Below are 72,089 nucleotides of genomic sequence, written 5' to 3' on the forward strand. Positions count from 1 at the left end.
TTTCTTAAGCCTCAGCACAAATAGCTGCAAAATTCTGCTGAGAAAAAAATCTACTCAGACTTCAAAATTTTGAGCAGCCTACTCGCCTCACCATAATAACTTTAAATTCATTAAATTTCTATAGTGCAGGTGTTTCTAGAATGTATGCTTTACTTTATCCTAAAACAAGACAGTTTTGAGAACGGGAAGCTAATGCATGCCCAATGGACAACAAAGGAAACCTACCATTACTCTACAGCCACTAGTTTAGATGGAGATGTTTAGGATAAGATGAGACGAGTCCTAACCCAGCTGACATGAGAGGGCTTACTCTTCAGTAACCTACACAAATCAGAATCTCTGTTGCAGATATTCCTGGTTTCATACTAACTAAGATAAGTTACCACTAGGATTTATGGGTGAAGTACTTCCATTCAATCTCAATGAGCTCTATGAGAGAGCATTGATACACCAATAGCCCCGAGCTCAGTCTAGAATTGGGTTTTATCTCTCTGCATATTCACGGTTATGAATAGGAATAGACACACCTCTTGTGAAATTAAGTCATCTCTGTATCATAACCCTTTGAAGAGGCATGGCTTCATCTGATATTCAAGTAATGCACACACAGGGAGAGTTACTTTTGCCTTACTAGTGTTTTTTTCTTTTAAGACCCATCCTTCTGCTTATAAAAGCTCGTGTTACTGTGACTGAGGTTCTTTTAAACTTCTTCATGAATATTCAGTATAGTATGATATACATCTTTCAAACCTAATATTCCAAGTCCTTCAGCATCACTGTCCTATTCTACCCTCATCACTCAATATTTTTTCATTCAATAAAAATGAAAGAGTTGTCAGATCTTTTTTTACAAGTATTATCAGAAGCATACACAGGAATTTTTATTTTTTATTTTTTTTAAATCACCCAAGCAGAGAGCTTTGATTTAACTTCTCTCAGAAATATTCCAATTCATTGAAATCAAAGAATCAAATTGCAGTTTTTCAGCTCTTGGTGTCGTCAATTCTAAGTATTTCAGTCTAGAAAAGTAATCCTACTAGGACTATAGGCAAAAAAGTATCTATGTGCAATGTACTACATTGTATCTCCAGTTTATGGGAGCTGCCATCTTTTCCCCCTCCAGGGTTCAATCTCTTCTGACATTCTGTGCTATAAATCACACTCCTAACAGGCTACCTGTCCACAACGACACATTAACTTTAAAATAGTGTGGGAAATCTAATCTCTGTAGGAAAAGGTAAGTCTGCAATATTACCAGTAATCTACTTAATTTAAAGCGTTACTCTGATCAGTAAGCTAAATAGGAAGGAGTAAGGATTTTTACTTCAGAGACCTAGGACTTATAAAGAGAGATCATATATCTTATTAAATTAAGAGACCATACAGGTTCTACATTATCACAACTGATCACTAACTATCTAACTGCTAGTAATCAGACTTTGGATATGCCAAAGGCTATCAACATGTCCAATAGCTGTCAAATCTACACTGCATGAGCAAATAGGTACTGCATATTGCATTAGGTATAGGTATAGATTAATTTTAGCATAAAGCCTGCCTTTTTGCTTGTAAGACAACCAGAAGAGAATGAGTTGGGATTTGCTAATCACATGCATACACATGAATTCCCATCTATTTAAGAAATTCTAACTCTTTCACGTGTTATCTGCAGAATTTGTGGAAACTGGGGATAAGGAACATACTAGTGAATCTTCATTACATATGCACAACTGCTGCTGTTTTCATCTTTAAAATGCACAGCATAACTTCTTTCAGCACTCGCACCCATTTTAACCCTATAAGTGAGAAATTAAGGAAATTTACTGACTTATCATTTATACTGTCTAAATGTTAATTGTGGTTGTGAAGATGTATAATCTCAATAGAAAACAGCAGTGGTCATCAATCTAAAAATAAAATATTGTGCATAAATATGTTTATAATTTTTTCAAAGTGGACCTTTAGAGATAAGAAATAACTATTTCTACTGTCTTCAATGCCTTAAACATGCTGTTGCAGATGAAATCATACACTTCGCTCATAAGAGAGAAGCAGAAATGTATTTATTGATATAATTTTGCGATCTAACAAAGCTTAATCATAAAAAAGACAGCAACTTTACAAGATTCAAGATGGCAAGGTAGACTTGATTATCTACTGCATAGAGGACAGGGTAAGTCAGACGTGTCAGAGAGACCCTCCCATTGAGTCATGAGGTTCAGAGCGGACCCCCTTGCTTTCTGAACTCCTTGAACTGAAGAGGTAAGGAGCCTACATGCAGCTGAATCTACTACTAGTCTCCAACTTGGTCAATGGCTTATGTCTAAGGATAATATGTGCACAATCAAACATATAATCTTAGTGAAGCTTACAAGCTTCAAGCTTTGTAAGCAAGCTATTAATCACCTGCTGAGGATCTGCTGTGGCAAGGAACCTCTCGCAAGGAGTAAGGGATCTCTGCAGCTGGTATGACCTTGAGAGGCATTGCAGCTCCAGGGTAGATCCTGTCGTGCAGCCAGCTGCCATGTAGAAGAGCTCAAAGGGCTCTTGGCCTGCTCACTACTTACGGAGTAAAATGATGGACTAGTAATCACATTGTTTTTTTGGCATGTGCTTTATTGGCTTTCAGCTGCAGAGCAAGACATCTGACTGTTAGTTTCTTCAGCACCCAGTTTGAGCCAATATTGTGGTCACTATCTGCCTGAGCAAGGCCTCATGTGAAACAACTAGTGTTTGAGCAAGGCAGTAACCAGGCTGAGCTCCAAATTCCATTTTGGAAATTATGGGGAGTTCTTCTAGTAGATTATTTATTTTGAAAATGAAGGTTTTTTTGAACCTTTTTTTTCCAAGCTGCTGGCAATCGTTGTTCTGGTGTAAAAAGGACTGTTTGGACTAGCGGTATTTGCTACCATAAACCTCAGTCTTGGTGACAACCTACACTCTAAGCAATTTTTGAGAAATTTCTCATGAGATGTCAGCCACACATGCCAGAGGATAACTTCTTGTTTGTATGAATGTGATTTGTGGTTCATATTTACGTGATATTTCACTTAATCCATAGTTTAGGTTGTCAAATGGAAGCTGTAATTCAGCATTAGCATTCTGACTTATTCATTGGAAAAGCAGAGAAATTAATTTAAGGTCCCACTGTCATGAAAGTTGAAGTTTACCTTTAAAAATCAGCTCTGTTAAATTCAGCAAAACATAATTTTACATTTTTTTGTAACTAACAACGTCTTCACTTAGGTGTCTGTCTGGTCTACTAAGTATTCCTTGTTTTAAAAATGTAGACCCTTCATAGCTTTACTGTATTTCAAATTCATCAAAAGACTTAAATGTTACATAGAGTTCAAGGGGCAATATAGCAAATATTGTCTTCATTCTAAGACTAAATTCTCCTATGGTTACACAAGTATCTCTAATAGCTAATGGGAGCCATGTGCTTGAGAGCATCCTGGCAGTTACCATCACCTTTTACATAATAGCTACACAATCAGAGCACTTGCTCTCTTCTACTTGCAGCATTCCAGCTCAGTTTTCACTTTGCAGCACAGTTTCTAAATCAATAATCAATAAATGAGGTCTAGGTAAGGAAGTAAGGAAGGAGGATTTCAACTCATGTTTTTAACTTGGGATGGTTTTGTAGATATTCGCAATACACTGCTGCTAAATACAAAAATGACAAGGCTCAAAAAATGGCATAGGATATAATAGTGTAAATTAAATTAATAAACACTAAATTACAGTAACTGAAAAGCTAATTAGCAGCAGTGATGAAACAGCAAAGTAAAATTATTGCAAATTTAATTATTTGTGTCTTTAAAGTGCTATTGTCTGTTACTGTATAGAAAACAATAGAGAAAGAGCAAATAAGAGGGAGAAAATCCATATTTTCATGTATGGGCAGCTAACAGGAGTCCTTGTTTTCAGCCATTAATCCCAAAATTGATTCTTTTTTTTAATACGCAAAAGTTTTCAAAAGGACGCACTTACTTGTATCATATTAACCATTACATCCGCAACAATGGTTTTTCAAAATGTGGTTTTAACTTTATTATAGTTTTATTCATGATACTATTCCCAAGCATCAGTGAGGCTGTAGGGACAGACTCTGGCTATGGAAAGCCTTCTAGCTTCCCATAGCAGCACTGACATTGGAAACTTCCAGTGCCACCCACAGATACAGAGACATGGTCAAAGCCTTTGCATTAGTCCACTCTGGCTTTCTTGTCCAGTGATGGATATGTCCTCAAAGAGGAATGTCTTTGTTTCTCGTTGGCAAATGCCAGTGAGGGGCAATGCCTTTTGGTATTCAAACGATAGCATTTGGCAAAAACTGCATGTTGTTAGACAGATTATTTGCCAAGGTATTTCCAAAGGAACAGCAGAGATGGCACATGGAGCTTCTGCCCCCATGCAGAAACATCATAAAAAAGCTCATAAATTATACATTTCATCAATGATTACCAATGTCTTCAGAGAACACCTAATGCCTCCAGCGTTGACATTTCTCCTCCAGTCTTTCTTCTTCCCCTCTTACTTCATCCTTTCCTTTTTTATTACCTTCCCTTTTCTGCATACATCCTGAACATCTCAGTTGTCTTATCAGACAAGACAGTAAGGTCATGGCATAAATCATGTAAAGTTAATGTCAGGGCCCTCAGCACACCAGCCTCATTACCCCTTCCCAGACCTTTGTCCCCGCACCCCACCCACACCCCTCTCCACTGTTCCTCTGTGTGTGTGGAGATGGACTTTCTCTCATTTTAACCAACATTTATTATCCAGAAATTATGCAGAATGACTGCTTGCTCACTGTTCCCCAGCCATGCTATTTATACTATTTTTCTTTAATTATTTTGTTCAGGGTCATGAACACAATTAAGTGATCAGAGTCCCTGAACAACAAGAAGAGGCTGACAGAGCTGGGACTGTTCAGCCTGGAGAGAAGGCTCATAGGGGATCTTATCAATGTGCCTGCATACTTGATGGTGGAGAGTAAAAAAGACAGAATCAGACTCTCCTCAGTGGCACAAACTGAAACACAGGAAATTATGTTTAAATGTAAGAAGTAACTGCTTTACTCTGAGCATGGTCAAACAGTGGATCAGGATAGCCAGAAAGATTGTGGAGTCCCCATCCTTAGAGATTTTGAAAATCCAACTGGATAAATGCCTGAACAACCTCTGAGCAGAGGGGTTGGACTAGAGACCTCCAGAGATCCCTTCCCACTTAAACCATCCTAGGATTCTATGATCATTAGCAGTTGTGTTATTTCTTTCCTAAGGCATGAGGTGACCTTCATATATACTTGACTAGAGCATAGATGATGCTACTATTTTCAGTCATCTGAATTTATGTAGGTTAAATTCAAAAAAAGAAAAAAAAAAAAAGATCAAAACATAAAGTTTTCAATTTTCAGTAAAGATTGTCCTGTACTTTGTGTATACAGGCTCGGATATTTTAAAAGACTACACAGTTCTGACTTGCACATGTCAGAGCTATATTTATGGTCACTATGAAGGGACAGAAGCTTGATGAGACCAGTGGCTGTATATTATATTACATGGTATATCCTAAAGTATTGTTTTTCCACATTCAAATTAAATTTTCTCTTAATAGAAAAGAACTGCTTAGCAATAATAATTCCTCTGCAGATACCATCACGCTTTGTCTCTAGATACAGTGGTTCCAAAATGATTCATTGAGAGTTCCTCTACATCTTAAAGTTTTGGCCTCTGGTAAATACTGACAGTGCATCCCACAGGTTTCTTTTCTGATTGTCAGTGTGTTGAGTTTCCTTTGAATCATACAGCAAGTTTCTGAATCCCCAGGAATCAAAACTTCTCCATGCAAAAATTCAGCATACAACTGAATCAAGCAAGTTTCAGTGTTGCCTACTGAGAACACATGGGAGTCGCATCTGAATAGAAATTATTCTTTCTCAATGTGAAAACAAAACAAACCTCCATTCTCACTGTTATTTACATCAAAGTTAGCAACAGAAATGCTTTATTGATACATCCTTTCAGTCACCAACTCCCTGACTGTGGTGTAGAAAAGTCTAAAAAAAGAGAAAATAAATTGTCCATATATGCTCCTCTATAATTATCTTTCGTGGGATATTTCTTCAGGGGAAAAAAAAAAATCTTCCTTTTTATTTTTTTTCCCAATGGAAAAGGGATGGGTAGACACAAGTGAATAAAATATGTTTTTGCTTCCTATACACAGATATTCTGAATAAGGTATGAGATTAGGGCAACTTTTGTTAAGAAATCTAATTCAAAGAAATTATTTCTATCAGATTTCCTGTACATAAGAGCAGTTGGACACAATGCCAAAGCAGGTCATTATTCAAAGATCAGTAGCCCAAAAAGGCTTTTTTTCAACCCTTCATCCTCTTGGGAAGAGCATTATTCAATGCTGCAAACATTTTTCTATATTTGTAATACCTTGTAGAATATAAAGTCCCAGAGGTTCATGGATCAATGTGTTCTTCTAAATACTGTTTTTGGGGCTGGGAGGCAATGAACCTCTCTTTTCCCTTGGAATATGAAACACAAGAGATATTCACTCACAATATCCAAATACTAAACTGACGGGTCCTTATAATGGTGAGCATCCCCTTTTAGGTCTGTTCATACGTACAGACTTAAGTATAAAATCAGGGCCTTTGTCACAAACAATCAAGGAATAATACTGCCAAAAATAATTTTTTTCAAGTCTACAGTCACACACATGTTTGTTCTGAATCAAAATGGACCTACTCTTAAATCAAATATTCATATCTCAAAAAAAGAATATCTGAAGGATCATGAATATTGCATTATATACAGACAGCTAAAAACAGAAAAAAATGGTAAGAAAGTATTTGTCTTATTTATAAAACAATATATATTTCATGTTATTTGTACAAAAGGCTATCTGCTGTTGATATTAATGCTGGGCTGCCAACTTATTTCTGATCAAGTTTAGTAACTAACTTTAGGAGCAACTTTATCAGGTTTCCTTATCAGGTTTAAGAGCTTTTTCCAACTTCAGTGATTTATATTATGTTGAATTTCAATAAAAACTAGTATTTTTAATTTTAAAAGGTGAATTTTTTACTTTGCCCAGGAGACTATGTGTTATTTAGGATTCTTGAAATTTTCTTTCATATAGTCTGACTTGAAATACTTGGATTTTTTTCTAAAAAGACTCTGTTTTTTATAAAGGTCATCAGAACACAACAAAGAATGAGTATGTCATCCTGCTTGGCTAAGTGAATGTTATTGCTTTATTCTATGTAATTTAATCATCAAACTTATTCATCTCATGAGACGGTAATTTTCCTTCAAGTGCAATTATATTTCACAGTGTGCCTGCTGATTAGGCAGAAACAGAAATAATTCATCAGAAAATTACAAAAAGAATTAATTATCACCAACATGTAAAGTAAAAAAATGATATTCAGCAGACACTAAATAATTAAATACCTTCATTTCCAAATGTATCCACCAAAGCTTATTAGATAGCATGTACATATGTGCCAATAAAGAATAAAAATCATTTAACCACATGTTCAGGATTTACATTTTGAATTGTGCAAGAAAGATGCTTAATATATTGTTTGTTTCTTTAAAAGCACTGTCTTAATAAGTGGTGTAGGCATCTTCCTGTAGCATAAGTATATATATATTTTGCAAATTGTGTCTCAGCCTGCAAAATTAAAATCCTAAAAAGGAAAAATTTGAAGACAGTAATAAAATACAGATGACTATTCTTGCACCCTGTGTGACAGATCCATAGAACGCTAAAGTCCCAAACAATTCTTTACAATCTGAAAGCTTGATCTTGCAACTACATACACGTATTCACATCTATTACCTTCTTAGGCTCCTCAATGTGCTATGTTAAACATGCACAAAAATCATTGCAGTATTCAGGCCTAAAGCTTACTCCAAGTCATTATGTCAGACAGATACAGAAAGGACTTCACTCTTTGCAAAGGGTCTATAAATTACATAATCCAGTGTTAGAGAGGACAAACAGAAAACTGTCACTACAAAACACTAAAGAGTTCATTTAGGTTACAATCTAAAATATCAGATTTCTAAAAGTTTGACTTTCACAACAATATTCATTTCAACACCTATAAACCAAGCTGTCTTCAGGAATCCCAAGGTTCACCACAGGCTTGATTCAGTTGCTCTAAAGTAACTGCCAGATATGACACTAAAGGATAGAAATATCTTCAGAAACTATGCATGATGCAAAACTAAATTTATGAACTTGTGAAAGGTCACCAGCAATGCTGGAAATCCTCAGTATGCAAGTGGTGTTCAACTGAGTGCTAGCTGAAACTTTTGAGAAAACAATAGCAAAGGAGACAACATGGTGATAACAGAGCTCCCAGTCATAGCTGGCTGATACTGGAATAGAAATAAAAAGTACAAATTAACTGTGTCAAGTAGCTAAAAAAACACCATGAAGTACTGAAAAATGACAGAAATACCAGCTCAGCAGTAGTAATGGTCTTTTGTCAAAGTATTTTTCACTGGATTCTAGAGTTCTAGGGACTAAATAAAGCCGAATTCCATGAGGAATGAAACACAATAAGCCTGAAAGCACATCCTGGAGATGGAGTAAGATTCTTTTAACACCAGCAAATATGTATCTTGTATTTGGATTTTTGATGAAAATAGTGGTGATAACACACCAATGTTTTTAGCTGTTGCAGAGCGGTGCTCACATGGAGCCAAGGACTGTTCTGCTCCTCGTGCTGCCCTGCCAGCGAGGGGCTGGGTGTGCACTAGGAGCTGGGAGGGGACACAGCCAGGACAGCTGGCCCAGGCTTGCCAAAGGGATTTCCCACAGTATGTGGCATCATACTGAACAACAAAACTGTGAATGTTGTCCAGGGGGGCTGCCATTGCTTTAGGTAGGCAAGAATTTTTCTCATATGTGTAACTTTTTAATGAGATATATACATATACAGGAGAGTGAGTGAGTGGCTGGGTGGTGCTGAGATGCCTGCTAGGGCTAAACCACACCACTTGTTAAATAAGGGTCTCAAATATCAATAATGCTGGTTACAGTAACAGAAATGGATCCTACACAATGGAGAGAGTATCAAAGATCCTGCAGTTAAAAACACAGTGTACTCAGAACCTATAGAGAATGCAAATTTGGAATAATTAGTAAGAAGTGTAAAAAAGACCTCTTCCAAAATCTCTTTGTATAAGTAAAGAGCACCCAGAGGTAATAAATTATTACACACAAAGAATTAAGTTCTGGCACTTTTACTACTATGAAACATACTGCCTACTACATATCACCTGCTGCAACTACCCAAAAATAAAAAGTGACTATGCGTAGCTAACCCTGTCTATATCCTAAAACTGAAACCTGAAGCAATTTTACACTATACAGCAAACATGTATAATGCTCAGTTACAAAAGAATTAGTGTCCCACACCTAGATTCTTTCTTAGTTTAAGCCTTTAGAAATTAAGGAGGAGAGACACTGTTGCCTAAACTGGGCCTTCTAAAATTTAGCATTAGCTTGTTGCCCATGTTTTTCTATACATGAAAGAGAGACATGGGGATTTCTCAGATTAAATAAATCCCTTGAGAGACTTAGCTCTTTTCATAAATTCCTGTGGTGTTCGTAACAGAAAGATGCTTTCTGTTATAGAAATAACTGGGAAATGTCATCCAAGAATTAAAATTTTCTGGGCAACGTTAAGTCTTTCATTGGTGATATCTGTGTTTGAAAAAAAAAAAAAAAAAAGTATTTGAAGCACCTTAACATTTGGAAATACATAACTGGGTCAGATTCTGATCTCATTTACACCTCTTGTAGATAAAGCTTACATTCTGAGTAAGATAAAACTTCACAAAGGGTGTCTTATAAAAAGCTGCACAATTCTTTAATGATAGATTTGGGATTATTGAGCAGTCACAATTTTCCAGCCTCCTGTTATTTCTCTGCGTAACAAAACTTCTCATAAAAGATTGAAAGCATCTCTTCTTCTACATCCGGCACACTTCAGAGATACACAGCACCATAACAAAGCTACATTCTTGTTATTAACCTGTTTTATACTATCTAGAAAAAGCAACAAGAGAAGCATAGTACATTTCAGGCATGTAACATTAAAGAAAGAGATTAAAAAAAAAATAGAAAAATATAACGTCACTTCACTTTTTTCGTGCACAGTGGAAGTTACTATCAAACTAGACAGTATTTAAATAGAATCAGAGCTAATTCAAACTTTTAAAATACCTATAAGTCAACCAAAATTTCGATCTAATCAGTCTTTTCATAAGCTTCACTGATCACACACATTTTTTCAATATCTGTTACATCTAAGTGCCTTAGAATTATTAAAATGATCATCAGCAATTTGGAAGATAACCTACATTAAATCTTAAAGGGCATCCAAAACCAATTGCATTTTTCACTTTGATATATCTTTCACTATGAAATATCTTTGTCAGTTTATAAAATCATGACAGTGTGACTTTTATTTTTTTCTATTGACAAAAGCCCTAATGTAACTAAATTAAGACAGCAAAATAACCTTTACTATTACTACTTATTTTGTTTGTAAAATCAGTAGGATCCGTCTGTAAAAAAAAAAAAAAAAAAAAAAGCATACTCGTCTGTAAACCTTCATACAGTAAGAAGTATGTCTAATATGAAAATTCCATCAAAGAGATATACCATCAAACCCTTTCTAGAATAGACAACACAAACTTACTCAGAGTTGTTAATTTTAAAATACTTCAATACTTTGGTCTTTGAATTATCCACCTGCTAAGTATGATCTTAAAACTGAAACAAGATTAAAAACATTTTCAAAAATACTTATCTGCAAATATAAAGAGGAAAAAAAAAAGGGCATTGCTAGCTGCACTGACAATTATTGTACATAAAATATCTTGTAAGTATACCCACACACAAAATTCCAAATGCATTTTACTTTGTTCATTTTATTAACAGATTTGAATAAAATTTGCTCCACATATCAGTGCGGACATCACAAAATCTACTTTTACACCAGAACTTAAACTGACCATGTGGTACTACACATTTCTGTATGAAAAGAAGTATAAACAAAAGAAGCAGAATCCAAAATTCTTCTCTTTTTCCTGTATCATGTAATCAGTTCCCAAGTTATACCACCCATTGTGTTACTTCCTTGTATGAAAATAATTAAAATCACATTGCCACTACTTTGACTAATTGCATTAATATGTAACAGCCTGAATCAGAGTCTCAAGCTGGATCTATTCTTCAACAAGGGCAAACAGGAGGATTTAGGGAACTACAGGCTTCTCAGTCTAAGTCTCTGGGATGTTTACACCACAAATCCTCTCAGAAGTTACTTCCAAACACATGAAAAACAAAAAGGTGACTACAAACAGCCAACGAGAATTTAACAAGTGCAAATCACTGCTGACCAACATGATTACCTTCCACAATTAGATGGCTGGCTCTGTAGAAAAGGGGAGAAGAATAAATGTTTACTTTCATTTTAGCAAGGCATTTGATACCACCTCCCTTAGTACCCTTGTAACCAAACTGTTGAGATACAAATTGATTAAATGGACAGTATGGGTTGGGGGAAAAATGTTTGGACCATCATGTTCAGAATACTGCTACACTAGGTCCAGCTAGCTACTTCAGGTAGTGCCCCTTGGAGATCAGCTCTGGGTTGATACTGCTTGATATCTTTATAAGTGATATTAAATATTAAATAGGGGGAAAGCAACTGATATACTGGAGTGCAGTGTTGCTATTCAGAGAAACCTTAACAAATTAGAGAAATACCCGACAGGAACCTCAAAAAGTTCAAAAACAGGGAAATGTCAAGACCTGCACGTGGGATGTAATAACCCCATTCAAAAATGCAAGCTGCAGATCTGTTAGCTAGGAAGCACCTCTCCTATGAAGCCAGGCTGAGGGACTTGGGGATGTTCAGGCTGGAGAAGAGAAGGCTCCAGGAGACCTTATAGCGGCCTTCCAGTACCTAAAGGGGGCCTACAGGAAAGCTGGGGAGGGACTCTTTGTCAGGGGGTGTAGTGATAGGACAAGGGGTAATGACTTTAAACTAAATGAGGGGAGATTTAGATTAGATATTAAGAAGAAATCCTTTACTCTGAGGGTGATGAGGCACAGGAACAGGCTGCCCAGAAAAGCTGTGGATGCCCCGTCTCTGGAAGCATTCAGGGCCAGGTTGGATGGGGCTTGAGCAACCTGGTCTGATGGGAGGTGTCCCTGCCCATGGCACGGGGGTTGGAATTAGATGATCTTTAAAGTCCCTTCCAACCCAAACCATTCTCTGATTCTATGAATCTATGCTAAGCAGCCTTTCAGGAAAAGAACCTGGAGGTCCTGGCAACAGGAAGCTGAATATTAGTCCTGGAGGATGGAGTGGAGTGCATCCTCAGCAAGTTTGCTGATGATACTGAGCTGTGAGGTGCTTTTGACTCCCTTGAGGGATGAGAGGACTTATAGAGGGATCTAGATAGACTGGTGCACTGAGAGATTAGCAACAACTTGAAGTTCAACAAAAAAAAAATGCCAGGTTCTGCACCTGGCACAGAGTAATGCCAGATGCAGGTACAGACTGGGAGATGAGTGGCTGGAGAGCAGCTCAGCAGAAAGGGATCTGGGAGTGCTGGCTGACAGCAGGCTCATCACAAGCCAGTAGTGGGCCCTGGGGGAAAACTGCATTTTGAGATGCATTAAACACAACATAGCCAACTGGTCAAAAGAGGTGATTCTCCCACTATATTTTGCTCTGGTGCAGCCTCACCCTAATTATTGTGTGCAGTTCTGGTCTCTACAAGGATGTTAAGGTCCTTGAAAGCATCCAGATGAGGTCAACAAAGCTGGTTACTAGGCTGGAAGACATGTCCTGTGAGGGGAGGGTGAGGACACTTGGGTTGTCCAGCCTGGAGAAGAGGAGGCTGAGAGGTGGCCTCACTGGTCTCTGCAGCTTCCTGAGGAGGGGAAGGTTCAGAAAGAAGTGCCGGTCTCCGCTCCCTGGTAATCAATGACAGACATGTGGGAACGGCATAAAGCTGCACCAGGGGAGGTTCACACAGGACATTAGAAAAAATTTCTTTACTGTGAGGGTGGTCAAACACTGGAACAGGCTTCCTGGAGAAGTGGTTCATGCCTCATACCTGTCAGGGTTCATGTGCGCAATGCCCTCCAGTGCCTCAGTACGCTAAAATTTTTGGTTAGCCCTGAAGAGGTCAGGCAGTTGGACTTGATCTTTGAAAGTCCCTTCCATATGAACTGTTCTATTCTATTCTGTTCTGCTCTGTTCATCAGCATACACTGGTGACAGAGAAGGCCAACATCATTCTAATCTGCATCAGTAAAAGAGTAGCCAGCAGGTCAATGGAAGTGATTCACATTCTCTGTAAGGGACTGGTGTGATTGCATCTGGAGTACTGTGTATAGTTTTCAGCTTTCCAGCACAAAAAAAAAAAAAAAAAGTTGACATACTGTAGCAAGTCCAGTGAAAAAACACTGTGATGATTAGGAGCATGGAGAAAATAATTATAAACAAATTTGTTCTCTCTGATGCTCTGGTCAGATGTATCATTATCACAACCCTTTGAGCCTCACACTGGGCATCATAAGGACTGTTGAGGTTTAACACAGCAGGTAGCTAGGTACCACACAGCCATTTGCTCACCCCCTAAAATGGGGTGAGGGAGACAACTGAAAACAGTAAAAGTGCGAGAATTTATGGGTTGAGATGACAGTTTAATAAAAGAGAAAGAAAAAGGAAAAAAAATGATAATAATAATACGTGATGCACAATGCAATTGCTCACCACCAGCCAACAGATGCCTAGCCTATCCCAAAGCGATGGCAGCCCCCGTGTCCAATACTCACAGTTTTGTTGTTCAGCATGACACCACACGCTGTGGGACATCCCTTTGGCCAGCCTGGGCCAGCTGTCCCAGTAGGGACAGTAAGGAGCAGAACAGTCCCTGGGTCCATGTGAGCACTGCTCTGCAACAGCTAAAAACACTGGTGTGTTATCACCACCATTTTCATCAAAAATTCAAAACACAGCATTGTGTGAGCCTCTATGAAGAAAAATAACTCTGTCCCAGCCAAAACCATGGCAGCTGCCCAGCACCACACTGAAGAATTTGGCAAAACAAATTGCAGGTGAGACTGAAAAGGGGGGGAAGAGAGACGTTGGACTGAAGCTGAGCCTGGAGAATGGGGAGGCAAAGTGTTCCCTTAAGTTTTGGCTTAACTGTTTGTTTTCTTGTTTTTCACAATACCTGAATCAGGAATTAAAATAATATTAAAAATTAGCATTAAATTTAATTAAGTGAAATCCTCTGAGGCTTCTCTATCCTATGTACTATGTACTATCTTACACTACATAGAAAAAAAAAAAAGAAAAGAAAAAAAAAACTGTGTTATCAGCATTATTCTTATTCTAAATACAAAACACAGCACCATACAAGCTACTAGGAAGAAAATTAACTCTATCCCAGCTGAAACTAGAGCAGTTGCACAGAGAGACTGTAGGATCTCTGTCCCTGGACATATTAAAAGAACAACTGGATGAGCCTGAGAACCTTATCTGATTAGACCTGCTTTGAGACCTGACTTCCAGAGGTCTCTTGCGACCTATATTATCCTGATTCTGTGCATACTACTAACACATTAAACAGGACTGTGTCACAGGCTCAAGCAATACCTTCAACAATCCACTACATTTTCTTGCTAACATGTTAAAACCAATGTCGAATAACACTTTGGTAAATCTTTGTTAAAACCTATGCCAGGTAACACTCTCCCAGACTAGATCTAGGCAAGATTTGGAACACAGAACAAGCCAGGAACTCTTCCAGTTGGCAGTATGAATGAGCCCAAACTGCTCTGAAGGAGACAGTATAGCCATATATCAGGCTAGGCCTTGGCACTTTAATTTATGACCAGAGAAAGGTACCTGTTTTTTATTTATTTATTTTATGTAGCTGTACAGGTTTATGTATGCTCGGAGGCAGTTGAGGGGAAATATGAAGGTAAAGAACTAACAAGCTTTAAAATATGTGGTTAGCAAGAATAGGAAACAGTGTTATGGATTCTTTAAACATAATTAGTAGAACAGAGTTATTAAATTCTCACAGTTTACAGACAGAACATGATTCATTTGGACTAAATAATAGCTTGTATATGAGAAAACTTAGGCTTCACCAAAATAGATTATTACTTGTTCAACAGTTTTAGTTTTTGTTGATTTTTTTTTTTTTTAATATAGATGAGATCATGGAAATTCCCAAGGAATGAAAACAAATGGTCCAAAGGTTGCTCATTCTTGGTGTAAATCAGTCTGTCATTGTACAGCAGTTTATCAGTCCATCACACCAGTGGTTCATATTACTCAGTTATACTTGATACATGTGAACATAATTACAGATGATTCTGAAATTTCTTGGATAGATTCTATGACAAGTGTTTACCAAAGCTTACTGCAGAACTACATAATTACAACTGTTTTATGTGAGCTCTAACCCAATGCCAATAACCATACTTAGCAAAAGAATGCTTGAACCAAACACTAAGTTTCCAAATATTGAGACCTTAGAAATGTAGAATTCCTATCAGAACTAATAAGGATGACATCTGAATCAATTTGGTAATCAAAAGTCACAAAATAGCCACTTTCAACTTAACTACTATACAAGACGTGCAAAAAGAATCTTCTATTAATGATAGATAACAAGCTCCAAGGGGAATTCATCACTCAAAGTGACTGTTCATTTAATCCATATTCATTCCTTCAACAACTTGTTCAAGATACACATGTATGAAAGATTGCAGCTAAAATTTCACATCCACAGATTCAAGATTTTTAATGCATACTATTTGATATATTTAGGATAAGGAACAGCCTAAAAATCCGCAATTCTAACTATAGGCAACATAGAACTGTAATGTACTATTTTCTTCTCTAAACTTGTGGGTAAATTAATTCTTTTTAACTTAACAATGACTGCATTATGTACATTTGGAATTACCAGGTTTTCTGCAAAGTCATGCATATTTTTTTTCTTTACTGTCTCATTTTCTGAAATGCAAGTTACTAGGATTTCGTTTGTGTAAAGTCTAGAGAAATCAAATAATTTTAGGACAGTAAGAACTGCCATAAGCAATTGTTAAAAGAACAAACATATAGAGTTATTTTCTATGTAAAATAGTATACTTACATGATAATGTATTTATATGTATAAATATATTTATATATATATACGTAAATACATATACAAACATACAGAAGTGCTGGTGGTCTGAAACATTTTAACTAATGTATGTTCAAAGTGGTAGACTCCAACCTTTTCTTCCTAAACATAATTCCCGTTGAAGCTGTGAGAGTTTCCAACACTTTTTAAAATAAAGATCTTGGCCAACAATAACATTATTTATAGAAATGGTGAGAGATATAGTTGAGCACAGAACAGACCTATGAAAGACTGCACAACAGTAAAAGGTTTTGGATATTAAAATAAGCCACAGAAATATTCCAAGCAAACACTGTAAACTGTAAAAATAAATTAATAATTTTGAAAGTTAAAATATTTTACATGTTTTAAAATATTAAAACATAAAAACAGAAATGCACTGGTAAAAAGCTGGACACTGTACATACCATACTTCTTGTGTGATATTTGGTCTTAAGACCAAACATTGTTTATGTTTATTCTTTAACTATCAGAAAACATTTTCAGACAAACCAAGCTAACAAAGAGTTCCTGCTTGGTGTGCTGTCTTGGAAGAACTGATTATAAAGTGCATCTAAGAAAGCAGCGTTAATAAACCACCACCTGCTAAGCATCAGTCTAAGACAAAATACCAAGGGTAATTCTGTTCGGTTATAAAGCTGATTAATTTCAACTGCAGCTGCATTTTGTCTAAATCACTACACAGATGATACACTTTACACTTTTGTGAACATTCGCCCTTTGAATAACTAGATTGTTCTACTTTCTGGTGCAACATCTAAAATTTCCTCAGCTTTAAATCAAGTTGAATACTTAAGGTGTACTTTTTTAACGACTCCTCGATCTACACATTTATATATATAAATTTTTCATATTAAAATTTAACTGAAGAAGAATGACAAAGTAAAAGTGTATGTGTATGCATATATACAAATTATATAAAATTATATAAAATTATCATTTTATGCAATAAAAGTTCAACAACACTTTAAATTCTTTTATGATTTCTATTAATACCATAGGTTATGGAATTAATATTTCATATACATTGACTGGGGTACAATTTAAAGTGAAATCCTAGGAATTAAGTCTAAATCTGATTATAAATTAGATTAGGATAATTTTATTTCACCCTAAATGCTGTTCTTGCCTTATATATGTATTAACTTTTCAATTCTTATTAACACAGCCTTGATTTCAACATATATTTAACATGTTTAATTGAAATTGCTAGACAAACTTAAAGCATAGATAAACTTGCGTAAGAATCTGTACTGGGGTGTATCTGGGGTGTTTCCCTTGCACTTAGGTATAATTCAAGAGGACCAAAACAAGGAGCCTAATCTATCTTTGTTATTTATAGAGACAAGGAGCCTCTTAGGAGTGGAATAGGATGATTCAGAGCAAGCTAAAGCAGACTAAAGTGACCAATACAAATAAATCTCTCAAATAAAGATTATACAGAGGGAGTCTATTTCTCCGAGTCTGTCTAGGTATTACCCTGTGTAATAGGAAAGACCACCAAGTCATTTTGAGAAGATCCATCCCAAGATAAAAAGAGGTTCTGAGAATCACTGCTAACTCTCCTTTACTTATATGCAAAGTAGTGTAATTAAAAGTTATGCTTGAATGAATTCCTTTGCTACCTATGGTCAGAACTCTTACAGTATTGAAAAGTCTCTCAAATATTCAATAAATGATATGTGTATGGTTGGACCAGATGATCTTGAAGGTCTTTTCCAACCTTAATGATTCTACGATTCTGTGAAATAGAGTAGAAACAAGTGCTATGTCAAGTTGCAATCTATATTTTTTTTCTCTGTAAGTACAATGACTCATCTTCAGGACACCTTAATTAAAAGTATTCAGAAACACATCAATTTTTCTGACTTTTCTCTCTCAAAAATATCTGAACATTTTTTACAATAACTACTGGTAATAGTAACCATCTCCACTCTGGCTTGATTTGCTAGCCGAGTTCAACAGTTACTGATCAAGAATCTCAGATTTTGGTTCTAATGGTTCCAGGCTTGAAAAATTGAATTTTTCCAATAATTTGGACATTTACTTTGGCATCTGTTCACACTGTAATGCAAGGTAATTACATGTAATGAAAAACAGTTCATGGTTTATGACATAGACACAAGTATTAACCTGTATATCCCCAGATTTTAAAGTGAATTGTTTTTCTTTAAATTGCATCTTCAATTTATAAAAAGTCTAATGTATGCTACCAGGAATAACTGATGTTCCTTTATAAGTGATATGCAAATGAATATTCGAAAAACCTAAAAGACTGGGAAAAAAAATATTTTATATTTAGTTTTGATGCTATTTGCCTATTTCTCCTGATCATTATTACGAATGATTTATGGTTAGATAATGTAGTTTCTATGGCCATCAGCACTGAGCTTGTTTACCTGGGCACTAAAATATTTAGATGCAACTGTAGAAAAAAATTATTTACTTTCAAGTAAATAAAGAAAACAAGGCAGAGGTACCATGGTAATATAAAAAAAAATAGAGAGAGATTCAAGTTTGAATTTTAACTAAAACATATTGCTACAAGGGAAAAATCTTGATCACACAATATGAGTAGTATTAGTAGTTCTAGCAATACTAAAGAGAATTCCAATTCCAGAAAATTGATAAAGCACCAAATAATATTAAATATTTGATATAGACTTGTCCAGTTGATTCTTATCAGCCAATCAGGCCAATACATTCATTCAACATTCAGTCTGGAGATTTTTTTAAGAATTAAAAAATAACAATTTCTCTTTTAGAATTACTACTTCTATCTTGTGCTGCAAAATGCATGCACTGACACTTTTTTTGTTGACGGTGGTGGTTGTTTCTTTTTTGACAAACAAAACTGGAAAAAATGTCGTTTATGTTATGTTAGTAATGTATTCTATTTATTTTCTTATTTCAACACAAAATTATTTAAAGTGTTACGTTAGAAAATCAGTTTTAATCTTACTTGTGTTCAAGACAGAACTTAAATACATAGTTATAGTTGAGAACAAGGCTAGCTTGTATCCTGATTGCAAATGTTTTCCTGGATTGCAACCTAATTTTATAAATGTACTATGATATATAGTTTTTAAAATTACTAATCCTAAAAGACAAACTGTCTTTTGAATTCCTGTATTACCCATGTCAATATCTAACTTGTTGACTTGCTTTTTATATATTTACACTCAGAAGTATTTTTAGAAAATAAATCCTTACACTTACTTAATGGAAAAACTGCATCTTCACAATGGATATGCCTCTTCCATTTCTACTAAACAATGGCTGTTTGTATATAAGAATTCCTACACATATGTGAGATAATCACATATGCTGATTTTCTGATACTGCACATAGGCTTAAACAGAAATTTACTGGCCACCCCATAGTGAATCTCTGTTTCTACAATACATTCTTCATGCTTTTTATAAACATTGAACATTATGCCATTTAACCACAAATCATTAAAACGTGAAAGAGAATCTAAAGTAACATTACATTTGTTAATAAATTCCAAAGAGGACTGCATTTACAAGCTGCCTGTAAAACAAATTTATAGGCTCTATGCAATGTGAAGTATTATGGATGGTACTCAGAAACTACCCTGCTGAAAACTATAAGCTTTAGATTTGGGGAAAGTAAATGATCAAAAATCTAGTGTTTAAAGTGAACTTTTCTGTTATAAAGTTATATTGGGTGCTTTCATGAAAACTGCTGCTTGTTTCTCTAATACAAAATTTTCCTACCATCTTTCTGGTAGAGGATCCCTTCCTGCCCTCTGGAAGTAAACAGCAGTGCCTATGTTCAGCAGTAGAAGGTAGAGAAAAATCCGCTCTCCCTGTCTCCAAAATAAAGGTATCATCCTGGGTCAATTTATCTGACTTTCACTTCCGATTGTAGAGGGAATACACACCAATTAAATGGGTCGACGAGAGACTAGCAAAGCTGACCTCCCATAGTCTTACTGAATAGATTTGTTCCCCTATTATATCTGAGTCATGTTTGCTCATTACCTGTTAAAAATAAGCTGGTATTGCATCTTTATTTTAATTAGTAATGCAAAGTCAGTACGACTATGAAAAATAACCCACGTTCGATTATTGCCCATAAATCTTCAACAGATTCTCATTAAGGGCCTATTCCTGCCAACATTACCTATATCACATGAGATAAAATGAGAAAATATGCCCCTGAATTCAGTCAATTACAATAAAAATAGAACTAAAGGACTCCATATTTTCAAACTCACTTTAAAACACAGCAGTTCTTCCACCTAAGCAGTACTAAGCAGCTTCTAACTGCTAAATCTAATTAGGAAATTAATTTTTGTCCCAATACTAATTTCAGAATTTTTAATTTAGTTCATGTTCTGATTGAGAAAGGAAAATCATATTATAGGAAAATCTATAGAGCTGTAAAAAGGTTTGACTTCAAAATGTGTCCCAACTCCTGACTGCAAAATAGGATCAGTTAACTGAGCTCATGTTCTCCCCTGGAAAACTGTGATTTTTTAGTCACATTACATTTTCTGATAGCTCAATTTTTCACACACAATACTGCCACTAAACTTACTTATTGCTCTGCATATTACTGTTCATGACTATGACTTTATTTTTTTGCAGACTTTCATATTACACACAGCCTGGGCACTGTACAAATTCCAGATACATCAGTTCTCTATGTACTGCCTACAATGTAAGAAAGAACTGCATTTCATGACTTCTACATACTAAGCATGTGTTTAAAACAATAGTCCAGGCTTGCTCTTGCAGATGGTGGAAATGTTACAGCACCTTCTGAGTTGAATTTATGCTTACATATAAATATATGTGATTTTTCTCCAAATCCAAATCCTGCTGCTCAGGACATTTCTATTCAGAAAACAGTAGCTATTCTTTTAAATGAACCTTTTCCTGATTATCCTCAGAGACAGAATAACCACTTCAACCTATATCAATAAGTGTACAGCAGTTAATTCACTGAATATTTAACTACATTTTCAACATTGGCTTCTTTTGGATTTTTACACATAGAAAATCCATAAATAAATAACATTTACTTTTCACAATGCAACCTCTCAAACTGCAAATTCTTTTAAATTACTCATACATTTTTAAAGGTATTTAATTATTTCTAAAGTATTTCTACACTTTTTTTTTCTAAGAGTTACAGAAATACCCAAACTGAAGGGCTTTTTTTCTTTGAATAATATAATATTCATGCGAAAGTTCTGAAGCATCCTAATGTTTTGAACCAATATCCCTTTTTTCTTTTTTTTTTTTTTTTTTTGCCATAAACCCGTGTATGCAGAATTACACAAACACAGAGGGCCAAATTCTATCTGTGGATTCAAGTCTGAGAGCAAGATTCCATTTTGCTGGAATGAACCTGCTAAATATAAGTTGCTAGCATAAGTGGCTTTGCCTTTTCTCGTGCAGGGAAATTTTCTAATCTCAGTGACTTCAGCTTGTAGAAATAGTGCTGGCTCAGTGGTCTACAGAGAAAGAGAAAGGAAATGAAAGACTAAAAATGTGGCCAACTCCTAGGCTGGGAGCACTGTCTTTTATTTCCTCCTATAGTGGGTGTTTACTTTATCCCTCAATGTGAACACAATTTCTACTAGAACTGAATAAAAGAGACTTATGACAAACTCTTTCATAACTGAGTAGCTTGGCATAATGGCATAAGGCCTGAGTTTAAACCCATGCAAATGAAGAGCCAGCACTTATATCTTCTATCTTGCCCTAGCCCGTTCAGATGGCTCACACCTGGCACTTGGATTTTGTGGATTTCATTCTGAGATTTCCTATTTTCTCTATTCATTGTACAGGGAACCTAAGTGACTATACTGAAATGACAGATCTGACTCAATAACGTTATGCTGAAAACGTAAATGCTGTAATTATGATCATAAATCTTCTTTGTGAATCCTGTCCCTATTTTTTTTAATCATCATGTAATCTATTAAATTGCCTTAGCAGCATGACACTAACGCTTCCCAAGTGGATTTAGTCACAACTTTAATGTATGCTTAAAAAGAAAAAATATCATGAAAATGTTAAGGACTAAAATCATTGTGGAACTACTGGATGTACAAACTTAAGAACAGATGGACAGAACAGCAGCTTCAGAACCTCCATAAACCAAGCAACTGTTATCTGGCCTTTTAAAAACATCCACTTGGAAATCAACTGATTAAATCAATTAAATGTCCTGAGCCCCACAAGCAGTAAGAAGCTCTGCCTCCTCCTTCTTCATCCCAGGTCTCCAAGCCACCTCCGGCACAGTCTAGTGGTGCAGCCTAGGGTCAGGCTGCAGTGGGCAGAGCTGCGTGTGAGAGCTGCAAGGAGCCGTGCTGGGGTCTCCCCTTGGCTTGGCATCTGGGTTTTCTCTCCAGCCCTCACCCCTGGTCCGCACTTGAGCTACGCTGCAGGTATATTCGTATTTCCATAATCAAAATAGTGGCAATCCTGTTTTCAAAATGAGATTTGCTTTTTTTTCAATTCATTGCATTAAGCATGCAAAGAACTGGGGTGTAGGCATTCCCTTTATCATGCAAAGACAAATAGTTCAATGACAGAGATATTCTGTAATAGGGGCATAGCAGCAATGCTTATCAGATTAATCATTATATCATAAGGCATATGCATATCATGAATTTATTATCTCTACCAAAGTCAATGACAAAACACAGACTAATTTCAACAAAACCAGGATTTCTGCCAGGGCATTCATCACATGAACATTAAGATTTCCCTTTTCTCTTACAACACTGTTCAAGAATGAGTAAAACTAAAATCCAAGGCAAATTTTAAAAAGACAAGTGTCTATTTGAGGTAGAACAAAAATAAATACATTTGGGCAAAAGCACTTACAAAGATTTATTTCCACTGCTTCTACAGGTATTTACAATAAAAGCTGTACAGTTGTATTGCATTTTAAATTTTGGTTGCGGGGGAAAAAAAAATGATGATGCTTGTATTCACAAGTTCAATTTTCAGTTATAACTGATTCAATGATGCTGAAATTTCATGAGTTTCTACAGTAACTATGACAGAAATCTGATTACTGAATCCTATAGGACTTCCATCATCTTTTAATAATGCATATGTCCAGGATAAATAGTTTATTGAAATTTCAGCCACATCAGAACCAAACAAAATATCAAGCTCATTCAGGTCTCCACTGCATTCCTTAATCAAGATGAGTTCAATTGATTTCATGTTCAGAATCAAATGCAAATGCTTTACATTCTACTTTTAAAATCTAGTTTACATTTAAAATATGTATGCACTTACACTTAATAAAGAAGGAAATCTAACCTCATTCACAGTACTGCTGGTATGTGCTATAGTTTCTTCTTCTTCTACAGTCTCAGCTGGAATGTATATACATAAAAAAGAAAATTAGCTCTTCCTAGTTTATGGAGTTGGTATATTAGTAATTAAAGCTTTCTTATTGTAGTTTCATACTAACTTTTATCATTAATTTCATCTTAAATTTTAACTTATATCCAGTGGTAATATACAAAGAATGAAATACTTGTTCTTAATTTGTGAATCAAAATATATACAAAAAAAAAAGTGCATTTACATATATATTAAGAATCACTGATCTGCAGATATTACTCAATAAAAAACTCTTTCACTTCAGGGGTAAGTATGCATTTCAGCAAGGTTTTTGCTTAAGAAAGAGCTGGAGGATTTGGCTCAAACTAGTAAAGTAATGAGTTATGTTAATTTCATGTTCAAAACTCTTATAAATAATTTAGCAAAATCAAAATCACTGATTGTGTATGAAAGTGAATTAGAACAACCACAGAGAACAAAAGTGTCAAAATTACAATACTAAAACCATTATAACCTTATTCCACTAAATTGGAGGCTAACATTTATCTCATTATAATGTTATTGAGAAAATTCTTATTCTAAAGAGACAAGTCATGAGTATGCTAATTCTAAATCTTGTTAAAATTTACAGGAACTTAAGCACTGTCTTGGATTTATGATGTCTTTACCAATGAAAACAAAGACAAGTTTTCTGCATATTTTTTTTTAGCATTTTAACTAAATTAATTTTCTCATCTTCCTCTTCTCTTGGCACAGAGACTAAAAAGGCGGGGTAACAATCAGTTCATATTTTTAACATGCCATCATTTTAACCTCACAGAGACTAACAGAGGACAATAAGCAGCAGCTTTTGGTCCACTATCCAAATGCCTAATTTCCTTTTTAATATTGTAATTAATGCTTATCTGTAAAAATACAAAAGTTTTACTTCTCAAAGACAAATGCAAATGTGTTGGATTTGATAAAAAGAATTTACACAAACTTTCATGGAACACACTATATAAAAAGAATAAAAGACAATGAAGAGAAAAAAAAAAACTAGAAAGCTTTGTTTGAGAAGAATGTTGCAATAGTTAGAGAAAATTACAGGCATCTTAATAGATGAGTAAAATAAATATATGGGAACTACTCAACTAAATGCATTCCAAGGAATGTATCATTAAAAGTAAAGATGTAATAATCTAGCAATGCAAAATAGCTCTTCTGGAAGATTGATCTTATGCATATTGGTTCTCCAAGCAAAGAAAAATATTTATATAGCCCCACAGCTGTTTACCTTGTAATGAAGAAAAATAAGCATTATAATTTTGCGTAACAAGTATATTCCAGAAATGAACATATTTTTACAAAAATATTTATTGTGCCCTCTTATTAACACTTAACATTCTTTATTTCATATTTCACTTGTTTTGATTTTGTCCTCTTTGTGTATTGTTTTCTTTTTTCCATCTTCAAATTTTCTTATCTCTCCAGTTCTTTTTCCATTCCTGTCATGTGTATATCTCTATTCCTTGCCTTCCCAAGTGAGCAGTTTACTCTCCTTCTTTATCCTCCTTCTCTTTTTATGTTTCCATCTCAGTCATGTCTTTGCCAACTACACCATCAAGAGTACATATTGTTGTGTAGCTTTGAAGTTACTTGGGCATACATTACTGCACTAAAAATCATATTGAAAACAAAACAACAAAAAAAAAGTGGCAAACTACGTGTGTGTAAAATGGCAAAACATAATCTCAATGGACCTTACAAAATGAGTAGTCAAATGGAAACATAAGAAGATGACTAGAAACGGATTCATATACACAAAGGAATAAAGTAGCAAACTATAAAATACAATAAAACTGGTGCTGTTACTTGTATCACTGGTACATAACAATCCAGATGTTGCTGTGTTTTCCATATTTGTGTCCCACAGTTGATTATGGAGCAATTGTATTTTAACACTAAAGCCTGAGTGAACTTTCTAGTAATATCTCCAGTACTGATGCTGCTTCATGAACAGTATCTGTTCCATGAATATACAGATGAATTCACCTTTCTGTGCTGTCAACCTGGCAACTTTCACAAGCTTTGAATTCATTTTAAAATACAAAAATAAAGATTCCATTGTCAGAACCAGTTTGACCTGACAGATGAATTGAAAGCGAGATATCAGAGAGGTTGATTGTTCATTGCCCTTCTGCAATCTCAGTTTTGTCTGTCCTGAAACTGAAAGACACTTCATAATTAATCAGATGTGTTTTGTTTTGTGTTCAAAAATGAATCACAAAACCTTTCTTTTATCATAAGCTCTTCCAAATATAAAAAATAACAAAATAAAATACCATCAGATCCTGATTATTTTCCTGTTTCCGTGTTTTTAAAGTATCTGCTAGTCCATTTCTGACTTATATGCTTGGGCTCAAAGCAAGTACAGCATCTATAAGGAGATATTTAAAACACAAAATAGCTGTTTGAGGTTTTTTATGTTATTAAACAGTATGGATATGATATTATAAAATTATTTTAAAATTTATTTACTATTGTAACTGTTGTAAAAATGACTAATATGTGGAAAATGTATATGTATATAGAAATGAATTTAATGAATTAATTATTTAATGATTTAACAGAATTATCATGAGTTAACAATAGATGAACATTTTTCATATGTGGCCTTCTGCTATTGTTTTTAATCTATATGTATTTATGTGAAATTGTTATTATTTTTTTTAATGAGGAAACCAATAAGCACTTAACACTTACTGATATCACTTCTCACTTGCGTGGATAAATTAAAATCCATTCACTTTCTTTTACTCAGAGGGCTTAAGTGTCTATAGGAAATGCTTTCAGAATACCACTTGGTTAAAGCAAACCACCATCAAAACCTGCAGGGAAAGAAACACCAGAAAATCCAGGTGTCTCTTGAGCTCACTTCTGAGCAGCAGTCTAGAGTACAGCACTCTGTTCCTTCTTTACCACTAACATGACCAGTGTTTTGAACCAAGGAATAAGTTACATGAGTTCATGGATGAGGGCTCTTGGTTTGATCCCAGTATTTTGTCAGAATACAAAGAAGTAGTGGAATCAAAAACTCCTCTGGCAGAGACTCAATAACCAAGAGAAAACCTATTAACTTTAATTTATTTATTTATTTTATACCATGGAGTCATGAGGTTAGTTTAAAATGTCTAACTTATTTTCCTCGTGTTCTAGCAAAACGTTAAAGACTTCAAGAAAGTGCCATAAGCAGTTCTGTCCCAAAGGCTCTGGACAACTCATGATCATATTAGAGAAAGCAACAAATTTGCCTTAACTTTACCTGATCAATCGGCACCTCTGCTTGCACGTATTTGTCATCTTGTACTTCTACTCCTTGAACTTCTTCTCTTGGTTCATTTGATGTAAAGACACTGGATGCTGAAATGAAAAATTTTTATCTTTGTAATTGCAAATGAATGTTTCCATATTCATTTCATGTCTGCATGCTTGTCAAATCCTTTAATAAAATTCAGTATCTTTCTTCATTCTGAACTTTCCCTTTTACAATGTAAAACAGCATTTGCAAGTACCATATAAAAAGGAGTTCATTTTAATGTCTTTACTTAGAATGAATTAATTTTTGTGATCTTTTCAGCAAAAGATAGAGCATTTTATTACTTTTTACCCCCAAAAAATTTAGGACTTAGATACTGTTTATAAAATCAGTTGGAAGGTAGGACCTTTCCCTTTGGATAGCATTATTTCTAAGGTACACACATATGTATTATACATATATATTACATATATATGATATATATATGTTTAATTTTTTTGTGTTGGGTTGATGTTGGCTGTCTGCCAGACGTCCCACCCAGTAGTTCTCTCAATCCCACTCCTCAACAGGATAGGGGAATAAATAAGATAGCAAGGCTCATAGGTTGAGATAAAGGCATTTAAGTAAGAGAAGCAAAAGTTGTGCGTAGAAGCAAAGCAGAAAGAGGAATTTATTCATTATTTCCTTTTGTCAGGCAGATGTCCAGTCTCTTCCTGAAAATTAGGAACTCGGTATGTGAAATGGTTGATTGGAAAGACAAACACAACAAACACAAATATGCCCTTTTATTGCCAAGCATGACATCATGTGGTATGGAAGATCTCTCTGATTATTTTGGTTCATCTGTCCCAGCTTTGTCCCTTCACAGCCTCTTGCCCAACCCCAGCCCACTGTCTTTTGAGAGCAGGGCCCTGGGAAGGAAACCTTGACGCTGCTTATCAATAGACAAAATATTGGTGTATTATCAATGGCTTTATCCAAAAAAAGCAAAGCACAGAACCATACAGGCTGCTATGAGTAAACTTAACTCCTTCATAACCAGAGCCAGTACAACCTCCAGCCCTTATTCAATACTGTTTGTAGCATTTTCAGGTCCCACTTTATCTGATACCTCTATGGATCTTCTGGTGACAACCTGCAAGGATGCTTCTGCTAAATTTACATCCCAGTGCTTCCATGCCTTAGCATCCAACACTTTCAGCATAGGCTGTAACAGTCCTTTATATCAATCAATCTTTCTGGAGGCTTGTGATTAATGGGGGATGTGATACTGTAATACTTCAAATACAAATAAATAAATAAATAAATAAATCTTGAAAACATACTAAAAAATTGAAGGAGGAAAAGAAGTACTTCAATAAAAATTGGAAATTTAGGGAAATTATAAATGACAAAACTAGTATTAAATGGAACAAAAAGTTTATGTTCTTTATGTTGTAATTACATCACATACTTCCGGTATTTAGAGTAGAGTCATGCCATACAGTACAGTACTAGGTATATTCCTTGCTTTCATCTATATATATACATATACATATATATATATAAAAAACATATTATGCATGTATAATATATATATAATGTATATACCAAAAGCAACTTATATATACTATTTCTGAGATCTATAAATAGTAATCCAACTGTATATCATACACAGAAATATATATTGAGAGAGAGAGATGAAAATTTTAGTAGCAGATGAGGTTATCCCTGTATCTAAATATTATCTCCCATACAGGTTCATTAAACCAGTTAACATTGTCAAGTGAATTCCCAGTTCTCCCCTATTCTGCCATCCCAAATATCTGGGTATTTGTATAAAATGGAGAATAGCTCTGACAGGAAAGACTGAAAAATATTAGTACCATGACTCTATCTCAGAATTTATTTATGTTGTCTTAAGTCATTGCCCATACATTACCTTGTGTTACCTTTAGCAAATGTTGGATATGAAGACCTTTCAGAACAGACTTTGCTTTTTCATGTGATGTTTTTGTATTTTATTTGATTTTCCTAGAGGTCTACTGGAGCATTCTCTGCTACTTGTTTTGCTGAGTAGTGAAAAATAAATTGAGAATGTCAAAATCAAACTAAACAGTTTTGATATATTGATAATTATCCTAAAATAATTTATTTCCCATTGCAAATCTGTAGTGTAACCAACACAATGTTCAGATTTATTACATCCATAATTTGTTTTACTTCGGTTTCTTAGCAAGTTCTTTTGATTTTGCAAAAGTGAGAAAGTTACTGTAGCTCTTTGCATATATTCTCACATTTCTGTTACAGTTGTAAAATCAGCAGCTGCAACAAGAATGCATGCATTTCATAGTAAACTATTTTAGTACTTTTCAAAAATTTTAAAGGATCTTCATACAAAAGTCCAATACATGATGTATAACTATTATATCATAACTATAACTATTATAACTATATATTATATATAGTATATTATATATATAACTATTATAACTATACCATAACTATTATATAACTATCATAAATATTATATCATAACTATTCCTATAATTTCAAAGAGCAAGACACTAACTGCTCACCACCAATAATTTTACATGCTAGCCAGTTGGAAGTGATCTACTTTAAAAGGACATCATAGTCCTTATGTTCCCAAATCCTCATTGTGACCCCACTTCCTTCACCGGCTATTCCCCTCCTGGGTTCCAGTTCCCATTCCTTGAATGATTTCAGGCTTTGCACAATAGTACACATTATATCAACAATCCTGAATCTTTACATCTTCCCTTTACTAAAAGGCTCACTGTAATTGGACTTTGATTGATTCCTTGTTAGGAATTCAAGAGTTGTATCAGGCCAAGGTTTAGATTTAATGTCTCAATGGATTACAAGAAGCCAAAGCTTGTGTGACATCATTGCAGTGTTATTTCTAGTATTATCACTAATGCATATGGAGCTGTCATATATAATAACATATCTGCTGTATTACTAGCAGACATCAAGAGAGAAAAAATGAAGAAAAAGACAATTGCATAGCATAAAACTGATGGATGTAAAAATCCCACTGAAGGTAATATGTAAACTAATTTTAGTCATGAAAATATGTTTTTATTTTCATAATGTGATTTTTCACATGAAGAGAGATTTTAAAGAATGTAGCTATGAAATTTAAATTTATGAAAGATACAAAAAAGGAGAATACAATAAAAGCCTATAAAATAACAAGTGAAACACAAACAGTATTTGTCTTAATTCAAGAACAACAGAATAGCCAATAAAATTATAACACTGATAGAAAAAAAATAAACTTTTATTACATGATAGACACTCCATGCAGCTCTTGCTCTTGAAACATTAAATATATCTTAATAACATCTAGAGATAGTTACATTTATGCACAGTTACATTAACCTACAAACAATAAATATTATGCACTAAATCCAGCATAGAAATCAGACTTTGACTGACAACATTAAAGAAAATATTCCTTCATAAGTAGCACTGTCTTCCTTATCCAGCACTAACAAGTTGAGAGGAAAACATTTCTCTAGCTCAAATACTGTATGTCCTCAACAATGAGTCACCAATCACTGAAGTGCATGCTGCGGGGTGGAAACCCACCAAGCTATTATGAACTCAGAACTTCCATTTTCCAGGTAAGTTTTCTGACAGCTAAGTTATTTACGAAAATTACTTCTCTCTTCCCTCTCCCTGTGTTTTCTAAAAGAGGAGAGTTGTACGGTTCCCTAAATCCAGATGGAGACATGGACACGGACTCCAAAGGAAGTATCAGACAATGAATCTCTGTTTCTCATAGATGACTATATCAATGTTTTGTGTCAGCAGCTAATTCCAGGAAAGTAACAGTATTTTAGATATTCCCCTTTTATTAACATTTTCTGCGAGGTAGTTTACATAATGCTCTATTATGTGTCAACTAATTTCCACTACACAGTGCCTAAAAAATTCCTTTTTGTGTCCTTCTACAGCAGTAGCTGCACTAGCTGGCCTGGATATTCTTTCAGTCCAAATAAAAGCAATTCTGATAAAACCATGACCAAAGTTGTTTAAGATAACTGAGCCCACTTTGAATGAAAGAAAAATCTGAAATCATCTGTATGTAGTATTTAGACACAGCATCTCATCAGTGGGCAAAGAATCTGTAAGTAAAAAAAAAAAATGTGGACAGTTCTGAATGTGCATGTTATACAAATGCATGTGTATGTTTTAAAACCAGAAGCCTCTTACTAGAATGTAATTTTCATATTTTTACAATCCTCTTTCCCAAGACCTCAAATTTATTTGCTTTCATTCTTTGCAGGTTAGCATCTAAATCTTTTTCTGAATTTGAATATAGTCTTTACTACAAACCCCATGATGTCTACAGGAAAGTAGGAGAGTAGGGATCTAAAAACTTCATAATCAGGGTATTCACCTGTCACTTGCTCACAAGTCTCCTAAGAAACTTAAGACCAAAAGAATCATCCTTTCCTTTAGCCTGAAATGCTCTCAATAACCTTAAAACACGGTATCAAAGTAAATGAGCCACAGCCTATAAATTTCCAGGCATCTATCCTTCTGAAAAGGAAGAATTTACACTTTTTTTTTTTCTATCTTTACATAACACTTCCTATTACCTTTAGAGTATGTGAATAATTACAATTAATTCACAATTATAAAGTACCTATGGCATTGTAGGAACTTCCCAGATATTTAATGAGATGAAAAACTTAATCATTACTTGTATCATGATAATATCAACCAGTTAATAGAAATACATACTGTTTCATAATATATGCAGAAAAAATCTTTGCTCTGCATACATTTTTGTTTGAATTCTTTGTTTCTAATTTTACATCATGGTATGTGTATTTTTATTACAATAATATCTTTTTTATCTTCTAAAAGTGAATATTAAATCACATACTCTTCTAGTGCAGATCAGAAAACTGGTAAATTCAACATGAGTATGAGGACTTGGGAAAGAGGATTGTAAAAATATGAAAATTACACTCTTGTAAGAGACTTTTAGTTTTAAAACACACACGTGCATTTGTATAACATACACATTCAAAACTGTTCTTATTTCTTTTACTTAAAATGCAAATATCTAAATACACACAGTCTGAATCCAAGCATAAATTACAATAGAGTTCCATTATTTTGTCAGTTATTATTGTAACACTATAATATTTCACAGTTCTGACAATATCTTTTATATAAAATATGACCAAAACATATCCTAGCAATATTTTTTAAATGTATATTGAAATTTCATGTTTTAACTTACTCTTGCCTTTTATTTCTTAGGTCTTCTGGAAGATTCTCATGATTCACCATATAACCTAAAAGGTAAATAATAAGTAATCTGACAATTTTGAATGAAAAATATTACAATTTTCTTTTTATTATTTATTAAAAGAATAACAATGCTAAAAAGTCTTCCTTCCAACCACTGAGCAGTTTGAGCATGGAGAAAGTATTTATGATATAATAAGGAATTATATCTAAAGGTAGTACTTTTAGATGCACTTTAATGATTTACTTTCTTTAAGTTATTGTCTCCCACAGATGGAGTATACTACTCAAGGAACTACTACATGATTAGTTTATTAAGTTAAGAAAGAGATATATCAGTTGTATCAGAAAGATGTTAGCTAACTAGCGAACCTGAAAGCAATGTGTATTGCAGACTTTTAATGCAACAAAAAATCTTATTGACTAGTATTTTCTGCTTTGCTTAGGAGTCTAAGCAGAAAAATGATGCATTCAAACTTTTCTTTTACAAGTTTGAGGCATTTAATATTAACAACAAGATACAACAGAAAATAATGAATTTTGATCCTCAGTGATTACCTTAAATGCTATTCATCACAATCTAAATTATTGCTGAATATTATAAAGTTGATGTGGTTATTAAATTATTAGGAGCATCTGTGCAAGACTTGCTTTATTTCTTTCCCAATACCACAACTTTTTGAGCAAAAGTCCTCACACAAAACAGCCAGCATAATTTTATGAAACTAGTGTCAATAAAATACTTGTCCATGTGGTGAAACTGTTGCATTTTACAGAAAAAAAATAAATAAAATAAAATAAAGAAATCAAAGAAATTTCAATTGAAGCAGCAGGGCTTCTTGTGAAGCATCTAGACACTGCTGTGAAGCATTTTTGTGAAGTACTTAGACACTGCTAAATGGTGTGAAATCATTCACTCGATTTAGATAACCAGTTTTCCAAATGGTAAATCGCTTATGCTTACCATAAGTCTTGCCCAGATTTACATTCCTTATATACAAGAGGCTGAAGTGTAACAGTGCAAATCTCCTTGAATGTCAATGCTCAATAATTATGTGAATTTATTCCATAGATTTACAACCTAAACATCAGCTTTAAAACATACTCAACTGATAATTAAGACAGATAAAAATATTATAATAAAAATGAGATTATTTATGCATCAGTTCTAAAAACAGATAAATACAATTATAAGTAGTTTTAAATCCAGCTCTAAGCATTGTATATCATGATGTGTTTTATGGTTATCCAACTGAAGTAAGCACTACCAAATAAGTAACGATGTATATGCTGTCCACTTTCTATACTTTCCACTTTTTATACACAGGTATCTGTGTCTAATTTTATTAGTATTTATATTTTCTGTGCAGCTCTAGTTCTTCATAAAGCAGTTTTTAGTCAGAAGAACACATGATATTGTAATGTTATCATTAATTTCTGATGGAGGCACATTGAAAAAATTGGAAAGGTCCATAAGTTAAAGAATATATAGTTTGTCCGTTCTTCACGAATTTAAGCAGTTCAAAAAATTTAGAAATATAATGGAGGATTTATTATCTGCAATATGGGCAATTACCATATCTATAAAGAGTACTGGAAAAATAAACTTGACTTTCCAAAGAAAAAGTATTAGCAGAGCTAGGAAGAATTATTCCTCACAAAAGGAAAGTTTAACAGGCTGAGCAAAAACAAAAAACAAACAAAAAAAAATCAAATTAAAAATGCAGTCAAGCTGTAAGGCTAAAACATATGCCAAAGACAAAGAACATATCTGCTCTCAGTAACTGTGAAAGCAGTAACAATATTATGCCAAATAATACTGTAGAAGGAATGCAACACCATGCAGGTAATAAAATACTTTTGCAAAATCATGTTGCTCTGCATAAAAATAAATAAATAAATAACTAAATAACTAAATAAATAAATAAATAAGGGCTGGTCCCAGGCAATCAAAGGGATGTCCCAAAACATGTGGCATCATGCTCAGCAATAACAGCTGGGAGGAGTTGGTTGATGGTGGGGGAACATTCAGAGTGATGATGTTTCTTCTGAAGAATCTGTTCCGCGCAATGAGCCTTGCTTTCCTGGGAGTGGCTGATACCTGCCTGCTGATGGGAAGCAGTGAATGAATTTCTTGGTTTGTTTTGCTTCCACGCATAGAGTTTGCTTTCCATAGTAAACTGACTTTTTCTCAACCCATGAGTTTTCTTGCTTTTACCTTTCTAATTCTCTGCCCCATCCCACCTGGGGAGAGTGAGCAAGCGGCTGGATGGTGCTGAGCTGCCTGCTGGGGCTAAACCACAGCAAGTTTTTAGTAAATCTATTCCTATTTGAGTGATATCACTTATTTTTCTTTATTTGGATTTCTTTTGATTTGACTGTGTTGAAACTGCAAATTCGTTTTATCAGTGTTGGTAGTCCAATCTGTAGGCTGTGGAAATAGATTCTCCAGTTTCTCTGCAAATCTGCTTCAACTCCTATCACAAGAGCAGGGTCAACTTTATATGTGATATCTAATATGGATAAGCAATATGACAGAAAAGATAGAAACCTGGGAAGTCAGTGTATTTGACTATAATGGATCTTGAAAAAAATAAGAACATTTCAATTATTTAACTGGGAAAGATAAAACTGATACCCACACCAGGGTTCCAGTTCTGTTTATCTGGGTTATATTAAATATTAGCCAGTCTTCCAGAACCTTTGGTTCATCTACTTTCATGCCAGCTCCCAGAAGTAAATTTGGTAATAGCCAGTGACAGTTAATTTCTCTGGGAGGAAGATTCCTCTAGGAGGAAGAGAGTCAGTTGCATTTGACAGCTGCTACAGGTAGTTAAAGTTGCCTGTAAATCCTGGTTAATGTGAACACGTAATTACATTCACCTCGCAGTCTCCTATCCATGAGAAACTAACAATTGCTAAACAAACTGACCTCTTCTGTGTACCATAAAAGGTAAGCATTTTATGAAAAAAAATAAAAAATAAAAAATCTAATATCTTAACAGCTGCACGACAACTGAATTGGGATTATACCTCTTCAACCAGCATAAAACACTATTGTCTTCTCTACCCTCACTTTATCAAGCTTTTAAAAGTTAACTTAATGAGTGTGCCTGTTCCACACCTACCCCGACCATGACATGTTCAATGGATGAATGCCAGCCTAATGGAATCACCAGCACTGGACCTCTTCATCCACTTTCTCAAAGACAAATGAATTCATGAAGAATCTGCAGCAAATAGATCCTGATGAGGCATTATATTCCATTTTATAAGAATAGGGTGGCCCTTTACTCAAACCTACATTCTTGCAAAAGGGAATCTCTGGTGTGTCCTTTAGAATGCACTTCTTCAAGCAAGACATGCTGCATTCTCTCAATGGTGAAACAAATCTAGGTCATCCTTTTAATTTTCTATTATTTTGTAACAGAGAAAGTAATAATAGTAATCACTCAATTTTCACTCCAAGTTGCAAGAAGATTATTCTCTACACATTTCCATGTTACAAAATCACTGGTCTTACACTACAAAGTGATGATCATTAAACTGGCATTATCAAAGATACCTGCTTTGGAAAATACAAAGACTCATCTGTTAAGGAAATTAATTGCTCTGTTCACTTTCAATATCAGATGCTCCACTTGGAATACCAGACTCTTGTTCTAATTATTAAAATCAAAAAGTTCTGCATCTGTAAGGCCCAGCAGTTGTTTTTGAATACACAGTAGTGATCTTATGAGAATCACTGAGGAATCAAAAAGGATTGTGTACCAAATTAAACTGTGTTTTTAGGAAGACTTTCCCTACAAAGATCTACCTGACATCTCTTCCCATCAAGTGGAATGACCAGCAAAATGTAAGGTACAATGCCTATATCTGTAGAGACTGAGGCATCAGGAAGGTCATAGATATGTACATACTTAATCTTAGCATGAATCACTTTCCACATTCACATATGAGCAGCAGCCATAAACAGCAAGCAAACATTTCTGCAAAAGAACCATAATTACTATTGGATACCAAGAAATCTTTATTTTAAAGAAGTGAAAAGTTTTATTAGACCCATTTATCAAGTCAAAAATCCTGAAAGAATGACTGGGCAGAACTTCAAGCTGTTACCTCATGGATATCAGCTCACTGTGAACATTGAATTGTATAATTATGATAGAAGAGAGCTCTGGAGGTCATCTAGTCTGAGCCCTGCCTCAGAGAAGAGCAGATACAAAACCAGTGCTCAAGATCCTGTCCAGTTCAGTTTTTAGCACCTCCAAAGCTGAAAATTTCATGGCTTTACTGGGGAACCTACTCCATTGTTTGACTACTCTCCTGGTAAAAAAATAAAAATTAAAAAATAAAAATCTTAGTATCTAATCTGAATTTCTTAGGTTGCAGCCTGGGTCTACTGCTTCTCCTTTCACTATTCATCCCAATTAAGAATCAAAATCCATCTTTTTTTTTTTCCTCCTACGTAGTTAGAAGTAAGAAAGGTGTCACCCCTACAGTGTTTTTTGTTTTTTTAAAGGTTGAACAAAATGAATTCTCAGCCTCATTACACACATCATGAACTCCAGTCCCCAAATCACAGTATCATGATAAAATATAAAATAAGCTATTTCACCAGTCTTCAGGAATGGTAATCTGAGATAAATCAGAGCAAAAGGGAATATATTTGCTTACCTATACTGTATATACTGGCAATGTTATACTTGACCCACCAAAGGAAAAAAATATATACATATTTACACTTATATGTATAAATGATAATAATTTTTTACATATAGTATTTATTAAACAAATAAATAAGAAAGAAATAAGAATCAAATCCTGAAAGTACACGGAGAAATACTGTTCAAACTGAAAGATAATATTGCCACAAATGCAACTGGATACAAACACATCCATGCATGAATAAATACAGGCTGGAAGTCATGTTTCTAGCCAACAGATTAATTAAATTCTGAAATCAAAGTAGCAGAGCAAAAAGCAACTTTTTTCTTTAATGAATCTTGATCATTTCTCAGAAATGAGTCCCATGACATGATTTAATATGATAGTAGAACACTGGTAATATTTGTCACAGCACCAGTCAGCACCTGAATGTCTTCCCATTTGTTTTGCTTCAGGTGAAATGCCCATTCCTGAAAGTGTCTTTTAGCACAGAGCAAAATCAATACCTTCTGGAACTTCTGCCCATCCACCTTGTTTAGTCTTACAATGTAACAGATACTTACAGAATTATGTACTTAAAGACACAGACACTTAAATATTTAATTGGTTAATAAAACATTTTTAGTAACAAATATGAACAGTTAGCACACTGCAATGTTGCTTCCAACAGTAAAGAGTTTCTGCTTTAGCAAATTCTTCATGATTGAAGAATTTCATATTCTGAGTTAAATTAAAATGCAGATTTCAGAAGCAGTGGTTTGAGCCACTAAAATAATTACACATTCTTTTGTAGAGAACTCAGCTGGCCTAGATCCATGCATGTCCTTGCTAAAGAGTGTCAAATGGTTCATTAAATTTGGAGGAAGAAAAAAGTTTTGCTCAATAGATAAATCTGCTCAATAAAAGTCTGTAAGAAAGCAACTGTAGAAAATGAAAAAACATAATGTTAGTATCCTGCTGAGAGATATATGTGACTGAAACTAGATTTAGCACAAGTAAGACAAAGGCACTTTGGCAGAGGTATGTTGCTTTGCTATGGTTTTGCTCTCTGACACTGATAGACGTCTCTGTCCATAAACTTTCAGATTGTTTTCCAATTTCAAGACTTTAGAGGAAATAATATTTGCACAGTGGTGAACAGAAATATTTTACTTTAGTTTCAAGCAGAAAAAAAGTTTGTATATTTTAATTTTAAAAACTTTTTTTTTAATAATTATCTATGGACCTGGCTATATCGATATAATATCTATACATAGTTTTTCACAGTCTTGGCTAGAACAGCATATACTGGCTTATCTCTTGATAAACATATTACATCTGTGACTTCCTATTCTGTGATGCATGGCAATTCAATTTCAGACAAGTCAAGATGATAATTATTCTCATGTAGGCTAAATTTAACAATAATACTACCCAATTATAGTATTTATATAAAAATCAGGAGGCTTCAGGAACTGTTAATGGAATTTAAAAACAAAAACAAAAAAAGCAGAAAGCAAATTATTCATTTATCATTTACATTTAAGTCCATTATACTCAGAACCATGAAATAATCAGCACTATTTTCCAAATAAGGAAAATGTGTCTAAATGCTAGCATTACAAGAGGATGAAGGGAAATTCCAGCTCCTAAGTTATCAAACATATGAATATGGAAACTTTTAGTAGCATTGAAATTAGTCATCATTAAGACTCAATGTATAAAATATAATGCATTCTGATTGTATTGTTCTTATTTTAATCAGTTGAAGCTATCACTTAACTGATTTCATTACAGCTAGAAACATGCTCACAGTATTGATTATGGAATTTCCCTCTGAGGAAATAATCAGGGCTTTCATCAACAAATAAAATAAATACACACTGTTCATAAGCTCAATATCATAACCTGATGACTTAATTTTTTTAACTTCTAATACTGTAAGACAGCTAGAAAATTTTAAAGAAAAACTGAACTTTTAACTAGTGAAGACCTTAAAACAGAATGTCATATGGTGACATAACAGTCAAACTGCCAAAATATGAACTGTACTAAGATAATAAAAGTAAAATACAAAGAAAAAAAGATGCATCCCGACCTAAATAAATACCCTAAATATTTCCCTCCAAACATTCAACCGATTACAGCAATATGAGTGCATTACAATAGACAAAAGGATTAGATGTGATCTTTAACATCTGATCTAGATGGTAAATCAGAAGGGTGGGTGCTTTCTTCTGTACCTAAATAAATCCTCCAGCATATAGACTCTTGTGTTGCTCACGTCAACAACTAGTGAATTTCAACAGCAGAATATAAGAAGAAATAATATGCATTATTCTGTCATCTGTTTTGGACCTTTGTTTATTTTTTCAGATTACAAAATTACACACCTTAACACCTATTCTCCTGGCACTTATAGAAATAAAATAAAAATAAAAATAAATAAAAATAAAAATAAATAAAAATAAAAATAAAAATAATAAAAATAAAAATAAAAATAAAATAAAAATAAAAATAAAAATAAAAATAAAAATAAAAATAAAAATAAAAATAAAAATAAAAATAAATTAGTCATTTATGCATTGCTAACAGGAAGTCAGATAACAACATACCAACTAAAAACATCTTTTCCTGGATCAAACCTACATGAAGTCTTTCATGCTCATTAGTTGATTTAAATGAGCAATCAGAAGTCATGCACTGTCAGTTAATTAGCCATTAAAAATAATAATCGAGGAACTGTGTATGAAGTACAAAAATTAAAATGAAGCTGCAAGAATAAGAGAGACTAAAAGTAAAAGTGACATTTTGCTCAATGTAACTTGAACAGTTCTGCCATAAGAGTGAATAGTGTGGATACTTTGGTTTTCTTTATGCCTTGAGCAAAAACTCAATATGAAAATAGCAATAGTAAAGGTCTTTTGAAAATGCACAATGTTTTCTATCCAATACATCAGCCATACTTGCAGAAAGTAATCATTTCATAGTAGTCCACAACATAAAGTAGCAATACCTCGTCATAACTGCTAAATTCAGTAACTTTTAAGACATGGAAACAATTGTTCACCATAAATCAGAAAAAAATACGTTCAAAATGGTAACAAAGAAAGATCACTGTGTATATCAAAAGTTAAATTATAACCAAAGACAGGAACTTCTTAATGAAATTAATTGCTCTGTTGCAGTACTGAGGATGAGAAACAGAAAACAGCATACTATACACAGGAAAACAAAAAAAAATAAATCAAAAATTACATTTCTGCTAAGGGCTTTTACTTTGAACCAATACAGTCTTACATAATATTAAAAAAGTTACTGGCGAAGTGTACACTTACGTATTTTGCTTTTCATCAGAGGTCAGGATCAATCACTGATAATTTTATGTGCCTCAGGTAGAAATTAAACTTCTCTAGTCTTCTTCTGCAGTCAGGAGAGAGACTACAGGCAGCTCCAGAAGTTCATTCCCCACAGTTGCATAATCTCCATTCAGGCTTGGGAGATCTGAGAAAGGCTAAGTTCCTAATTTCATGGAATAAAGAGAAATGCCTAAAACTAGGTAGGAAGCATCTGTGTTCAGCATCTTTCAGGATCAAAACATCTCACATGAAACTGTCCCACGAAAACATTTAGCACCGAATCTCCATCAGAACTGTAGAACACCAGTGTGGTAAAGATTTACAATTTCCTCTGCTTGCTGCAACATAGAAACGAATACCCTCTAAACAACCTGAGCTACGCACTGCATCCCTGTCCAATGTGAATGACTTGTTATCTAAAGAAATGAAATGAAGGTTAAAAGAGTAGCTCCATTAAATGTATTAACCATTCATATTGTACATGCTTATTCCCTCACACTCAAGCCAGAGTCTTTCATAGTAGTACTGCAGCAGTCCTACTGTGAGTAAGCCACCAGTCCACCTCCTCCACACACCTCTGCACTAGTCCTGATAGTCTTCAGTACTCCATTACAATTATGACCACAGCAGGGGGCATATAAGGGCTTCTGGAAGAACTTCACCTCAGCCATATCGTGTTTCCCAGTCATGACAAGACTGTCTGAAGTTTTTCAGTATAAACTTTTAAACTTCAAGGCAGGTAAGCTGATGATACGTGACAGAGATTCACGGTCTCCTGACAGCAGGGGAGATCTTTCTCCTCCTTTATATAAAACATAGTAGTAGTGGTGATAATCGCCATTTAACCATTATGACAGAGAGGAGAGGATTCCATCACATTTTCCAAACCTTTCACAACTCAGAAACACTGAAGTGTAAATGAGGTTTTACACTGGCTGAGCAGTATGGATCACAGGATGACTAAGACAAATACCACAGTCAATACTGCAGGCAGGGTGTATAGCATATTACACCTTGTAGTCCTGGTGGAATATCAGCCTCAAAGGCTTTTTACAAATGTTAGTCAGTCTCTATAACCACTGGAAGGAAGTTCAGACCATATTCAGAGTGGGGACTCACATTAACATCCTTTTTGGTAGCTGTGAATCCATGTTTCATATACAAATATATGCAGTCTGGCATAAAAAGTAACTTGGATGCAAAGGAGCATGAGTTTCAGAACTGCCAAATAAGCACTTATATATAATCTGAGGAGAGACAGATAAAATGACACCGTAAGGAGTTGAAATGGTTGTTAGAAAGATAAACTTGAGCAAAGACCACGTCCATTTCACCCCAATGAATTCTGAGATGTGACTTCTATAAATTAGTCCCAATGAACTGAAGACTTTCAAAGCTTTCCAGAGTACTTGAGACCTGCTCACGAGAATCACTTTTATTACGGACCAAATCCCTAGCTATGGGGAAAAGATAACTTCTGTCCTCTGGGTGTACACAAAAACAGCTGCTATGACCTTCATGAACACTCTTAATATTGCTTACTGCACTCAAAACATCATCTTCTTGGGTTACCATGAACTGAGAATACTTTCTGCAGAGTGACTGAATGACAGCATGAAAATAAATGTCTCCCCTTTGCAGCAGTTATAAATATATTTCCTTCTATAACAAGAAATCCTGTCTCTGTGACCTACAGGACTAAACCAAAAATCAGCTGCTGTCTCTATAGGCTACCTTCTCACTTGTTGCCTTCTCCCTTTTCACATTAAAATATAATTAGAATTAGAGGACAAAAGGAAAGTGACTGTGACTGGAAGACTGAAATGAGAGCAGATTAATGTCCCCAGTGCTTGAAGGTGCTTGGCATAAACCCAGAGTGCTAGCTCCAAAGAGTGAAATATTTCTTTCAAATCCTTAAGGGAAGATCTTTCACAGCTTGATGGATTTCTCTGAGAATTCTGAAAGCAGGAAGCCAAGAGATTTGATTCACCACCATTTACCATGTCATGAACCAGGTCACAATATCTGCTTCATCCAGGGCTGCTTGAAGCATCGTTCTTGATTTAAGTAAAATCCACTTTCTATAGAAGTTCTGTAATTGATCAATCTGTAAGCATACTAGCATGCATCCTGTTTGACAACCTAAGCTCACACAAGAAAGATAGACTTAGACCCTTCTGAATATGTCCCAAACTTTATATTTCCTGACAGAAGGACTGAAACATCTGGACTCTTTTTGAAGTTGGTGCCACTGCAAGGAATTTCAGGGACACGTTTGAAAGTAAGAAAACAGACTCTGACAGACCTGGGAATGCCTACCTACTGTTAGACTGAAGCTTTAGGAAGAAAGGTTTATTTTAAAGTGGCTGGACAAGTTGGCAAGTATATCCTAAATGTGGAAGGCAAGCAGATAACAACAATGAAAGTACTCCAAGGGATTAGTGCAGTCTCAAATGGAGTGCTAATTAATGCTCTCTGATTCCCAACAACAGGGAATGTCAGTGCAAATGCTGAAAATTACCCAGCAAGAGAATTACCAAGGCAGATCACAATATCACAGAATGGTCGAGGTTGGAAGGGACCACTGGAGGGCATCTGCTCCAACCCCCTGCTCAAGCAGGGCCACCCAGAGCAGGTTGTCCGGGACCATGTCCAGGTGGCTTTTGAAGATCTCCAAGGGGATAGACTCCACAACCTCTCTGGGAAACCTGTGCCACTGCTGTGTCACCCACATGGTAAAGAAATGCTTCCGATGTTCAGATGGAACCTCTTGTCTTGCAGTTTGTGCCCATTGCCTCTTGTCCAGGCACTGGGCACCACTGAAAATAGTCTGGCTCCATCTTCTTTGCACCCTCCCTTCAGCGATTTATAAGCATTGATGAGATTCCCCCGAGCCTTCTCTTCTCCAGGCTGAACAGTCCCAGCTCTCTCAGTCTCTCCTCACAGGAAAGGTGTTCCAGTCCCTTCACTATCTTTCTAGCTACTTTTTGTACCCTTTGCAGTATTGTTCATGTTTCTCTTGTACCAGGGGCCCAAAACTGGACACAGAACTGCAGGTGTGGCCTCACCTGTGCTGAGTAGAGAGGAAGGATCTCCTCTCTTGACTTGCTTAGAACGCTGCCTAATGCAGCCATTAGCTTTCTTGGCAGCAAGGGCTCATGCTCAACTTGGTGTCCACCTGGACCACCAAGTCCTTTTCTGTAAGGTTACTTTTCATTTGAGTAGCCCTCAGCATTTACTTGTACCTGGGGTTGTTCCTGTCCAGGTGCAAGTCTTTGCACTTCTCCTTCTTGAACTTCATAAGGTTTTTATTGGCCCTGTATCATCAGCAAACTTGCTGAGAGTACACTCATCAGATCATTAGAGAAGATGTTAAATGGGACAGCACTCTGTATTGACCCCTGAGTGCTCCACCAGTTTCCGGCCTCCAAGATCTCATGACTCCAGCTGACAGATCTCTACAGGGAAAAAAAAAAAAAAAAAAAAAAAGCCAATGGAGGAACGAAGAAATAATGGAAAACATATAGGCTGAGAATAAAAAAAGGGAAATGAGGTGCATATTCTTCTCTTTTACACTATGTGTGACATGTAAAGGAGAAGAAATGCATCCCCACAACAGCTACTGAAGCTAAAAGATCTAATAGTGAAATATAGATAGATAATAGAAGATAATGTAGTATAAGCTTCTGTGGTTTGTTAATGTTTCATATATCTGTGATTCAAAAAAAAAGATACAGTATATTTACTAGGTTATAAAAATTAACATGATCCTTCCAACTCAGCACTGGTGACACCACATTTGAGTGCTCTGTCAAGGTCTGGGCTCCCCAGACATACTGAAGCATGTCCAGCAAAGACGCTGAAGACACTGGAGCTCATGTGAAGAGAACCAGGGGGAAGCCGAGAGAGGTGTTCAGTGCAGAGAAGAGAAGGCTCAGGGGGATTTTATCAATGTGTATCAATTCCTGTTGCAGGAAGAACAGAAAACAGATATAGGCTCTTCACAGTGGTATCCAGCCACAGGAAAATGAACACACACTGAAAAACAGGAAATTCCACTTAAGCAAGAAAAAGATTTTTTTCCGAGAGGTTGATCAAAGACTGGAACTGGTTGCCCAGTCTCATTGTGGAGTCTCCATCCCTGGAGGTATTCAGAACCTGCCTGGTTATTGTGGTTTAACCCAGCAGGCAGCTCAGCACCACACAGCCATTTTCTCTTCCCCCCCCATCCCCCTCCCCCAAGTGGGATGGGGAGAGAATTGGAGGAAAAAAAGTAAAGGCTTGTGGTTTGAGATAAAGGCAGTTTAACAGAACAGAAAAGAATGAGAAATAGTAATAATAATAATGATAATATTAAAATATGTAGAAAGCAAGTGATGCACAATGCAATTGCTCACCACCCACTGACCGATGCCCAGCCTATCCCCAGGCAGACGGTCCCCACCACCCTGGCCAGCCCCCCATATTAACTGTTTAGCATGACGTCAGATGGTATGGAATACCCCTGTGGCCACCCTGGGCCAGCAGTCCTGGGTCTGTCCCCTCCCAGCTCCTGCTGCACCCCCAGCCTGCCCGCTGGCAGGACAGAGCGAGAAGCTGAAAAGTCCTCGGCTTAGTGGAAGCACTGCTCTGCAACAATTAAAACATCAGTGTGATACCAACATTATTCTCACCCTAAATCCTAAACACAGCACCATATCAGCTACTAGGAGGAAAATTAACTCTATCCTAGCCAAAATCAGGACACTGGTGTATATTGGGTTTTGGTGGAAGCGAGGGGCTGCAGGGGTGGCCTCTGTGAGCAGAGCCCAGCAGCTGCCCCATGTCAGATCAGAGACAGCTCCAGCCAGCTCCAAAAGGGACCCGCTGCTGGCCAGAGCTGAGCGAGGGAACGATACTGGGTGGCCCTCTGGGAGAGCATATCTGAGAAAGAAAGAAAAAACCTGCTGCCACAGCAGCTGGGAGAGTGAGGAGTGAGAACCAGCCCTGCAGACCCAAAGGTCAGTGCAGAAGGAGTTTGCTCCTGATGGATGATAAAGTGTTATGGACTGACCACAGTGGCCATTCCTTGCTCCCTTGTGCCACTCAAGAGGAGGAGGTAGAGGAGAGTGAGTAGGGGGAAGGTGCTTTTAGTTTGCTTTTAGTTCTCACTGCTCTAGTCTGCTACATGGTAATAAATTATATTAATCTAACTTATGCTTAGCCTGGTTTGCCCATGATGGTACTCAGTGATTTCCCTGTCCTTATCATTATATCCTCTAAACCCATGCATTATTTTCCACTTTTTATCTTTTCATTATTTTCTCTTCTTTCCTTCTAACAATAATATTTTCCCATTAAAAAAAAAAAGTGTTTAAGGTCACTGTCCTCAGCCTATAGCATTACACCACTTTTTTCTTTGAAAAAACAACTTTCCTCACATCTTTCCATAACTCCACAAATATAGGTTACTTCTATACTTTCTGAAGATTCTCCATAGCTCATAAACCGGTCAAACTTTAGAATTATTTGCTTTCCTACATCACTAATGACACCAACCTTAATATTGAGTTTTCACTCATATATCATCAATTTTCACTCATTAAATTTCGTCACTTTTTTATCTTGCATTTCAAATGAAAATTCCTTGCAGTTTCACCTACTATATTCTTACCAATAAATAATTTCCTAATATCCATTTCAATTTTGCCATTACTATAAGTGACACAACAAACTTATCTATTACCTGTAAACATTTTCGGCTACATTGTAATATTTATAATTGTCATCAAAAGTTCAGTCTTATATCCAGTCTCTCACCCATAACAATGATGACACTAAGCAGCTGATCCAACTAGTAACAAAGTATGTAAAAAGGAACTGATTTTCTACTATGAGTCCAGCATTTTGCAAGCAGGTTAGCTTGCCTTATGATAGGGAAAAAAAAAATGGAATTGCACAAAAGCCAACACTGACAAATTTACAGCTGCAAAAAATACTGTTTTAACAGTGGTTTTGCAATCTAGGCTTAAATCACCCATTCCACACTGACAGTGGTGCAAACCTGCAATAAAATGCTTTAGAAAGTATCTTCCATACCTTCTTCCACAAAAACAAAATAACTTTTAATAAATCATCCATACATATCAAACAGAAATCTGAAGATACTTCTAAGTAACATAAGGGATCGAACATAATTTGGACAGAATGAAAATTAATTAACAATTATTAATTTAGTAATACTTTATTCAGTTAAGATTTAAATGCTCAGTATGGAACAACTTTCTTCTCTCCATGTTTTTTTAACCAACAATAATATATTTGGTTGTTTCAAGACCAAGTGAACACATTTTACATTTCAATCACCAGTTTAACTTGTAAGTAGCATAATGCAACTCTTGATATAGGTAAGAATACTGTGGCAAACAAAATGCTTTTTAGGAACTTGCATTCAATTTCTTTTAAGGAAAAAAAAAAAAAGAAAAGAAAAAAAAAGCCAGGAGCAAGTCCTAGCAGAGTGTGTCAAGTTTCAGCCAAGAGCAAATATTTATGTCTGCATGCCACTTTAAAACATCTTGAAGTAATAAAGATTGCATTCAGAAGAAGTTTGGGGCCATCTAGTGGAACTTTTATTATAATATTGTAATGCTAGAGGATCATGTATTGAAAGCATTGTTTGCAGGGGGAAAAAAAAATAAAACGACTTTATTTTTAGCAGTTATTTTCTCAAATATACTATAAAAGTTGACTTTTTTATGGTAAGCATAACAGAAAGAAGCAATAGTTATCTAAAGATCTTGCTAACATACAAAAAAACAAAACTGCAGAATGATTCTCTGAGGTATGATTTAGAAACTTCATCCCTAGAAACATATAAATCCAGTCTAGACGAGGAAAATATATCATATAGTATAAGGTATGGCAGCCATGGGAATGAACTACATGACCTAAAGAATCTTCTTCATCTCTAAATTCCATTATCTCAATTTGCCAATAGAAGATATAGTGTTCAAGAATTATTCAATCAAATAAACACACTTCCTGTCCTTGAAGGAGCAATTCAAATCATATGTCAGAGATACTCTTCAATTTACATATTTAAACTTTAACTCTTTATTTTGACATTGAAATCATGTGTGACTGCTTCATTACAGAAAAACTAAGTATTTCAGCCTTAGCCTGAAGGTACCATTTCCTACATCATATCTGCACTCTGAGAATAACCTTAGCTTTGTATTTATTTCAGAGCGCAATTTAAAGATTATTGGCTTTAACCTGCAAATCCTTCCACAAGACTTATCATGATTATTTCAAAGATCTCTACAATACAATTCCAGATAAGATCATAAGGAGATTTGGGGTTAACAATCTACTCACATACAAAGAGAATACACACCAGTCAGTGTTGTCTTCAAATGCAGATCTAATTCTACAGTTCCACGTGTCAGAATCCAAGTCTACTGATTTCAGTTAATGATGGGGACACGATTGTTTTTTCCTGAGCTTCTGCTGTAATAGACAAGTTATTAGGTGGAAATAAGAGAAAAGATTTAATAAGAGCAGTTTAATTTAAGAAAGATGGCACAATCTGCAGAGACTTTTGGTCTCACTGGCTTTGCAACTCGTTAGAAGTACCTGCATGTACACACTGACACAATAATAGCTTGAATTATTAGGTGATAAGTTGAAATAAAATTATAACTTAGATAATCACTATTATAAACATTTAGTAGCCTTTTCATCAGTAGTAGCCCTTTCTCTAGTTATACCACCCTGAATGTTCATCATTTTAAATAACAGCTACTCCATTAAATAAATCTTAACATGCAGCATGGAGAAAAAAACTACTATTATCTTTTATGCTCCACATCCAACCCTTTTCTCCCCATACTTGTACAGTTGAACTGCTATGGTCTTGCTGTGTGGGAAGTATCACAACTCCAAAGAAGGTGACATTTTTTTGAAATGATATACACATTATTTGAATAATGGAACTTGTTGGGAAGAACTGCAGCCATAGCTACACCCTCTCATCTGCCCAGGGACAGTGACCTAAGGCACACAGAAGACAAATGCAGTTATCTTTCTGATTTATTATTCTGATAAATTCTATGGATCAGAAATCTATAGGAAAACCAGCTTCATTAGCAGTTCAGAAAATTATTTGCTCCTATCTTCCACTTGTTACACTCTACTGTTTTAGAAATCTTTGTAACGCTGCATATTTCTGAGATTCTTATTCAAAATAACCCTTGGATTATGTGTCATTTTGCCATATTATCTATATGTGTGTGTATCACAAAATATTCTTGAATATTATTCAATATTTTTTCTTCGTATTTCACCAGCATAAAACAATTGTACACTGCAATCTATTGGCATTCTCATATTATTATTTTTTTTTCTTAAGAGTATTTTGGGAAAAAATGGCCTACTGTTATATCATATAAATTTAGTTTAAGTTTGTAGGATTTATGAAGTATGTAAATCAAGACAGAATCTGACCATTACAAATTACACTTGATTAACCAGAGATTCAGTACTTTCAGTTTTTAATTGAACATACACATTTGGGAGTTTATATATATTGTTAGAGTAGAAAACTTAAAACCAAAAGTAAGTGTCTGATTTATAACATACTTACTTACTTGATATTATGTGGTTTATTATACATAAATTGCCATCTGGAAGGCACACAGATAGCACTCTGAATTATTGGTTTCATCTGCAGAAAAAATAAATCATACATCATTAGTAGATGCAAGATGATTAAAATATTTTATTCTCACAAATATTCCCTAAATATAAACATTTGTCCTGGTTTCAAATACTATCTTTGTTTAGTGCAATATGTTACTTATCAGTATTTTGGAAAATCTGACATATTTGAGGAATCCCAAGATTTTCACTGTTTCGTGTCTTCTGTCCTTGGGAACCTGCATCATGTTCACTCACCATTTGTGCAAAAGACTATTCTGTTCTGAAGCAACTGACACAATTTAATCAACCAGAGAAGTTGCTGTCAAATGGCCTGACAAGTTCTTTCCCCTGAGAAAACAAGCTGCCACCACAACATTTCCAACACTTGCTAAGCCAAGAAGTGAAAAATCAAGACTTGGTCTCAAAACAGATTTCCCACATAGGGGTCCAAACAAGAATAAACTGCTAAATATTTATAGTAAGTAGGCCAGTGACTTAAAAACCTTCTTTCCCCATTTACTGAAAAACAGACATTGCTGGCAACATTTTATTTTAGTTTATGCTATACAAAACCCTGTTATCATTCACGATATAGTGATTGCAGATTTTTCTGTAAGTTTAATGTGTTATTTCAATGGATACAAAGCCAGCAATTAACAGAATTTTGTCAGACCGAAGACCACCATAATTGTCATTACCTTAATCAGTTTCATACCCGTTCTGTCACAAACTAGGGAAACACTTGATTCTGGAGCTGCACACAATGGATTCCCTGCCCTCCCGGGCTGTCACATTCATTCTTTTCCACCACCTTCTTCCTTTGAGTAACATATGTTCAGTGACGAGGACACAGTAGGAGCAAAGATTCACTGCTAGTGTTGAAGGTAGAAGTAGGAAAGGATAAATCTTTTCTCTGGCATAAAACCTGTTCTTAGATGCAAAACCTGCACTTATTATGGAAAATAGAAAGGTGCAAAGAATCGCAAGACAGAAGTCTTTAGCGATGGTATTCTACCAGCAAATGTATAAGGTAAGGAGTTGCTTAGACATAAAAATACACAATCTCTCCTTCAACTTCCATGTAATATTTAGCCTTAAGTCAGCCTCACTAAGTATATCTACACCAACGAGCTAAAAAAATTCCACAGACCTGAGGCCACAAAGCACAGAACATCTCATATCCATACCTAAACTGCACAGGATATTCTATACTCCCATAGGAAATGCTGACCCCAAAACAAGGACATTGTTTGAGAGAGTGCCAGCCAGTATTTGGGGGAGGAAAAAATCATTGGAAACTACACTTACAAATTAGAAATTCTGTGCTATCATGTGCTAGTGCTCAGGACTGTCCGTACTAGTCCTGTCCATACTAGTCTGAAGGTGGCAACTGAGTGCCAGTACAGTTTTAGGCAGAGTATATATTAATTACTGTTGACTATGCTACAATTATAATTGTTTATCTTAGTCTTTTAATTTCCATTATACCTACTGCTTTTCTGGCTTTAAAGAGTATTTGTGGAGCACAACAAGCCTCTTATACTGATCAAATATTGCAGGGCAACGTATCACAATGCCCTGACACAAGCATCTACACCCAGTCCTTCACCTTTACATTAGTGAACAAACCAGTGACAACATCTATTCCCCAGCCACATAACCATGTAGCAACATCGGTCTACTCCATCATATTAACCTTACATAGTCTCAAAAACAGGGTTCATGCCTAATGAGAATGGTCCCTACTGCATCCTAACTTCCAGACCGTCACTGGGAAGTGGGAGTTGACCCAGATCAAAAGCATGCAACAATTTAACAGTACAGATAATTGGGTTCCAGTACCCAAACCTATTTTAGGAGACTGTTTAATATATTGATAAAGATGCAGCCAGAGAGAAGCATAATCTTGCACTACGTAGTCTAGCTGTTGCCTAAAGATCTTTCTGCCCATGTCCCTGGTGTACTTTCAATGGAAGAGAAGTTACTAAAAGGGGAGAATAATAAACAGCTAGGTTTATTATTACCATCCCAGACTAAGAACTGGTGCTCCCAGATACTTGTCATCCCCTCTATAACCACCTAGATCAGATCTCTGCCTTTCAGTTTATATACATGAACATACAGAATTTGGCTTTAAATATTATTTGGTTGAGAGAAAGTCATAAAATATAATAAAAGTGGCACTTCCAGAGTGATATTTTGTAATTCTCGCTACTGCCAAAACAATATTATAAGGTAAGTCACAAACAGATATACAGAGAGAAACTGCTCTTCAAATTAAACTCAATGTTTGTTTCATTAAAATAGCTTTGATAGTGTAGATCTAAGAATATAAATTTATTGGTAGTTTTTTATTGACAGTGATTAAAATGTGGATTTAAATATGCTTTACTGTAGCATCTTACAGACATGGATTTAAATAATTCATAATAAATATATACTAATATGATAGATCAAAATTTAAAAAAATATATACTTCTTAAATAATAATTGCTTGGGATTAACTATTGTTTGGGGTTTTTTTACATTTATTTTTAGTAAGAATGGTGCAAATTCAGTGAAGCTGGCAGCCTAGCCTAGTTCATTTTCACTATATTTAACTCTGAAAGCAATGGCAGAGGCAGAAAAAAATATATATATAGCAAATCTCTATTTCAAATTGAGATCCAATTCAAAAATACTTATAATTCAAAATTTACCTAAGGCCTTTCCCACTTAACTGTTGTGAATTCAGTCCTATTTGCCTTCATTGACATATGAGATAAGGCAAAAATCCTGTGCAGAAAGATAATCACAAGGTCTGACTGGCTGAGCATGCCCAAAGGAACTCTATATGTTATGCAATCTACACAGCATTACCCAAGCTATACAGCATATGTGGTGTGACTGGACTCAAAATGAGCGTTCAGTGAGTCAGTACATATATGCAATGGTTTTGACTCTTTTTCCTCTGCATAAGGACTAAACTGGACAAAGTGCAGTTTGGACTCATTGCATATATGAAACAGACCTAATCTGCACATGCATACCCTGTGGTCAGGGCTTTTTGCACTCAAAATAGCCAATCATTCGGTTTGCTGAGATTTCAGCAAAAGCCTTTTGAGCTACTTAAAGCTTATTTGGAAGATTTAAATCGGACTTCAGTAGGACACATCATTTTTTCTGTTATGTCTCAGACAACGAATTGCTGTCATAATGATAAATACAGCAGAAAAGTGTCAAAGCAAATGTACATGTTGCAGGTCAAGTTGCCAGAGATGACTAAGAAAGGATATGCGGTTTAATATTGCTTTATCTGTATCAATACTGGCCTCAAAAACTCCCTGTCAAAATATACAATTAAAACCCATTCTACCTGCAAAATAGGCGGTTACAAAAATGGGCTATATGTACTCTCTGTGAGTACTTCCTAGAATTAGGCTTATGATCTATGGTATTTACATTCTGATTTCAAATGAAAGACCACCTGTGTGGTCTAGGTCAGCCTCTTTGACTTCACAGTGCAGCAGAAAAATGGGAAAGCCTTACTTAGCTGGCATCAGTTTCAGCTGAGAGATGAAAACCATCAGCGATGAGAGGTGATTACAGTGCATGAATCATCCAAATAAGTGGTAAGCCTAGCCATGCTCATCCTTGGACACAGCCGGAAAAGGTCAGGAAATTCTCTCAACAACAGCCAAAGTTTCAGGTGTGGACCACGACCAGTATAGACATAGTCCATCTCCAAACACACAAACTGGTCTTTGTATAATTGATTCTTCCTTGATCTGTAGGTGAAAAGGAAACTAAATGAGCTCTTGAGGTCCTTTCCAGGCCTAGCATTACGTTTCTAAGATCTGGAATATTCAAACACCCAACAAACAACGCAACTCACTACTAATAATTTATCATTTAAATTTTCCATAAAATGTTTTACACCCCAGCTATCCATTACTTCTGTGACTACTTTTGAAACCAAAATTATTATTTTTACTTAATGCTAATTCTTGCCTTTTATTTTTATATGCTACATTTTTTCATTCATTTCTCTTTCACTTTCTAATATTCATCCTTAATCCTACAAACACTGCCAGCCGATTGAGAGGGATGATTATTCCCCCCCCTAATCAGCACTGGTGACACCTCATCTGAGTGCTCTGAGAGTTCAGTGTGCCCCTTTTCAAAAGAGACATGGACTTTCCAGAGTGAATCCAGCAAAGGGTTATGAAGATAATGAAGGCATTGAAGCGAATGTGTCAAACAAGAAGCCAAGAGAACTGTTCGGTGCAGAGAACAGAAGGCTCTTTTGGGATCTTATCAATGTGTATAAATTCCTGATGCAGGGAGTAATGAAAAAAGAAAGAGGCTCTTCTCAGTGAGATCTAGCCACAGGACAACGGGCACACATTAAAAGACAGGAAATTCCACTTAAATGTAAGAGAAAACTTTTTTCAGAGAGGTTGATCAAATACTGGAGTGGTTGCCCAGACACATGGTATAGTCTCCATCCTTGGAGATATTCAGAACATGTCTGGATATGTTGCTGAGCAACCTGCTCTAGTTGGCCCAAGTGTGAGTACAAGTTTTGGCTCGATGACCTCCAGAGGTCCCCTCCAAACTGAACAATTCCCTGACTCTGATTAATCACTAAATATTGTCTGTAGGTTATAATGTCTGAAATACCACTTGCACAGTGAAGAAAAAAAAAAAAAAAGGGCAATAGTAAGTTTTAATTCCTAAAAATATAGAAAATCACTTAGCTTCAGTTGAGTGATGATTAGTTATACAATATGGTCAAAGAAAAGAGATACTTCAAGAGTAACATACGTTCCTATCCAAATTTTTACACAATAAATCTTAGGTAAATTGATAATACCGTATCATATTCTTCCCAGAAATAGCAAATGTTAACTGTTAAACATAAATTATATAATCATAAAGTAATGAATGGGTATTTTTTCATAGTAATTTAAACAGGCAGTATTCATAATTAAACACTTACCGTTATTTCTTGCCTTTTCCCCAGAGGCTTTTTAACTCCAATTTCAATGTAACTAGAGGAAAAAGAGATATAGTAGACAAAACTTTTCATTTCTTTCAAAAGGGAACAGACAATTTCAAAAATACTTTGGCTTCACTGTGAAATCTTTAACCAGGAATTAAGAGACCACCAAAAAAGGACACTAGTTCCATCACTTCAACTTACCACAACTGGAAACCAAACATTATGCACTGACACCACAGCAGCATCCAAAGCCCTGTCAGGTGTAATGCTCCCCATGTCTGGAGGATTTAAGACTTTTAAAGACCTACTCAAACACCACACTCTTTGGCTAGAAATTCCCAGTAGATAGCCAGTAAGAGATACCAACCGTATATAACAGCACAAATACTACAAAAAGATAAAAAATAAAAAAGGAGAGGGAGACACAAGACTAATGACTAACTTCCTTGTCCAGAATCAATGCATTTTAAGTTATGTTCTACAAGTAATTTTTGTGATGTCTGATCTGATACAGTGTTGTGTTGTATCATTCTGTGACACAATATGTAGGTATTTTCAGAGGGACATTTGTGGCTGGATTCACTTCACAACTCCAGTACAGATTTCTGTAAGTGCTCGATTAAAATCCAAATTTTTGTCTGTTTAAACAGTGTGATACATGTAGGTACCAAAGATATCGCAGCAGACAGGCACCATTATGTATGTGCCACTGACATGCATTTTTCTGCTCTAGGTGGCCCTGCTTGAGCAAGCGGGTTGGATCAGATGACCGCCAGAGGTTTCTTCCAACCTCAAGCATTGTGTCATTCTGTGATGTTTTTAAACCCACAGTTCAGGCATCAACAAATTCTCCCTAGGCCAAAAAAAAAAAAAAAGCAGCAGCATACTTTTTCTCTTACATCTTCATTTTCAGTGAAATATGAGCAAAATTTCTGCAATCTTCAGTGCTACAACACAGTTAAGCAACTGCTCGTGCTGGTCAGTTAAACCAGTTAAACTAAGTTTGTTCAAATTGAGATCTGCCAATTAGCTAATCTTGTTCATTCAGAGAATTCCTTAATTTCAATGGGAAGTGATGGTTTCATTAATAGAACTTAATTACAGGTGAAAATTTTGCAACTTTCAGATCCACTAGAAACATCAAAAACTACATTACTTTACAAAAAAAGACATGGATTATTAGGAGATAGAGAAAAAAATGGAGGAGAGGGAGAGGGGAGGGGAGGGGAGGGGAGGGGAGGGGAGGGGAGGGGAGGGGAGGGGAGGGGAGGGGAGGGGAGGGGAGGGGAGGGGAGGGGAGGGGAGGGGAGGGGAGGGGAGGGGAGGGGAGGGGAGGGGAGGGGAGAGGAGAGGAGAGGAGAGGAGAGGAGAGGAGAGGAGAGGAGAGGAGAGGAGAGGAGAGGAGAGGAGAGGAGAGGAGAGGAGAGGAGAGGAGAGGAGAGGAGAGGAGAGGAGAGGAGAGGAGAGGAGAGGAGAGGAGAGGAGAGGAGAGGAGAGGAGAGGAGAGGAGAGGAGAGGAGAGGAGAGGAGAGGAGAGGAGAGGAGAGGAGAGGAGAGGAGAGGAGAGGAGAGGAGAGGAGAGGAGAGGAGAGGAGAGGAGAGGAGAGGAGAGGAGAGGAGAGGAGAGGAGAGGAGAGGAGAGGAGAGGAGAGGAGAGGAGAGGAGAGGAGAGGAGAGGAGAGGAGAGGAGAGGAGAGGAGAGGAGAGGAGAGGAGAGGAGAGGAGAGGAGAGGAGAGGAGAGGAGAGGAGAGGAGAGGAGAGGAGAGGAGAGGAGAGGAGAGGAGAGGAGGAGAGGAGAGGATGTTTAGTTGCTCCATTTTCCCCAGAGGGCAGTAACAGCAGTGGATACATGAGGCTGACAATGCTCTTGACTATTCTACTGTACTCAGGGCTTTTTAGAGCAAAGTAGAGCTGAATAAATCTTACTGTTTTTAACTACCTTCACTCTTGAAAAGTATAAAAGAGTGTATTTGTTTATTCATCTGGGAAAATAATCATTTTCACAGAATTTCAGAATGAAGCACATAACATCCTAAAAGCTCAACGATCTCTCTTGCTATAATTTACTGTCTACTGTGAGTACCATCACTCTCACTGGTAAAAAAGCAAAACTTACTTTGACTGCTATTGACAGCCTCAATGTACAAAGCTGCCTTCTCAGAGCAGGGAGAGCTAAACTTTGTTATATCATCGTATATGAAAGCACACAATTTTAAAATCAGCACTCAAAAGCTTTACAAAGTGATAAATTAATTACAGTGTAAGAAAAAACTTTGAATAGCAGTATTTCTCAGAGGAGCAACTTTGCTGAATAAAGCCAAGTGTTGTCTTCAATAATCCACTTGCTTTTTCAATAAAGTGTAAAATGTGGTATAAAGTAAGTGTATTTTTATACCACCTTTTCTCTTCCCTTTTGCATTTTCAAGCACATTTTGACTGACACAGGGTAACTCACAGAGATAAAACCTTGGTTATGCTAAGGCAGTTTATTACTACATGGGTTAAACCACCCTGTGACCAGAAATGATTCTTGCATTTAGCAGAATAAGAGACATTACCTGCTGCCAAGGCTGCAGGCTCACACTTGGTTTACAGCCATCATCTCCACAAGCGGGCACTGCCATGTGAAAAGACAATACAGACGCAAACAGCTGTAACCACGGCCAGCATAGCTGCGAGTCACAGTGTCTGTCACCTCTTACGCTTCTCCACTTTTTCCTTTTTCTTTCAGTGTGGGCATGGAATATCAGACAGGCTGGTTTTGCATCTCCTCCAAAGATGTTTTGGTGCCAGAGTGCTCGGAGGTAAGACGCTGTTGGGAAGCATTCTCCAGGCACCTTCTGTGAAAAAAAAAAAAAAAAAAGTAAAATGAGGAGAGGTGAGGGAAGTATTTTGCTGAGGCTGCAGTGGGCCACATGGGCTGAGGAGAAAACTCTTTAGGCTGGGGATAAAAGCCTGGAAAGCACAGACACTGGCATGTTTTCTAAAAGCTTTCCCTCCTTCCCCTCCAAGAACCAGGGAGGGCCCTCAACAACCTGGTGAGCCAGGGACCATGCCATCCTCTGGCCTCCACTTGGCAGCTGGAACTGCTGTCCATCTGGCAACAGTTTCCTAATTTCTCCATTTTTTTTTAAATTCCCCAGCTTGGCAGCCATGTATTTGCCACCCCAGTAGATGTTGCCCAAGGTTGTGGACATGGTGGCCTTGGTCACCCTCACCCAGAAGGGCACCACTACCGCCTCACTGAGCTGTGCCATCAGGACCTCTAAAGCAGGCATAGCTGGTTGCCAGCTCCTTGCCCAGGTAGCAGAGGTCACCGTGAAATTGGGTCAGCACCATGACGGCCACCACGAGGGTGCCCAGCCCACCGGCTCTGCCCAGCCACCCCACATGGCCTGGCCTGCCCTCAGGCAGTAAGGGTGGAAAAAGGAGCACAGGGAAAGGAAAAATAAGGAAAATAAAAATCACTCCAGCCTTTGTAAATGAGACATTGTGGTGTGAAGTATCATTCATGTAACTCAGTCATTTGAGGTTGTGCATGTTAGACTTGTTCCTAGGCTTGCATGGGTTTTGCCACAGTGAAATTTACAAAGGTGAAAGGTAAAACCTCCGGAAGTTAAATTTTAAGTGTTGCTGAGTAACCTCAAGAAGGAAAGACCACAGTGCAGAGGCAGATACTACAGTCTGCTTCCTAGCTAACAAAAAATAAGAATCATATAAAATCAGTAAGGCACCTTAGAAAGTGTCCAAAGGAAGGCTATGAAGATGGTCTAGAGGACAAGACATACGAGGAATGGCTGAGGCCACTTGGGTTGCTCAGCCCAGCGAAGAGCAGGCTGAGGGGAGGTCTCATGGTGGCCTGTAGCTCCCTCACGAGGGGAGCGGAGGGGCAGGCACTGAGCTCTGCTCTCTGGGGACAGCGACAGGACCCAAGGGAATGGCATGGAGCTGGGACAGGGGAGGGTCAGGCTGGGTGTTAGGGAAAGGTTCTGCACCGAAGTGGCTGGGCACTGGGACAGGCTCCCCAGGGCAGTGGTCACAGCACCAAGCCTGCTGGAGTTCAAGAAGCACAACTGGACACATGATCTGATTCTTGGGTGGTCCTGTGTGGAGCAAGGAGTTGGCTCAATGATCCTTGTGGGTCCCTTCCAACTTGGGTTATTCTACGGCTTTATGATTCTAAATATGGGACATTTATTTTTTGCACTAATCATTTCTTTCTCCTACTTAGTGTTTCTCTTTTTCCTTCTCTCTCTCTCTATTTTTTTTTTTTTTTTAAGCAGATTTTGAAGTGTTTTCCTGGCACAAAGGAGCTCAGCTCAGGTTCATGCTGAGGAGGCTTTCTGTTTCTTGCCATTTGCCACAGGTTTTGAATGTTACTTATGATGGGCTTCTTATTTTATCCAGGTTAAGACAGAAAAGGGTGATAAGGACCAAAAGTCCTTTCGTGAAAGCTAACTTCTAAAAAGGGCAGTTAGTTAGTTAGTTAGTTTAGACTAGTGAAACAAACAAACAAACAAAAAAAAAAAAAAAAGGTGACCTGTACATTTTGTCCTTACACAAAGGGAAAAAATGTGTTTATTTTACAATCAGTGAAGAAAAAGCAGATAAAAGCAGATAAACTAAAAACCATTTTTTCTGTGATAACACTATTCACTGCCTCATGGTGTAAGCCAAAAAGGAACACAAATACAGCTAGGAAGACCAGGTAGTTTCTAGGAAGAGATACTAGATGCATTTGATTAGTGGTAAGGAAAAGCCCTTGTTAAAATGCTGATCTGGCTCTGAAGATGTGGACTCAAAACTTTTATTTTCTACAGACTTCCTGTTTACCAGTTTTATATCTCCTAGTTGCTACCTCACTTTTCAGGATAAAATAGATGTCCTAGCACTTACTCGTCATGCAAGGTATTGTGTTATGCTGAAGATGAGGGCTGTTTCAATACCTTAATGATATACAGTTTTCAGTGACACAGTTACACAACTATTTTTGAAGTCAGTAAACCTTCTGATGCATAAAAATGCCTATCAGAGTCATACTTCATGTCACAAATTATACTGCCAAATATGTACAATGAAAAAGTCAAACCTGGTAAAAGGACTGCATTACTCAGAATTAATTTTTAAACATATAAAGCAGTCAATTCTTCAGTGATAGTTATCATTTTAAAAATCTCAAAAAAAAAATCATAATACCACTTTATTCCTGGCAGTCTTCATAAGCCTTATGATATTTAAAATGCAAGTCTGGAAAACACAACATTGTATGTTATGTTTAATTTTTCTGTAAAATGATTACAATTTTTAGAAGAGATGCTGTTTCAAAATAGCATAAATACAACTAAAAAATTGCATTCCGTTGACTATCATAAGTCATCATATCATAAAACTAAAGAAGTAGCACTGCATCGCTTCTGAATGGTCAAAACAGAAAATTACATAATAATATTTCGTATGAAGGTCTGGCTGAGGTACTACCATGTTTGAAAATATTTTTTTTTTATCTTAACCAATTATTCTAAAGCAGTTTAGTTATTTGTTATTACCCTTACTGACAAATCCAGTTTCCATCTCCTTCACAGCAATGCCAGAGTAGATCTGCCAGGAAAGGGGAAGATCTCACAGGAAGATGTGGAAAGAAGTGTTGAAGGAAGACCAAAATGATATGTGACACCTACATGGCAAGGATTTTGTTCAAGCTGTTAACATCTCAGCTACCAGAAATGAGAAGGGGTGGAGCCAGATAGCTAGATTACCCACACTAATTCGAGCACTGGAAAAGGCTCCCAGGGAAGTGGTCGTAGCACCAAGCCTGACAGAGTTCAAGTGTCTGCACAGTGCTCTCAGACATACGGTTTGATTTTTTGGGTGATCCCCTGGGGACATGGGAGTTGGACTCGATGATCCTTGTTGGTCCCTTCCAATTTGGATATTCTAGAATTCTATGAAAATTAGTATTTTCAGTGCAAGTATGAAAGAATATTGTTTTCCAGCTCCAAGGGACAGTGTAGAATAGGCTTTTGACTCCACAACGAGTGCTCAGATGCCCATGAAACTCCTTTACAACACATCACAGATTAATTTTACCCACTGGTTAAGCAGGAGACTTGTATAAAAAAAACAAAACCAAAAAAAAAAAAAAAAAAACAGTATTTTCAGAAGTCCTGCACACTATAAAGTAGTCATTTCCAGCTTAAGACAAATGACCACAATTATCATCTAAGAACAGGACAATGCCATAATAAAATTACCTGATTTTATTTGTTCTCTCCCTCTCTTTTGACTGTTGTTTGAAGACTACTATTATTTATATGCTGAATGATATTTAGTGTATTGCCTGGAATCCTTTCCTTGTCTCCTAACTGCATATCCATTTTCCATAATGATCAAACTGATTGGGTTTAAATTCTGGACTGTGCTTATAAAAACTCAAGCACAAGGAACCATGTTCTGCTCTCAGTTAAATGCAGGCAGCATTTATACTGCAATAGACAGAACATTTTTTCCCAAGAATTTAACATTATAGCTACATTGTAAGTTGCATCAAGCAACTTATTGCTTGATATGAATCTACTTTAGAAGATGCTGAGGGTGGTCATTTCAATGTGTTAAATTTTGCTTTCAATTCCAAAGTATTATAAATTCACCTACTGGCTTCAGTGAGAATTTCATATGTCTAAATATTATAGGAATAGTTTACTGAAGCCTATCAGTTGAAACTTTCTATTGGTTCTTAAAGAGAGATCATCAGATGAAGGAGGTGTCTGGAAAAGCCTTTGTACCATTATTTACCCTGTGGTGAAAGAAAATGGTAATTGAGACAGAAAATATCTCACTTGATTCACTGAAATAATTTTCAACTATATTGTTATGCCTGAGTTCTGATTAGAGATTAGTACCTTTCAGAAGCTGTTATTATAGCATTAATGAGCCAGCAATTGAATTAATCTGCAATCAAAAATCAGAAAGTTGCGTAATAATAATCAAGCCTGTATAAATTCTTTCTCCACTGGAAGAACAGCCACAGGCCAGAAGAAAGATGTTTTAGAAGATATCTGAGCAAGTTCAGTAGGGCATTCACTGTAAAACCTACTTTACAGTCACTTCCACAAGTGTAAATGAGAGAAAAGATGATGCAAAATAAGGGCTTTTGTCTTCAGATGTATTTTACATGCTACTGTACACAGTTTAATGTGAAGTCTACATATCTCATCATTTCCTTTACTATGTGGGAAAAAAAAAGAAAAAAGGAAAAAAAATACATGAATGCAAAGGTTTTATCTGTCCTTTTTTTAGATTCGAGGCTTATCAGAAATTTACCAGCAGCAGTCAGAAAGTAATGGATTTGACAGGATCAAAGCTTTCTACACGGATATGCCAATTATGTTGCAACCTTTGAGGAAAATTTACCCATTTTTGGACACTGCCTTTCACCCATCTCCTGGGTCCTTGGCTGCCAAAGCCCTTTATCTAGCCAGCTCCTGTGTTGCTTAATCTCTTGAGCTCTTTGGTTCATTTTTGTTTTAATCAGTCTAGCTGGCAGAATTCTTAGCCATTATCTAAGTTCATAAAAGAGCTGGTAAGGTTTACCAGTTCCCTGGGCAGCTGGCAATCAAGACAGTACAACAATGGAGGTAAATTCCCTAGAGCTGTGCTTCACTCTGCAGCCAGCTGGCTCTGGCGTGCCGCAGATGACACCAAGCATGCTAACTGAACACAGTCTCCCAAGGTGGCTGAGATATGTGGGTAAGCAGCTCCTTAACAATTCAGCTCTCTGGACTTTCCCAATAGTCTTCTGTACTGGCTCTTCATCTTCCTGGCAAAACTGCTTCCCAAAACTCCTTACTAGGGAGCTGGTAAACCCAGGAGTTTATAAGATGAACAACATTTGGAAAAATGTATTATAATTTTCCTTTTTTTTTCCTAAAAATTCTTCTTCATGGTAATTTTTGTGCTTCTGAAATTTTGTTCCAGTGCAGAATTTGTTTTTTAAATGCAAAAAAGTTCATCACAAGGGCTTTCCATTCTTCTGGCAAACTGAGAATTGTTTTTGAGAATTGTCAATATTGGTTTTTTTCTCTCATTTTTGCCTCACAATTCTCAAACGATAAGCCTAGAACACTGCAAAATTTACTCAACTGTTTCTCCTTTTCCAAAGAATAAGAGTTCGCTGAAATGTTGTCATTATCAAAAACAAAGCTGGATATAGATCAAGAATACAAATAAGTTTTAATTAATTTCTACATCTACTGAAGTTTGCTCCCCATGGTCTGCTTGTTTTAAGAGCTTATGTGAAGTGACAAGTGAAGGAGCAGAGGTTAAATACTCATAAACTTTCATACCATCAACCATTTCAAAGCCTTGCCTCTCACATTGTTCATCATTTCTACATCTTACTGGTCCATCTTCCATAGCTGTTCATTCTTCCTTTATTTACTTAATGTTTTGATTTTCTTTGACGAACTTTTGCTTCCTGCCATATTGGATTACAACTAGGTATTCCAAGCTTGCATTGGATCACCAGGATGACACATAATCTTCAGAAGAGGGAGAGCCCAGATCCAAGAACAGCAATCACAAGAGGTAAGGAAGATGAGTACAAAATTCTAAAACTTACTGTACAACTGCCAAGTTCTGTGTAACAACAACATGAAATCATAGAATGATGGAATGGGTTGGGTTGGAAGGGACCTTAAACATCACCTAGTTCCAAACCCCCATCTAGGGATGCCACCCACTAGATCAAGATGCCCAAAGCCCAATCCAGCCTGGCCTCGAACACCTCCACGGATGGGGCATCCACAACTTCTGTGGGCAACCTGTGCCAGTGCCTCACCATCCTCTGTGTGAAGAATTTCCTCCTAACATCTAATTTAAACCTCCTCTTGTTTAGTTTAAAACCATTCCCCCTTGTCGTCTCACTATCTGACCATGTAAAAAGTCACTCTCCATCTTTTTTTATAAGCCCCCTTTAAGTACTGAAAGGCCGAAATGAGGTCTCTCAGGAGACTTCTCTTGTCTGGGCTAACATCCCTAGCTCTCTGGTCTTCATAGGAGGAGTGCTCCTATGAAACTAGACACATGAACTACCACTTTGTGTATGCACATAGTGATTACTTTTCCTTTTCCCCACCTCAGTGGTTTTGTTTCTTTTTTATAACATGTAAAATCTCCAGTCTTAGGCAAGCTGAACTTCAGCCTACTGTGCCTCTCCAAGATTTTCCAATGGAGTGAGAAGCTCACCCATTGTAAAAAATGTCTATTAAGAAGAAGAAAACAGAAATTTAAGAATTTTTCTTTGCAAAAACCTGTATGCTAAACAAACAAACAAACAAATGTACCCACACTTTGGATTCCACTTACAACCAAACACTTCTTTCTTTAAGAAATAGTTCTTTTGTGCCTTGAATTCTTGATCTATGAAAGTGAATTGCTCCTGAAGAGCACTTGATAAAAGAAAATGTCCACAAAATCAGTTTACAGAAGGACACATTAATATCTGCGAGTGCACGTGCAAAGCCATGTGTAAAGTTAGCCTTGTTTTCAGCAGGGGCTTGGATCAAATGACCTCCAAAGGTCAGTGCAAACTACTCTGTGATTCTGCATCTTACTGCCAAGGACACTCAGCACATAGCTTGTCTGCCATCACAAAAACATCCTACCTGATAGTTTGTGTAATTGGGCCATGGCAGGAGAGGGGCATGAAATGGCCTTTAATCTACTGACTCAAGGGTAGACTGGTAAGAACATTATCAGTCAGGCTCTACCCCTCATTTCTCTGATGGAAACTGCTGTCATTATCTCGGTAGCAAGCAAGCTGGATGCGTGTCCACACTTCAGTCACCCCATTTCAATGTATTAACATCATCCACTGTGAAGAGAGAATTGTGTTAATATGCAAGGTGTGACCAGGAGTGGGTGAAGTGCAGCAATCAATCCCATTTTGCCTCCTCTGCTAAGTGGTGGCAACCTCTGTCACAGAAATAGGGCTGGCAGGAGTAGTAACTTTTGAAATTGCTACAGCTAAATCTGTCAGAGTGTTTTCACGGGTTTTTGAATATGGATAGGAAGGGTAATTTCTAGCCTGCAGTCCCAAAGCTGCATGCTTGTTTTCTCTTGGTCATAATTTTCTGTATATGTAATTCCTACTTCTAATACTTTCAGTTATTTTACATGACATTTACTAGCAGTTCAGTTCCAAGATACAAATCTGCCTATAACCATAGCCACCTGGCCTTTCTTTGGAAGATATCAGCTAGTCTGAGTTCTCCCCCTTCCGATTCATAAATGATTCAGTAATGCTCCATAAAAACAATCTTTTAATTACAACAGATTGTAAGGAATATAGTCTGCCTTCTTTCATGCAAGTGGAAAGAGGTTTCATAACACAAAGCATTTCAGAAGGATATTGTTTCCTCTTTTCATTAATAGTATCTCCCAATTACAGTACATAATGCAATTTACTCCAAAGGCACTCAAAAAACAGGTTATTCTACTGGCCTATAACAATTTATAGTGAGTCACAGGGAGAAAAGAAGTTTAACTTCCTTCTTATGAGGTCTGCTATAGAGTGTCAGTGCCCACTCTCAGAAGACAGGAACCTTATTTCCAAGCTTTCAAAAGATGGAAAATATATTTCGATGACTTATATTAGCAGCATTTCAACCTGTACATCTACTAAAACTCCTGAGAACCACTACTCTTAGCAAAGAACTTTAATTAGAGCAAAAGACTCTGCATAAACTTTTACTCTGATTTTATCACAGGCTTGCAATGATATGGTTCATAAATCTGATTTCTTTGTGTCTTAGTTTCTCATACACATAAAATTAGATTATTACCTAGTGTGCAAGGATGTTGAAAACCTTAGTTTTCAGTCTGTTAAACCCTTTTTGATCTTTACCTAGAAACAGAAGTTTACTTTTCCTCTTGTATCTTTACATGCTAAGTCATTCAGATACAGAAAGTCAGACAAATACTGAGTTTTTTTATTCTTTGAGAAAAGATTTCCTCATGTGGAGTTCTTCTAGAGGCTGGGAGAAAATGGACTATCACGTGGATGCCAAGAGCCTCTGACATCCATATATAAGATGGGAAACTGGTTTTGGATACACCCATATAGCTTCTGGAATAAAAGAAAAGCAAAACAGGCACACACACCCCTTGTGGTGGAAGGATGATTGTGGGACTACAGTGAGGGGAAGCTGAACACATTGCAATGGAGGGATAAAAGGAAGAGAGGTGCCTTGAGCTGGATATGGGGAAGGTGAAGAAGGAAAACTGGAAGCACCAACAGCTGTAGGATTGGGGAAGGGAATGAAAGACCTGCCCTTGAAATATATAATTTTCCCACAGTACAAATTAATGCTCTGTTTATACACCATTCTGGTCCAAGATTCATAAAGGGCTAAAATTGTTAATCCCTATGAGCAACAACTGAAGGGACAGGGAAAAGAGATAAGTTAAAGTAGATACTATAGTAGTCTGTTGATTTGTGAGGAGCAGGTGCAGTATGGAAAGGACTGATTCTCTGACACAGTCTCTTCCTATACAAGTATCAGCAATTATCAAAAGTTAAACAGACACCTTATGCCTGTTTCCACTCCAGTATCCTCTGCAGACACTTTGCTAAGAAATCAAAGTTGGGAAAAGATCATAAAGAACCCAAAGCAAACTTATACCTCTGAGCAGCAAGCAATCACTGGACTTAATGTTTATTTTAAAAGGCCAAGCCATTAATGGTTTATCTTTCCTTACTTTGGAATGATATTTTATCAGTGTGGGTGTAATTCTTTTTGCAGTGTAAACACATATGTCTATTTATGTCTTAATATTGCAGCAGTTAGTCTGACATGCTCACAGTGAGATTTCATTTGGGACACATTTTCCTGGCTGAGTTTGGCCTGTGTTGCACCATGCCAGGAGCACAGTGCAGCAGCAGCACTTGCATTACCAGCCACAGGAGACTCACTGTTATTACATGATTTGCCCTTGGTGCTGAGCCAGTCCAAAGGTGCCTGAGCTACAAACAAGAGCTGCAAGGGATTTGGATAGGAAAATCAAAAAATTCCTAGCAGCTACTGGAAATCATGCAGAATAATTATGCATCCTTAATGCTGGGCAAACATAGGTAGGTGGCCAGCTCAGTGTACAGCTGGCCAAGAAGACTCAAAATCCTTTTTGCACTGTTTGTTTTCATGCTCATTATCAAGCACTGAGTATCTATGTCTCTCTGTCAGGAGAGGTAGCTGTAGCATCATGGCAGCACCAAAATGTTGGCCTGGAAGGGACCAGAAGAAGCTACCTAGCCCAGTGGCTTTCAAGCAGCAAGGTATGACCGTCATGACAGTCTCATATGGGCCTTTTGTGTTCCCTGACACCACTACTGGAAATGGCAATTACAAGGCAGCATGTGGAGGACAGAACAGCAGCAAAAAAAAATTAAAACCTTCAGATGCACCAACTTTCTGAGAATTAACCAAAGCAATTGCCTATTTGGCATATGAGCATATCACCTGGGACTGCACCAGGTGCCACATATGCTAGATCAGTAAAGATGTCAAAAATAGAAAGGTGGATTTGACATGGATTGTTCTTGACAAAGCCACAATGACTGTCTACATTACTTTATTATCTACTTGGTGGCTTTACTGAATTGTTTTATTAAATTTTTTTCTAGTATCCCATTTAAGCTGCCCGATGTGTTAGTTTCTTTTTTCTTCTTTTAAATTAGAGGTGCTGTGTGAAAGCTTCTCTTTGCCTCTGGGACCTCTTGATCCTCCATAAGCATCTGAACACAATCACTAATAGTTCAGCAATTAATTTCTTCCGTAACTTTCTTAAATATTCTGCACCAAATTTCACCTGACCCTGCTGACTAGAACATTTATAATTCAACTTAACATTCTTTAACCTGCCCTTCTTCTACCCTGGCCTGCAATTCTCTTCCCTTGTTAAAATTAATTGCACCAAAGATCTGATTGCAATTAACCTTGAGATGGTAAATCTTTCAGCCTTTCCTATTTCATCACAACAGACAAAAGCTTTTTCCATCAAATTAAAAAGAAATACATTGTCTATGGAGTACCAGCGCCTCAGTAAAGCATTTTCATGATGCATCACCAGGCATTTGTTCTCTAGGTAGAACAAATGCTGTTGTGCTCTCTGATGCTGCTTCTGGATTTGCAGGCTTGACCTCTCTCTCTGTTGATTAGCGCTGGCTGCTGTGCCAGGACCATGCAGTGCCTCCACATCCCCCCACAATGGCACTTCTTCCTGGCAGACACTCAAAGGGCAGAGATATCACACACACAGTGTTTTGTGGGAGATTCTTTGCAGCATATGTCTTACCTGGCAGCCTAAACCTTTTCAGAAAGGCCACCAAACCCAGATTTTGTTTCACCATAAATAAATAAATATATATTTTTTTTTGGGGGGGGTGTCTGTTTTGCATGAAAAAGTATTTTTGTTTATGCTCTGAACATACCTTTTACCTTCAAGGAGAAGGCGGTAAGGAAGGTCTAGTAATCCAGCTCTGTGTAGGACTACACTGGGTTTTTACAAGCTAGTCCTCAACACTTTGTCTCAATCTATGAGATAGGAGAGGAAAAGAAAAAGTTTCTTCTTGAATAAACAGTGCAAGATAAAGAACTCAGAAGGCCATAGGGACAATGAGAAAAGCTGAGGGAAAGCTCTCAGGACAAAAGAAAGGGAGAAAGCTGCCCCAAAGACCTCTGGAACAGTCATGAGGTGCTAACAGCAGATCTTGCAAGCATAATGCTGTTTCTATTCTGCTCAGGAAGACCCGAGGAGGACCTTAGAGTCAGAGAATAGAATTATTAAGATTGGAAAAGACCTTCGAGATCGTCTGTGTTGAGGACAAGCTTGTAAAAACCCAGTGTAGTCCTATATGCAGCTGGATTACTGGTGGACTATATTATACTTGGGTTCACATTTTTAAGCAGGAAGTCGGCATCCTTTTTAATATATTGAACACGGTATGTTCCCATCTGGGTTATGGAGCACACCCACAGTGCTTCTCTGCCAAGCTTTTGCTACTAAATCTAGACAAATGAGATGCTGTGCATAGAAGTCACTGAAGTTATCTCTGCCATGGCTGAGCTTGGGGCTTATTCTTTCTGCTGGCCTTTTTATCTCACAAATCTGCTGCTTATTGCTTTGGAGCACAGGCAGGGAAGGGCACAATGAAGCCCCACACATCACTGGTGGCAGGGAAGGAAGAAGCAACACCAATACAATAACAATGTATATTGTAAATACAATAACAATGGTTATTCTCTCTCTCGGGCTGAGTGGAAATTCAGCTTGCCTCTGATGTAGTGATCATAACTGCCAGTTTGGGAAGGGAGGGGAGAAGAGTTATCTTCTGCAGGCAGAGCACTGAGATTTTCCTCAGTGTGACTCATGAGTCAGTGCCATCCTGGGCTGCATGATAGAAGCAGCATCTGGGTCTGCCATGTGATGAAAAATCACCTGTGTCTGGTCATGCTCATCTAGCAGAGGTCACACATCCTTGGCCACCCCAAATAGCCTCTCTTCATAACCTTACGTGGCAAGCACAGCTGGCCAGCAAGGGGAACGTGTGAGTGGCAGATCTATATAATGGGGAGTGGGGGCTGCAAGCTCCTGAGGTGTGGTGGGTGACATTCATCTGATCACACAGAAGTGTCTGCGTTTTAGCTTGTCCCCTTGGTATCACCTGAGAGACTCTGGAAGAAATAAGCAGTCAGAACGAGGAACATTCCCATCTCAATTTAGACATCTAAAATAGGACAGATGAATCACACCATGAATGTACTTATTTCTCCCCACAGACTATAAAGAGAGCGAGTGTAACTAGCTCCAATGCAGATATCTACAGTGCTGATGTTTAAAACTAGAGAAAGCAAATCCCACCCAAAGAACATGAGCCAAGGGTTCTGGCAAACCAGGAGCAGCTGGGGGAGCAAGGGGATCTGGACATCTCCATTTAAAAGTCTGCGTTTAGGTGTTAGCCTGTGTGCATGGAGTGGAAACTCTCACAGCCTGTAGAGATCTCCTGTCAAAGAAGTCAGTGGTAATTAGCAGGAGGCCAAACTGGCAGACATGAGGGACTTGTGAGGGACTTAGCTGCTCACACAGAGGCCCCTAGAACCCTTTCAGACACACTAAGATGGCCAAGAAGTTCAGCAATTTCTTTGCTATCCTCTCTTCAAAAGGTTGTAAAAGTTTGGCCTTACTAGACAAAACATCTGCCAGGCCAGGCTGTCTACTGCATTGGTATCTCCAGCACAGTATCCCATACACACTGTCACTTAGAGCAGGTGACATGTGTCAGCAGGTCACTTACAGCAACCATCTTCTACTAGGAGACTGCAAAGAAGTCAGGAATTTGAACACGTGATGCAACCTGTAAAAAATAAGCTAAAACCAGTACCAATTTAGAATAAACGTATATTTTTTTAAATCAGTTCAGAGTAATTAAATGCAAAATTGACTCAACAGAAGCCACAAAAGTAAGGAACTACCCAGGTAATTATGCTCCATGACTGCTTACCCTCAGTCCTTTTTAGATGAAATAGCACTTTTTTTTTTTTCAAGGTTAATTTTATACCTAATATTTTAGTTAATATTGATTTCTACTGTGTTTGTCTTTGATTTCTTTTCATTTTCATTATATACCTAGTAATAAACCTAGTCTGCATAATCATTATTGTACTTCTAAGATCTTTGAAAATTTCATAACAGGTTTAAATATTCCCTCTTACTCCTCTCTCTAATCCTAAAACAGCATTTTTCCCCATCTGCTCACTATTAAAAACTGAGTTCTGTGAAGGCATTTATCTGTGGTCTTCAGTCACACATACATATTATTTTTAAACAGAGGAGAACGCCATTTTTAATCTGTATCTCATCTGAGAATAAAGAAGCTAAAGAGTAAGGGAAGCAAAATACAGCCAGTGGGGAAAGGCATAAAATGCTGTATAAGTGCAAACACAAAGCATGTAGCATTCATCCAGCACAATGGGTGGGATGCACAGGACCCTATGTTGTCTGTCATTGTTGATGCCCTTTATTGTTCCTGAGAAGAGCCAGGAAAATGTTGAGTTTTTGAAAAACCTGTCTTCATCCCTGCTTGGTGATCTCAGCAAGGGGGGAACATGACATGGAATCAATGCAGGCTTAAGTCAAAAATTATCAGATGTCATTTACAGTCAAATCACCGTGAGGCTAATTCAAAGAGACACATATGGAAAATGTTCTCTGTAGGATAAGAGGTGATCTAACCGTCCCTTTTCGCTGCAGCCAGCATACCATCAACTGAGCACCAAAAGACAGATGAGCTGTACTGTGAGCAATGGAACTGAGAAAGGTTGGTATCCTATAGTATGTCCCACTATTGTCTCAAGTCCTTAATACCTATAAAGGGCAAGTTCTAATCAGATCTATTCCTGTAGTCAAGATTGTCTGTCTCCAAGATGACTCTTTGGAGTTTAATAACAAATGAGTTTACGCTGCAGCTGTTTTCTCAATAGGGACTGAGGGAAATATTTTTTCATTACCCACTTATATCTTTATGCAAAATGTTTAGAAACTTCATATCTCTGAGAGCTTCTGTTATATCTGGTTGAAACTGGCTAAAAGGTTCCAATGTTATTAGAAGGAGAAATAGCATGTGATCACATTAGCCTTGTTCTTCGAAAACAAGGCCTAAAGTTGATGACAGAAGGAGCAGTCAATAACTGAGGAAGATCAAAGAGTCACAGAATGTTAGGGATTGGAAGGGGCCTTGAAAGATCATCTAGTCCAATCCCCCTGCTGGAGCAGGAACACCTAGATCAGGTCAGACAGGAACACATCCAGGTGGGTTTTGAATATCTCCAGAGAAGGAGACTCCACAACCCCCCTGGGCAGCCTGTTGCAGAGTTCTGTCACCCTCACTGTAAAAAAGTTTTGTCTCATATTTAAGCAGAAACTCCTATGTTCCAGCTTGCACCCATTGCCCCTTGTCCTATCATAGATGTCACTGAGAAGAGCCTGGCTCCGTCCTCCTGACACTCACCCTTTACATATTTATAAACATTAATAAGGTCACCGATCAATCTTCTGTTCTCCAAGCTAAAGAGACCCAGCTCCCTCAGCCTTTCCTCGTAAGGGAGATGCTCCACTCACTTAATCATCTTCATGGCTCTGCGCTGCACTCTCTCAAGCAGTTCCCCGTCCTTCTTGAACTGAGGGGCCCAGATACTGCTCTGGAGGTTGCAGCAGAAACAGATTTTCCCTACGAAACTGGCCAAATATAAGGCCCACAAGGCACCACAGCAGATATCTCCGGCAGTGCCTAATAGTGGACATACTACAATACAGGCTAGTGCAAGTAAAATCATGCCCTGCTACATTTAAACCATAAGGTCCATGGACATTTAACTTTTCATCTGTTAGCAACAAGCACATTACAGTGTAATTTAAAGTTGTGAAACATATTTGACTCCTGGGTTAGTTTTGTTGGTCTTCTATTTACTCTAAAGCAAAAAACATCTAGGCTTAAAGGGGATTCATCTTAGTTAATGGCATGAACCACATTTTCAAAGAATCCATTTTAAATTGCTTATGATTGAAAACAAATGCACACACAGGCAAATGAATTTCTAAGATAATACAATATGGAATATGTACTAAAAGCATACCGTTAACTTTCCTTGCATGTCTGACAAGATGCAAAAGGAAGAAAAACTTTAAGAAGAATATGGAAAACATTGCAGAGACGAGGACAGTAGTCTCAAAGAGTATTTAAAAAAGCAGATGTTATCATAAGTGTTAGGAATGACAGCAACATATCAGCTGTAATGCATTTATGCTTTTGCAATGCAAGATTAAGGGATCCATAACTCCTCTTCCACTTTCAGAGGTTTCTGAATACTAAGACATAGCCAAAAAAAAAAAAAAAAAAAAAAACCATGGAATAAGAATTGCCTATATCAAAGTTCACTGTAAACTTTCCTGCCAATCTAATTCGGGATATTCAGAAGAGGTACTAAATTTTACCTAAGTCACAATTTGCTATACTAGATTTTCTTTTTATCTAGAGAAGAAGAAAAGTGATGCTGGGGAAGCAGTGGGAACTGGGCTTAAATAAAACCCAACAAACTGATTTACAAATGTGGAAGTCACTTTGTAATAAGTAAGTTAGCATTTTGCATTTTTATATCTTCTTTCTCAGTGTGTATGAC

The 72,089-nt window shown here is 36.6% G+C and overlaps 1 long non-coding RNA gene across 1 annotated transcript; it reads right to left on the minus strand.

Annotated features, from left to right (window-relative positions):
- Nucleotides 1-18,977: 18,977 nt before the first annotated feature.
- Nucleotides 18,978-59,500, minus strand: LOC310896786. Its single transcript, XR_014581841.1, has 14 exons — nucleotides 56,418-59,500; nucleotides 53,856-53,907; nucleotides 52,403-52,641; nucleotides 49,573-49,746; nucleotides 48,823-48,899; nucleotides 47,571-47,683; nucleotides 40,175-40,358; nucleotides 32,182-32,236; nucleotides 28,837-28,966; nucleotides 26,922-27,019; nucleotides 26,363-26,487; nucleotides 25,942-26,036; nucleotides 23,567-23,646; nucleotides 18,978-22,738 (listed from the first exon to the last, which is right to left on the minus strand). It is a non-coding gene; the product is annotated as an uncharacterized lncRNA (long non-coding RNA).
- Between the last annotated feature and the right edge of the window lie 12,589 nt (nucleotides 59,501-72,089).

The sequence above is a fragment of the Anser anser genome (assembly GCF_964211835.1).
Source record: "Anser anser genome assembly, chromosome: 3".
NCBI lineage: Eukaryota > Metazoa > Chordata > Aves > Anseriformes > Anatidae > Anser > Anser anser.